General features: G+C 43.4%; 2 protein-coding genes across 5 annotated transcripts; one reads left to right on the forward strand and one right to left on the reverse strand.

Moving 5' to 3' along the window:
* The first annotated feature begins 27,678 nt into the window (after positions 1 to 27,678).
* TADA1 (transcriptional adaptor 1) lies at positions 27,679 to 43,131 on the forward strand. The gene is made up of 8 exons (XM_024763640.1): positions 27,679 to 28,029; positions 32,423 to 32,514; positions 32,776 to 32,841; positions 37,122 to 37,219; positions 38,693 to 38,902; positions 40,173 to 40,324; positions 42,185 to 42,347; positions 42,792 to 43,131. The coding sequence occupies exons 1-8, from the start codon at positions 27,956 to 27,958 to the stop codon at positions 42,942 to 42,944; spliced, it is 1,008 nt and encodes a 335-aa protein (XP_024619408.1). The 5' UTR covers positions 27,679 to 27,955; the 3' UTR covers positions 42,945 to 43,131.
* A 2,703-nt stretch (positions 43,132 to 45,834) lies between these two features.
* POGK (pogo transposable element derived with KRAB domain) lies at positions 45,835 to 60,556 on the reverse strand. 4 transcript variants are annotated; one of them, XM_024763641.1, is made up of 6 exons: positions 60,464 to 60,556; positions 59,802 to 59,935; positions 54,208 to 54,334; positions 53,323 to 53,421; positions 49,944 to 51,427; positions 45,835 to 47,715 (listed from the first exon to the last, which is right to left on the reverse strand). In XM_024763641.1, the coding sequence occupies exons 2-5, from the start codon at positions 59,931 to 59,933 to the stop codon at positions 49,956 to 49,958; spliced, it is 1,830 nt and encodes a 609-aa protein (XP_024619409.1). In that variant the 5' UTR covers positions 59,934 to 59,935; positions 60,464 to 60,556; the 3' UTR covers positions 45,835 to 47,715; positions 49,944 to 49,955. The 4 variants fall into 4 exon arrangements, with proteins under 4 accessions (XP_024619409.1, XP_024619410.1, XP_024619411.1 ...); XM_024763642.1 differs by lacking the exon at positions 54,208 to 54,334 and having other exon boundaries at positions 60,464 to 60,550; XM_024763643.1 differs by lacking the exons at positions 53,323 to 53,421; positions 54,208 to 54,334 and having other exon boundaries at positions 60,464 to 60,550.
* Positions 60,557 to 61,029: the final 473 nt, after the last annotated feature.

The raw sequence follows: 61,029 nt of genomic DNA on the forward strand, positions 1-61,029 counted from the left end.
TTTTGTTGTTGCTTTTGAGAAGCCAGTTACCAATCTAATTATCCTTCCTTTGCAAGCAATCTGTCTTGTATCTCTGGCTATTTTTAAGATTTTCTTCTTTTTTCTAGTGTGTGTGTGTGTGTGTGTGTGTGTGTGTGTGTGTGTGTGTTTCGCTTAATCAACATGTGACCAGTTGTGGATTTCTTTTTACTTATTCACATTGGGATTTGTTGTGCAACCTGAATCCATGGATTTTTCATTAATTATGGAAAACGCTCAGCTATTAACATGTCAAATATTTCTTCTCCTCTTTAAACTCCCTTTTGAGAATTCCAATTGAATGTATGTTAGACCTTTTCATTCTATTCTACATGTTGCTTAAATCTATCTTTTGTATTTTTCATCTCTATCTTTCTGTGGTCTCTTCTGGGTAATTCCTTCAAGTTTATCTTCCACTTCACGACTTTTCTCTTTAGTTTCCCCTAATCTCCTTCCTTTGAGTTTTAATTTCAATTAATAAATTTTTATAAATTTTTCATTTATAAAAATTCAATTTAATTCTTTTTCAAATCTTCACAGTCATTGATGATAGTGTTTTGTTCCTTACTGTTGTATACAATTCCCTCTTATTTCTTTGAATGTATTAAATGTACTAATTTTATACTTTATACCCAATAATTCTAATATCTGCAGTCTTTGTGGGTCTAATTTTGATGTTTGTTACTTCTGCTAACTCTCACTCATGGTTTCTTGTTTCCTTATATGTTTTGTAGTTTTTGATTGTGAATTCACGTTTGGTAAAATGTCATATTGTATTGATGCCAGTCAAGAAAGACCTTTCTTGCTCCTTACCTGTCCTCATTCTCTCCATAAAAACTCCACATCTACATACATATACACAGCAACCCTGGGGGGTCCAAGAAGAAGTGATTGAGGGAAGAAGCAGTGGAAGTGCTTAGTGGGGAAAATCTAGAAGGTACATGCATTTCTCTCTAATGCAAGCTTCTAGAGTAAAATGAGCCTACAATAGGGGAGAGCAAGAAGCTTTAACTTTACAAATTGTCCAGTTTGATCATTATAAAAGAATTATTATTTTAATTATGGGAGTAAGACTATTTGGGCGAGTTAAAAGTGAACAGAATGCCATGTATCATTCAAGAGTAACCAAAGAAATTATGGATCTAGATTTCATTCAAGAAGCAAGGAAGGAGTAGACCCATAGTATGGATTAGAATTAGGTAGTTGTGGGGAAAAATCAACTATTTTACATTTTAACCCTACTGATTTCTGTTTGCTTAATGTAAAAGTCATATTTTTATATACATTCCATTCAAGAAATAAAGAAGTAGGCTGATTTCAGTCAGTCTCTGAAAAAAATCTTGGTAGAGACATCCTATTAATACTCATCACACCATTTAGGTGAAAGTTACATTTCTGCTGAATTAGTATTAAGCATTTCCTGAATGCTCATCAGGTGGCCTGAATTAGTATTAAGCATTTCCTGAATGCTCATCAGGTGGCCTGAAATGACTCACCAAATATGGCAGGAGGTGTAGGGGTAGCTAGCAAGTTGCTCAGAGAAGGGGAGTGAGTTAGCCTGACACGCCATCTAGTGGCACACATATAAAGGAACGCCTCTAGTGCTAACTTTCCAGGACTCAAGGTATTGAAGTGTGCCTCCAGTGTCTAAGAGTTGTATCCTTAAAAAGTTGTGTATGAATTCACTTACGAAAATCAAATTAAGTGCATTAGGAGTTCTTTATTTGGAAGTGATGAGTCCTTCTGTATGTTTTGCAAGTTTAGATCTTTCCATGTTATAGTTTCAGGGTAAACTTCTGTGGGTACCACTTGGGGAAAACCTCATGTTTCTTGCTTGGTACGAAGTGGAAATGAAGCACATTCCTCCCTTGATTTAAAGCTATTTTAATGTGTTCTTTTTTAACACCATTGAGATATAAGTACTGAAGTCAGCTCAGACTCAGATGCTACAGAATTACAGTGAAGTCAGTTTCTCATTAACAAGCAAAAATTATGTCACTGAACTGTGCAACCAAAGGATTTAAACTGTCCATTCCCTGGCCTTTGACTGTAAAAAAATGAATCAGTCTCTCTCTCTCTTTCTCTCTCTCTCTCTCATTCTCGCTCTCACTCTTTTGCCCCGTCTCTAAAAAAACAAGCAGAGAAGATTCCATAGTCTCTTACATTAAAACACTTTATATAAAAAACAATCCTTGCTCTCAAGAGATGTTTTCTTATATTTTGTTTACATATCTTGTGCTGCAGCCCAGCACCAATGTATTCTTGGCTTGTTTTGTTTTTTCCTGAGATATTCAGTCTCCAATAGAGCAAAGCCAGAGATGCCAACTTCTTTTTTTTTTTTTTTTTTTTTGCGGTACGCGGGCCTCTCACTGTTGTGGCCTCTCCCGTTGTGGAGCACAGGCTCCGGACCCGCAGGCTCAGCGGCCATAGCTCATGCCAACTTCTTTTTAGCACTGTTCTTATAAAAGCCCTTTGCTCAGCTGAATGGAATTCATTTATAATGGACATTAGTACCATCCCCTCTCTCCCATAGCCTCTTGGTGTTGCTGCAGTGGTTCAGGCAACTGGCTTTTCTTACTCCTTCATGCCAGAGAGACAGCCACTGAAGTTCCAGCTGAAGTTGCTTTCTTTTTGCAGCAGTATTAGTCAAAAATCTTTTGGTTGCAAATGACAGAAGCCCAGCTCAGGCTAGCTTAAGAAAAAAAAGGAAGAGATGGATGCTGTGTATCAGAAAGATCCTGGGATAGATCATGGGATGGAAGAAGAGCTGTAGGAACTGAGGGAAAATCTAGGTTGTGATGCATTCAGATTCCCTCCCTGTCTATCACTCACATCTGTTTGTCTTTTTACATCTACATTTTTCTCCCATTGAGGACAGACCTTCTCTACAAGGCAGGAATATAGTCACTAGCAGTCGAAGAGTCACAATTTTCCAGCTCACATGGCCCCAGATAGGTGAAGGGTCTTACCCGTGGGAACAATCTTGGGGAAAGGCTGTGACTGACCCATACTGAGTCATGTGCCCATCTTTGAGCTCATCCTTGTGGCCAGAGAGATGGCAAGTCCGTTTATGACTAGAAGGATGAGACTCAGTGATGGACTGGATAGTGGGATAAGAACATTTCTCCAAAGGAGGGAGGGATGTGTTATGAATAGAAGTAGGAAAAGGGATGCTGGGCAGACAGAATACCATAACAACGGGCATCCACTACTGCATGATGAAATATTCTTCTCCTATAGTCATGGAGCCTTGAACACCCCTCAGGTGTGATATCCCTATCCAGGGCATTAGGGGGCTGTTTTCTTTGCAATTCAGTGAAAATTCTCACCAGAGCCTTCCACACACGGGTGTATCTCCTTGGGTACACTCTGCTCATTCTAAGTTGAGAAATCTGTCTCTGCGTCACTGCCTTAGTTAAGACTTTTCATCTCTTTCCTGGGTTAGTCTAATATCCCCCTTTCTTCTCTCCCACCTCCAGTGTTGTCCCCTAATAATTCACCTTCTACTTTGTTGTCAGAAGTTCTAGCTAGTTTCAAGAGAAATACTTGTTCGGCAAAGTGCCTTCTCCTTTCCTCTCCAAGCTCTGCAGAACTGGGGACTTCTAGCCTCCCTATCCATCTCTTTATTTTTTTCTGTACTATCAGGAGAGGAGAACTAACTGGATTCCCAAGAATCCCTGCAGCTCACCGGGCCACATTTCACATGTAAACGTGAGTGTTCATGGACCCCATGCTCTCTTTTCTGGTCCTACATCCTCTTTCGTTTCCTGTCTCAGGGTGACCAGCACATCTGTGCTTACTTCCCTCATGGGAGGGCACAGTTGGGTAGACTCATCACTAGGCATCTTGGCCTCAGACCAAAGCTGCATTCTCTCACAAGGCTACTGGAAACCCTGCAGTTAGAGAGATATTTGTCCCTCGGAGCCCTCATTTGACTTGTACTCTTTGTGTCCTTGTATGTGGCATTGGTCATGGGCAAACAGGGCTGTGCCACCCCAAACCTCTAATGGTACAGAGGACATTTGTTGACTAAAAAATATTTGTACATGCTATAGAAAGTTTACTGATGTATGTATCTGTACATATAATTTTTATGTTAGATTATGTGACTTTAAATATATCTTTTCAAAATATTCATTAATTGCTTCTAGGCAACCAATATCTCATACCTATCTGACCATAGATTTATACTTTCCATTCCAGCATTTGACACAGATATTCAAACAAAATACTGAACAAGTTTTAACAAATTTAGAGCAGCAGTTTCTTGAGGGGAAAAAATCCATTTATTAAGAGATATTCTCTCAAAGAAAAGCAAACACCATGTCCAAGGCCTCCGCATGAGGAGAACTTGGAGAGCGCCCATAGAGATTCTTCAGATTTAAATAACTCAATACAATGAGTGTGGATTTTCACAATGATCCAAACTCTCGTCATTCAGAGCAGGCCTTGGGGCGTTTTCAAAAGGAAACCTCTACTCCAGGCATTTGAGGGCTCTTGTGTCCACTTTCAGTGCTTCAGAAGGAAAAGTCTTCAAGAGCTGGCAAACAGCTCTTCATCACAGCAGATGCATCTCTCATTCCAAGAAACTTATCAACACATTTTTTTTGCTCTCAAGGAAATTTGAAACCAAATAAAATATTTTAAATGCTTGACTTATGGAGACCTGGGTTTTGTTTTGTTTTGTTTTGTCTCTTATAAAGCTGCCAAATGCTCCTCAGAGCATTAGAAAGAAAGTATTAGAAAGAAAAAAGTCTACCTAAAGACTCTCACTGTAAGAATTGTAAGGGATAAAAGGGAACTACTTAACTCCGGCTTGTGGTAGCAGGCACCCTGACAGTAGGCAGTGCTGACCCACACAGAGGACTGGGTGCTGGGGCACTGGGCTGTGTGCCATGAACTGGGTGGGTGCTGGAGCCCCTGGATCCAGGCAAAAATTTTATCAGCACATAGATCATCCAAGAGTGAGAGCTGAACACTCTCACACAGCCATATCACACCATGATAATGACCCTCAGTTACAAAATTCCAGATGTGTAAATATTTCCTAATCAGAAAACCGAAATAAATAAATACATATTTCCTAATTAGAAAACTGAAATTACAATACCCGGCAAGGCCAAAGTCTGACTTTGTCACACCCTGCTTAAAACTTTTCTGGCTCTCCACAGTCTTCTTGACACAAGGTCAAGTGCCTTAGAAAGTACACAAGGCTCTCTGTGGTCCAACCTCTTCCTGCCATTGCAGCTTCACTGCCAATTTCTACTTCAACTTCTCTTTTTTCTTGGCTGTGCTCTCATATGCAGAATCATTAGGAGCACTTGAATACACTGTGTTGTTTTGCATCTCTGTGCCTTTTTTGCAGAATGCCTTCCTCACCCTCTTTGGGCACCTCCTTACACATGTTTTAAGATTCAGTTTGGGTGTCACATCCTCTAGGAATCCCTGCTCCCACCAGGCTGAGCTAAAAGCCCCAGTTCCCTGCTTCCCCGGAAGTGTTCATCCTGTCGCTGCACTCAACGTGAATTCAAAAGAATCCCTTTTTGTGTCTGTCCACCCACTGAAATCCAAGTACTTTGAAAGTATGCTTTTTCTATCTCCTTCAGATCACTATGGTGCGTGGTACACAATAAGTTCTCCATCGTTAGCTGAACTAAACCAAAGTGGGATCATGTTATGATATTCTGAAAGCTCTGATCGCAGGAGGGCTGGAGAGCAGTCACTCCCATGCTGGTTGAATATGCCCAAACCCTTCCATATCCAGGTCACTGCTCAGCCAGGACAGACGACCTCAGTCACCCTGAGGGTTTCCTCCTAGCCATACGCTAAAGCAGAGGTTGGAAAACTTTTGAAAGGGACTTGCCAAGATACTGGTCCCTTTCTCAGTGACATGTAAGCCTAGGGGGGTTTGGAGGGCAGGAGATGGGGATTGTGTTCACCTATAAGCCATGGGCGAGAGGCCGAAGATTTTGGAGGTAGAAACAACTGAGGCCCTATACTGGCTGCCAACCTCAGCTGTTCACTCCAACTGAGGATTTATATCCATAGAGGATTTATATCCATATGGATTTATATCCATATCCATAGATGCTGTTGTGACTGAGACATGAAAGAAGTTACCAGTCTCTAGGCCACAAGCTGTTTGTGTGTGTTTTCATCAGCACCTAGACCAGCCATTACTATCCCCAAGCTCACGAGAACCACGAAGTATTATAAGCTATATATCCAAGACAGAGATATCAGGATTGGACGACTCAGGAGGGCCTGGAAGAAATCCTGTCCAGGTAGTGGGGAAGATGGAACACTGAGCTACTAGAGAAACCTACTCAGGCTCTGACCTCCTCTGGGTCTGCTCCCTTCCTCTCCACCATATCGGAGCCTCAGTTTCTTTTAATCTAAAAGGCAACAAATCAATGTGACAGGCAGAAAATATCAGTGTTATGAGCACCTCTTAACCTCTTTCTCTTTCAGTGTACACCATATTGGGAACAGCCAGCTCAGCATCTGCAATTCGTGATATAAAACGAGGTAATGAGTGAAGGCAGAGCCCAGAGGATCCTGGTCTGGCTCAGTGTGGGAGAGAAAAGGGTAAAAGATAATGGTCAAGATGAGCTAGGAGATTTTGGAGAGGGGGAAGGAGATTTGGGGTGTAAGGTCTTGAGGGAGATATGAAAAGAATATTTTAAAGATTTTATTATTTTATTTGTTATGAATGAAATCCCTTCTGGCATTTTTGAGGAACTTTAGTATGTGTTAAACTGGTTATAACAGAATTTTAAAATCTCCCTTCTTAGCAAGATCTCTGTCTTGTCATCTAGCACAAAGGGATTTTTTGGTGGCTTTTTTGAGGAGGTGTTTCCATGCTTAGCATGAAAACCAGGGGAAGAAAGGACAAGATGCCCTATTGTGTAAGTGAAGGATGGAGGACTGATGGTTGTGGAGATGAGCTCCAGAGAACAGCCCCTGGATCCCCAGCAATCTTCCCACATTGCAAAGCCTCTCCCTGACTCCTATCATCGGCCCTGGCTGTCTGGAATATTACTTCCTATTTCGTAAAATTTTAGATTGTTCCATGGCATGTTTATGTACATTGTTATCTGATTCATAACAAATCTGTGAGGAAAGCATAACAGGCATTTTTGTCCTCTGTTTTACAGATGGGAAAGTGAGATCACAAAGAGGGGAATGACTTTCTTGAGGTAATTTTTAAAAAGACAACAGACACTGGAACTAACACCCAGGTATCTTGAAGCCTGGTTCATTAATCCCCATGACACTTAATTCTTTTTGTTTTTTTAATTTATCCTTACTTCTTTTTTTTTTAACATCTTTATTGGAATATAATTGCTTTACAATGGTGTGTTAGTTTCTGCTTTATAACAAAGTGAATCAGCTATACGTATACATATATCCCCATATCGCCTCCCTCTCGGGTCTCCCTCCCACCCTCCCTATCCCACACCTCTAGGTGGTCACAAAGCACCGAGCTGATCTCCCTGTGCTATGTGGCTGCTTCCCACTAGCTATCTATTTTACATTTGGTAGTGTATATATGTCCATGCCACTCTCTCACTTCGTCCCAGCTTACCCTTCCCCCTCCTCATGTCCTCAAGTCCATTCTCTACATCTGCAAGTTTTTTTGTCTTGTTTATGGTTTCATTTGCTGTGAAAAAGCTTTTAAGTTTCATTAGGTCCCATTTGTTTGTTTTTATTTCCATTTCTCTAGGAGGTGGGTCAAAAAGGATCTTGCTGTGATTTATGTCATAGGGTGTTCTGCCTATGTTTTCCTCTGAGAGTTTTATAGTGTCTGGCCTTACATTTAGGTCTTTAATCCATTTTGAGTTTATTTTTGCCCATGACACTTAATTCTTGCTTCATAAACAAGTGTAGAGATTGTGGAAGCACATATTAAAAGGGAAGTGCTGTGAAAAAGCAACATAAATTAAAGGAGCTGGGAACATTGAGTGTCCATTAACCCAGGGCTGGAGGCTGATGGCCAGCTCACATGGGATGCTGGGAGGGACTTACAGACCCACTGGCAGTGAACAATCGAGAATTAAATCCCAAGAGAGGTCTATAGACTGGGGCAATGGGCCATGTCTAATAGAATAAATTTAAGAGGAATAAATGCAAAGTCTTAAATTTTGATCTAAATGATAATTGCACAGGATGAGATGGGGAGAAATTGCTTAGGATCCTTTTATCTTCTTACTCAATTTGCTTTCAAAACGGTTTGTTGGGCACCCATCATGTCTACATGATGTTCTTGACCAAATAACTTCAGTAAACAAGAACCAGACAAATAAAGCCCTATTCTGCTGGAGCTCTGATTCCAGTGAGACAGACAGCCAGTATGGAGATAAAGAAATGATTTCATACAAGTATCAGTGTAATGAATAAAATAAAGCAGAGTTACAGACATTAATTATTAAGAGGTAGGACAATAGTAGAAGGGTGGTCAGAGAAGGCCTCTCTAAGGAGGAGACATTTTCAAGCTGTTACCTGGAGGATAAGAAGGAACCTAGATTGCAAGGATCACTGGGCAGCGTTCTAGGCAAAGGGAAAGCAAGTGCAAGGGCATGTAGGTAGGAAGGATTTCAGGATGTTTGAAGGACAGAAAGGAAGACACTGTGGCTCAGATTAGTGAACTAGGAAGGCAGCAGGAGATGGTGCTGGAGTGCCTGCAAGGGCCAGGTCATGTAGGCTTTGAAAGCCACAATAAGCATGGTACACTGCTAATCATCCTCCCAAAATCTATTCTCCTTTTCCTCCTGGGCACAAGACTTTAATCTGGACACCTCGCCAGACACAGTTTCCCAGCCTTCTTTTTGTGAGGTGCAGCCACGCCACCAATGTTATTGCCAAAGGGATATGAGCAGAGGAGATGTGTGCGACACCCACCCCGCTTGATTGAAAGGAAAATGCTTATCTTTAACTTCCTCTCTTTTTCCTTCCCTTGCGTGACCAGCCATGCAAATAAGGACAATACGCTTTTTGCTTAAGGGAGGATGGAGCAAGAAGATGGAAGGAATCTGGGTCTCCGAAGGACCTCGTGGAGCAGAACTGTCTTTCACTCTTATGTGAAAGAGAAATAAACTTCTGTCTTATTTAAGTCACTGTATATTGAGATTTTTTTAAATAGTGATGTAGTCTTTACTGTAACTAAATCAATGAGATATTTGGATTTTTTTTTCAAAGTGAGAAACCATTAGAAAGTTTCAAACAATGAATAACACGAACTATGTTTCAAAGAGATCATTCTGACTTCTGCATGGATAACAGACTATAGGAAGGCCAAGGTGGGAGAAGGGGAAACAGTTAGAAAGCTATTGTAGATTTTATATGAGAGATAACAGACTAAGATGGTGGCATTGGAGATGGAGGTATAGGATGGATTATGAATATATTCTGGAGGTTAGAGCAAGCAGGATTGCTGCTTTATTAAATTTTGGAGGTGGTGCAGGAAAAGAAAAAACCAAATATGATTCCTAAGTCTCTGACTTGAATAACTGATGAGAGAGTGATAGGATTTCCTGTGGTGGAGAAAATTAAAGTACAGGGTAGGATGGGATGCTTTGGTAGCAAAAAAACCAAAAACCAAGAAAACAAAAACAAGAAATCTTGACACAAACTGGCAAAAATAATAAGCAAATTTATTAGCTTACAAAGTGTAGAACAGCTATAATGTTTGGGTGTTTCAGTGGCTTAAGTATGTTATCAATGGCCTCTTTCTAACTTTCATCTTTGCCATCCAAGTTTAAGCTTCATCCTAAAGCTAATTCACTTTGGGGTCAGCAACTGGGACAATGTGTTTCTTTGCTCATAACCAACAGGAATGGAGAGAGAAACCATTCCTCTAAGCATATAATACAGGTCCTTCCTGCTAGCCTGAATTTGCTGACTTAGGTCTGCCATGTTCTGATTGGTTTAAATGAATAAGGACCAGAGTTGGAGCCACTGGTGTCTGAGTCATGACTGATACGTGGAGAGTAGTGAGTGACACCTGGGAAAAATCAAGTTCTGTTGGGAAAGACAGGAGGAAGGATTGATTAAGAGTTTATGTGTGTGAGCTTTAGCTCTTTGTTTCTTTCTCCCCATCTGTGAAGTGGGAGGAAAATATAACTGCAGCCTTAGCAGACGGAGGAGGAGAGATTTTTATGAAGAAAACTAGAACAAAGGTCTCATTTGCACCAAGAGGGAAGGCTTGTTCTAATACCAAAGGACCCATAGGGTAAAACTGCTGCACGGATGATATAACGTGAATATCAGTGACTTCATTTTTAATATGTTTTTATAGAAGTATAGTTGATTTACAATATTGTGTTAGTTTCAGGTGTACAGCAGAGTGATTCAGTTATACATATATATATATATATATATTCTTTTTCAGATTATTTTCCATTATAGGTTATTACAAGACATTGAATATAGCTCCCTGTGCTATACAGTAGACCCTTGTTGTTTATCCATTGTATTTTATGTATAGTAGTGTATACCTGTTAATCTGAAACTCCTAATTTATCCCTTCACCACCCTTCCCATTTGGTGATCATAAGATTGTTTTCTATGACAGTGACTTTATTTGGGTGATACAAATAAACTGAGACCGATGAGTCCAAGCAACCCTGGGGGAGAGCCAGAGCAGAAGACAGCAAAAGAAGACTCTTGCTGGGGGCTTCCCTGGTGGCACGGTGGTTGAGAGTCCGCTTGCCGATGCAGCGGACACGGGTTCGTGCCCCGGTCCGGGAGGATCCCACGTGCCACGGAGCGGCTGGGCCCGTGAGCCATGGCCGCTGAGCCTGCGCGTCCGGAGCCTGTGCTCCGCAACGGGAGAGGCCGCGACAGTGAGAGGCCCGCGTACCGCAAAGAAAAAACAAAGAAGACTCTTGCTGGTCCTCATTTTCTGTGTCTTAGAAACCCAGTGTTTTGGTCTAGAAAATGATCATAAAGGATTCTAAAACCGTCTCTCTTTTGTGAGTCAAGCCTCTGATATTTTCAGAAACCAGGCCTTGAATACGAAAAACAAACTGTGACTGTGCCGTAAGGGGCAAAAGCAGCCTTAGTCCAGGATGAGGGAGGTCAGGGAAGAGAACCAGCAAGAATAATGTGGTATCAAAAGCCGCACCTGCTGTCCAGGGAGACTGATTCTGGGTGGGCAGCTTTCTTGTTTGTGAGTCTATGAATAAGAAACTTGTTCAAAAGGTGCTCCCCATTAACCATGGAGAGGAACTGTCTGAAGAAGTTCTTGGTTAAATTTTGTGATAATCCCGGAGCACGCAGTGACTATAAGATTGATGCGGGTCGGGAGGAAGGGGGCAGGAGTTATCCCAATCATAGGTGAGGCTGCCAAGAACCTAAGTAACCAGGGGACATGAAGCACCTGGGCTCTACCCAAATAGTTTGCATCAGACACATAGATAGAGTCTGAACCCCCATTAGCCCCAGATTGTACCCCCCAAGCCATCCACTCCAATTGCTGAGGATGGAAGGTGGCCAAATAGATCAGACAAAGCTATGAAGCTATCAGTGCTTCATGTCTGATTTTGAATCTTCTTTGGGTGTGTTCCACCTATCCTTTTATATTTCTTTAGGAAGAGTTTGGTGTATTGCATTCTAAAAATCAGAGTTAAGAGTTGCTACAAAGGCAGAATAAAGAAGGCAGGAAAACAGAAAAGAAGCAATCTTTATATTACCCTTAGAGATAAACTGGGAGTTTTAACATAGGAGTAACGGTAACTTACACTAGCCACGCCACCCCTAAGACAAAAGGCCTGCCCTTTGACCTAGTTTTCCTACCTGTGTTGATGGAGTCACTAATCCTAGTTAGTTAACCTGAGTCCTAGGAGATCATCACAGACTTCTCTCACCCTTCTATCCCAGCACAGGGGTGAAATGTCCAGTTCCCAGAGTCAGACTTCTTGGGTTCAAATCCCATCTTTGCTATTTTCCAGCTCTGTGGATTTAGGCAAGTCATGGAGTCTTTCTGAGGCTTGGTTTCCCCGTTTTTGAATGAGCATAAGAACACCGTCTGCTTCATAGAATAGCACAGGCTGTGACACATAGCAAGAACAAAATAAATGTTAGAGTATGTTATGATTGGCCAATCAGTAACGGAGTCCTGTTGATCATACCTTTTAAATATCTCTTGTATTTATCCTCCACGGCCATCTTAAAGTGCAATGCAATGAGTTGAAAGGTTTATTTGTGGTGGGTGGGCTGGTTGTCGTGAAAGGAGAAATTAGAGAGGGAAATACACTCCCAGTGGGAAGTGCAGGAAGGGGCAGACATGGACAGTCCTGGCTTTTTGGAGGGGGTGATGGGAGAGACAGCACTGGGGGGCAGGGTATGAAAGGAGAGCAATCAAGAGAAGAGAAGCTGAGAGGCTAGCACGAGTGTGGAGTTTGGGTGAAAAAGATGTCTAAAGAGAATTTTTAAAGATTTTTTTTTTTCTGTGATGCCCCACACAAACATCTGTATTGTAAGTTCAAGAAAACTTAGTAAAGATTTACATTATTGTTCAAATCATTTGGAGTCAGATCTGGATTTTTTTTAACTTTACACAGTCCAAAGATGGTCTTGGGAGTTCCCTGGTGGCCTAGTGGTTAGGATTCAGCACTTTCACTGAGGAGGCACGGGTTCAATCCCTGGTCAGGGAACCATCCCACATGCCACACAGTATGGCCAAAATACAGAAAGAAAGAAGGTAGGGTGGGGGGGAGAAAGAAAGAAAGAAGGAAAGAAAGAAAGCAAGGAAGGAAGGAAGGAAGGGTGGGAGGGAGGGAGGGAGGGAGGAAGGAAGATGCTTAAAAACAAACAAACAAAGATGGTCCTTAACTGACCCAGTTTTACTTGGACCATGCACAGTGCCCAGATGGAACACACTGAGGGTGTTCTGAGCAGCACAGGACCAACATCTTCCCTGTGGAGACCAGACTTCCGCCTGCACAGCCCACGACCACCGGGACTGCAGTGGCACTCCCGGCACACTACTGACACCTTGTCAACCAAAATCATTCAAGATTTTTCACATACACTATTAGTTTTGTTCTCCATATTTCACATGGAGGCGTCAAAAAATCTATTCCAGTCATCCAGGCCTCCTTTCAGTTTCCTGAACCACCTTATTCATGGCTTTTCTTCATTTTTAATATCTCAGTTTAAATATCCTTTCTTTGGATAAGCCTTCCCAGTCATCCTGTCTGGTCCCTCTGTCCATCACCTTGTTTCCTTCATGGAATGTAGCATTATCTAATTAGCTTGAGTATTTATTGGTTACTTCTTGATTGTGTCTCTTCTCCAATAGGAGAGAATGTAAGCTTACATGGAATATAAGCTCCATGAGGACAGGAATCTTATATTTTGTTCATTTATCACTGTAGTCCAACACCTTGCTGGGAATTGTGTCCTAGACAAATATTTGTTTAAAGAATTAATGTAAAAACAGTGAACCATAAGGATGATGTTATTTAAAACACACACACACACACACACACACACACACACACAACGGTGTTCCCTTTAATTATCTTATTCTGCCTAGGGATAGAGCACTCAAGTAAAAGACTTAGAGTCAGAAAATATTAACACTACTGGTAACAGAGATCTCATTTCATAGATGAGAAACCTGAGGCTTATCTTATTTTATAGATAGCTGTCCAGAGCCACACAGCTTGTTAGGGTCTGCAGTGGATTGATTTGTGGATCCCTCAAAATAGTCACAGAACCTGTGACTGTAACCTTATTTAGAAAAAGAGGGCTTCCCTGGTGGTGCAGTGGTTGAGAATCTGCCTGCTAATGCAGGGGACACGGGTTCGAGCCCTGGTCCAGGAAGATCCCACATGCTGCGGAGCAACTAGGCCCGTGAGCCACAACTACTGAGCCTGCGCGTCTGGAGCCTGTGCTCCGCAACAAGAGAGGCCGCGATAGTGAGAGGCCTGCGCACCGCGATGAAGAGGGGCCCCAGCTTGCCACAACTAGAGAAAGCCCTCACACAGAAATGAAGACCCAACACAGGAAAAATAAATAAATTAATTAATAAACTCTTACCCCCAACATCTTAAAAAAAAAAAGAATCTCTGCAGATGTAATGAAGTTAAGTATCTCAAGATAAGACTATCCTGAATTATACTGGTGGGCCCTAAATCCAATGACAAATGTCCTTATAAGAGACAGAAGGGAAGACACAGAAAGATCGAGGTGACAGCCATCTGAAGAAGGCAGAGATTGGAGGTGTGCAGCCAAAACCAAAGGACCGCCTAGAGCAACCGGAAACTGAAGAGTCAAGGAAACGTTCTTCCCTAGAGCCCTCAGAGAGAACACGACCCTGCAGACAGATTGATTTCCAATTTCTGATCCCCAGAACCACGAGAGAACAAATTTCTGTTGTTTTAAGCCTTCAAATTTGCGGTAGTGTATAAATGAAGCCACAGGAAACTAATACAATGGCACAGCAAGGAACTACTAGCCATACTTCTTAACTGGTGCACTTTCCATGAGCTCCTGCTTCCCCAGGGTGACTAGGAATAATTACAATGTGATCAAGTTCCAAGTGAAAACCCAAACCTTTAGCCCCCAAGTCTAAAGGCACTTAACTCAGGAGAAGGTACAGATCTCAAACCCAGGCAAAACCCCCAAAGCTGAAACCCAATGAGGGAATGTCTGAATTCTGAATCCAGGGAAAGTTGCTTTCTTAAACCACCAAGAGAGGGAAACTTTGGGCTCTAAAAGTGTCCCGCCATTCAGTTAGCCATGGGCGGGCCTTGTTGCTCATGGGACCACATTTCTTCCCAACGTCCATTCCAAGAAATTGGAGCATCAAGAAACCGGGCTCTGTTTGCTCAGGTCCACCCCCAAGACACAGCCCATCTCTGCACAACTGTGCTGAACAAAGGTCCCTCTTTCAAGATTCTTCTCCATATGCTAAGGTAGGAGAATGTGCTCGAGCCAAAAGTGGACAATTTCCTCTGCCAGCTCATTAAAAATGCTGGCCGGCACACCAAGGGTCTTTAACAAGCAGTCAGTGTTTACGAGGGGATTGACATCTAATTTCTCTTGTATAATAATAGCATTTCATAAAACTCCATGTGAAACTCACTGAGCAGTGCTTTTCACACTGTTTTGTGCATTTGAATGACCTGGGTATCTTGTTTAAAACGCAGATTCTAATTCAGTAGGTCTTGCTGGGACCTGGAATTCTGCGTTTCTAATAGGCTCCCAGGTCATGTTGTTGCTACCAGGTTTTGAATGGTACAGAGTATCAAGGAATAGAGCCAATCCTTGCATAGTCCTTTGACAAGTGGCCATCTTTGGAACCTCTATGGATTTGTTTTCATTCTGCTTTCGTAGAGCTTGTCTCAAAATAAAATAATTCTTCCTCTTTCCCTAGACCACAAGCCCATATTCACAGAAGTGTCAGAGCAAGGGAAAAGGAGGTGGTATATGATATGTAAAATACATAAATATAAATATATATACATATAAAATAATATAGATGTATATGACACATATATATGAATGAAAGGATATGAAAAGTGCTTTAAAAATCTAGATGTTTGGCATTAATTTAAAAGCCAAAAAAGAAGAAATATTTTATTTTTTGAAATCCAGTTTCTTTAATGGACAAATTCTTGAGGACACAGTAAAAAGACTTACAACTCATCTTGAATGTATTAACCTCTGTCAGCTCTAAGATGGATTTATATTAGGTTACCTCCTCAATTACAATTTACACATAGTCACATGATCAAAAGAATTTGGTTAATATGTAAGTGTTCAAATTCCTTCAGACTGTAAACAAATATGTCTTTTCATCTTTATATCTTTAACACTAAGCACATACTAGGTGCTCAGATATTTGTTGGGAAGAAAAATGGACGTCTTTGGCATTTAAAAACATGAACTCTCACCATGTTATATTATGCTCTCTGCTTCCAGAAGAAAAGATAGAAAGGGCAAGAGTCATGTAGGCAGATTATCAGATAAAAATCAGTGAGAGAAGAGGATAAACTGTGCACAGGGCAGGGGAAGGTGTGCTTAGAGCTACCTGTTTATCCAGCTTCTCCAGATCATTGGCTCAACATTAGGGCAGGTAGACAGTTCTGGGGGCCAGTACAGGCCAGAGTGGGAAGAGCATGAAGAAGAAGGAATAACTTGGGTGGGGTAGAAAAGACAAAGACACAGGAAGATCTGCAGAGTGGGAGGGAAGTGGATGGAGGAACAAGGAGCCTTAGAGGACAACAAAGCAGAAAAATTCCTATTTCAACCTCCTGTCAATGGAGCACCCCCAAATCTTTACCTCCAGCCCAGACTCGCTCCTGGATTTCAACTGCATTGCTTTATAGACATCTCAACCCTGAAGACAACAGACACCTCAAAGGTGACAGGTGTAACACCAAATCCACTTTCCCCTGCTCTGACTCAGACCTGCATCTCCTGTTGGGTTCTTTATATTTTTAATCTGTGGAGTCATCCTTGACTTGTTTTCTTTCACCCTGCCGTACAATCCTGACCCTAGCTAGACAGGTTACATTTCACAGGCTAAGGGCACATTCTTCCACAAGACTGCCCTCACGTCAGGTGCCAGCCACAAGCTCAGGGGTAACCACTTCACCTGCACTCCTAACCAACTAGCTATAAATTGGAGGGTCTCCCATGACCGCTTCAGGTTTGATCATTTACTAGAACTCACAGAACTCAGGGAAGTGTTGTACTTCTGATTATAGTTCATGATAAAAATCAGGACCAGCTCAAAGAAGAAACCACAGGACAAGGTCCCAAATGTGAAGTTTCTGTGTCCTCAGGATGCATCGCCCTCCCAGCACATCAATGTGCACCACCAACCATGAAGCTCACTCAAGCCTCAGTGTCCAGAGTTTTTATTAGGGTTTCATTATGGAGGCAAGAGTGCTGGAATCATTGGCCATGTGACTGAAATCACTCTAATCTCTTTTCCCCTCCCCAAAGTTCAGAGGTCTAGCTGATAGCACTTGGCTCCAAGCCCCAACCTCCTAATCACACGGTTGGTCTTTCATGTGACCATGGTTGGCATGGCCAGTCCCTATCCCGAAACTCAGTGGCCCCACCATGAGTCACCGTATTAGCATAAACTCAGTTGTGGTCCAAGGGGCCCATCATGAATAACAAAGACACTTGGGAAAGTCCAAAGACTTCAAGGTTACCTCTTGGAAACCAAGGGCAAAAGTCAAATTCTTCATTGTACAACACACCCCCACAGCCAATCCATTACTAAGCCATGCCAATTTCCTCTCCTACATATCTTTTCAATTCAGCTCCCCCATTCCATCTCTACTGCCTCTTTGAGGTCTTTATCGGCTTTCATGCAGACTATAGCAAGAGCCTTCTAACTGGTCACCTTACTTCAAGGTGCACTCTCCCACCAAGCCATCCTTTGCTCTACTATCAGAACTGTAATTATAAAACCTCAACCCAATCACATTCTTTTCCTGCATAAAAACTCTCAATGGCTCCCAGCTGCTTACAGCAGCAAAGCCTAACAGAAATACAGTGGGAGCTTAACACATTAAAGGTTCTGGTAGTCTCATTTTTAAAAAGTGAAAAGAAACAGGTGAAGTTAATTTTAGTAATATATTTTATTTAGCCAACACATCTAAAATATTATCATTTCAACATGTAATCTATCCATCTATCTACCTATCTATTTTAGACTACTTCCATTTTTAAATTTACATAAATAAAATGACTAAAACAAAAAATTCTGCCCTTCAGTTGCACTGGCCATATTTCACATACTCAAGAGCCATATATGGTTCGTGGCTATCCTACTGGTCAGCTTCCTGCCCATGATGTAAAAGCCCTTCATGCGCTGCCTCCTGCCTGCCTTTCATCCTGTCTCCTCCCACCCGCCCCTCCTGCCCCCAGCTCAGGTACCTTTTCCTCTGGCCACACCGAATCACCACCCCAAAACAGACCAAGCTCTTTCCCACTTCACACCTTTGCACACGCTGACCTGTGTCTGACTTGTCTGCCTTAAAACCTCTGTCTCTCTCCTGTGCCAGGAAATGTCACATACATTGTTGAGTATTAAAACCCAATTTTGCCTCCTCTATGAAGACTTCTCAGACCCTCCAGGCTGAGTCAGTCATGCTCACCACTGAGCTTCTGTGGTGCTTTAATGCCTCTATTCAAGCAAACCATATTTTCTGCATCAAAGATTGTAACACATGATTTGATACATCAACTGACAACTAAGCAGACTTTAAAAATCAAGGATAAATGTTTTTTGGGATTATAGTACTTATCATGTTATACTGAAATTTTGTTCGTACATGCCTGGGTGGTTAGCTCTTCAAGGACACAGACTGCTCCTCCTTTTTTTTTTCTCGTTTTTTTTTTTTTTTTGGTACCCGGGCCTCTCACTGTTGTGGCCTCTCCCGTTGTGTAGCACAGGCTCCGGACGCACAGGCTCAGCGGCCATGGCTCACGGGCCCAGCCGCTCTGCAGCATGTGGGATCTTCCCGGACCGGGGCATGAACCCGTTAGATTAAACAGGACAGACCTCTCTCCCTGGATACAGCAAATACTCCTGGGGGCTGTAGTATGTAGACCAGTTAGTTATATATCCTGTTGTTCTTCCCCTTAACCTTCACTGCATTGTGCTTAATCAAAGCACTCTTAGAACGTTTGTTCCTATTCAAGTTATACATCATTGATGACAATGAAAATTGTTACCAATTGTACAAAGGTTTGCAATTTTGACAGAGTTCAAAGACTCAGACTAAAAATATGAAACAAGCTTGGAAGGAGAGGCATCTTCCAAGTAGACGCTGATCAGGGAAGTTTTCTGGAGTTTCTGAGAGTGCACCTCATATAGGTACTGCTTGATTCAAGATTAAGTCTTATATATACTACCAGATGTAAAATAGACAGCTAGTGGAAAGCAGCCGCATAGCACAGGGAGATCAGCTCGGTGATGTGTGACCACCTAGAGGGGTGGGATAGGGAGGGAGGGAGGGAGATGCAAGAGGGAAGAGATATGGGAACATATGTATATGTATAGCTGATTCACTTTTTATAAAGCAGAAACTAACACACCATTGTAAAGCAATTATACTCCAATAAAGATGTTTAAAAAAATTGAGAAATAAAAAAAAAGATTAAGTCATTTAAAAAATATGCCATAGGATGGCTGATTTTCAAGTTTGGTAGTTTCTTACAAAACTAAACAGTCTGACCATACGTTTCAGTAATCACACTCTTTGGTATTTATCCGAAGGAGTTTAAAACTTATGCACACACAAAAATCTGCACATGGATCCTTGTTGCAATTTTATTAATTGCCAAAACCGTGAGACAACCAGGATGCTGTTCAGTAGGTGAATGGATAAACTGTGGCATATCCATACAATGGAATATTATTCAGCACTAACAAGAAATAAGCTATCAAGCTGTGAAAAGACATGTAGGGATATTAAATGCATATTGCTAAGTTAAAGAAGCCAACCTGAAAAGGCTACGTACTGCATGATCCCAAACACATAACATTCTGGAAAAGGCAAAACTGTAGAGACAATAAAGAGATCAGTGGTTGCCAGGGGCTGGGGCATAGGGAGGAGTGAGGGAGGAGTGAATGGGCAGAGCATGGAGGATGTTTAGGGCAGTGAAATTATTCTGTATGATACTATAATGATGGAAGCATGTCCTTATGCATTGGTCAAACCCCACAGAATGTACACCAAGAGTGAACCCTAATGTAAACATGATAGGAACGAGTCAACGTAGGTTCTTGGATTGTAACTAATGTACCAATCTAAGGCTGGATGTTGATAGTGGGGTAGGTTGTGTATGTATGGGGGCAAGGGATATGTAGGAACTCTTTGTACTTTCTGCCCAGTTTTGCTGTGAACCTAAAACTGCTCTAAAAATAAAGTCTGTTATACAAACAGACAAACACTGTAGAATGTGGAAAATTCTGTCCATGAGCTTCTATGGTACTTGAGGAAAAAGCAGCCTTCTATACTCTTCAAGGCTCAGAAGCCTTCCTGAATCTCATGCTGGGTGAGGTAGGTACTCACTCCATGGACCACCCCCACCCCATGCCTTTACTTCCTCATCTCCTCTCTAGACTTCAAGACCCTTGAGGGCAGGAACTGTGTTCGATTCAGTGTTGCATCCCCATTGCCTGGTATCTATTAGATGCTTAATGCACGTGTGCAATGAATCAGAGAGTGTGGGCAGCTACGGAGCTGCCCTAAAACACGCTTGACTGAAGCCGTAGCTCTGGATGCCTCTGGGAAACCACCCTCTGAATCAGCTACACTCTCTCTTGAGAAAACGGGGCAACTGCTTCTGGCGGTACTGTGTTGGGTTCTGCTTGAGGGGCCATCTGAACAAAAAGCTGCTATTTCTGAAAATATCTCAAAAACAGAGAACGTTAAAGCACCAGGTTGGCCTTCTTAACTGAAAGAAAACTCTAGATGAGGAAAATATTACACCAGAAAATGGGAAACTGACTAGGATCTGGCCGACCTAGTTTCAGGCCCAACTCTTTCACTTACTGACTGTGTGAAGGTGGACATCTGTGAGCCTGGTTCTTTGAGAATAGAACAGGCAAACCCTTGGGTTGGATGAGCCCAAATCTCCCTTTGACCTTTGTGATTTAGTACAGCCCAACAGCAAAGGAAGTACTTTTAGCCTTCATGGTCTATGTCCTCTCTGAAGCAATTTACCAGCTATCCTTGCTATATTTCCATTTGGCAACTTGTTTATAATAATCTTCATTTCATGTATGGTGCTCATATTCTCAGTTTGCCCTCACCCACACCCCACCCTAGATTAAAGGACTCTTTATGCCCTTTTCTGCAGACTGTGTCTTCTGTGGCTCTCTTGCCATTTGAGATCAGAGAGCAGGAAAAGGAGGAGACCAAGGTATTTCTTCCCCATTCCTTCTCTGATATATTAGTTTCCTAAGGTTCTCAAAACAAATTACCACAAACTGTGTGGCTTAAAACATTAGAAATTTCTTCCGTCTCACAGCTCTGGAGGACAGATGTCTGAAATTAAGGTGTCAGCGGGGTTAGTTCTTTCTGAGGCTCTTGGGGAGAATGTGTTTCATGCTTGTCTCCTGGCTTCTGGTGGCTGCTGGTGACCCTTGGCATTCCTTGGCCTGTAGAAGCATCACTCCAATCTCTGCTTCCATTTTCTTTTCTTTTTTTAAATTTTATATTGGAACATAGCTCATTAACAATGTTGTGTTAGTTTCAGGTGTACAGCTAAGTGATTCAGTTATACATATTACATGTATCTATTCTTTTTCAGATTCTTTTCCCATTTAGGTTATTACAGAATAGTGAGCAGAGTTCCCTGTGCTATACAGTAGGTCCTTGTTGGTTATCTATTTTAAATACAGTAGGGTGTACACGTCAATCTTAAACTCCCAAACTATGTCTCCCTGGGCTCGAGTGGGCAGGGCAAACGCTCTCCTCTGCTGCTCCTCTGGTCTGGGGGTCTGGGAGGGCCGCTCCCGCCTCCTCTCCTGATCTTCCAGGCCTCCCTCTTATGTCCCCAGGACAAATGTGGGCAGTGAGGGGGAGATGGGGGCCTTGGAGGGCAGGGGACTGGCCTGCAAGCTCAGCAGGCTCCCGGTGCCCGAGTGGGTGGGGCAGTCGCCCTCCACTCCTCCTGGAAGGCCCCTCCCACCTGCCTCTCCTGATCTCCCCAGCCTCAGGGGCACCGATCTTGTCTGGCCTCCACTTCTTCACCCCCTCGGTCCCCCTACATCCTACCGGCTCACTCTGGGGTTCCTCCCGCCTCCTTGGGGGTCAGAGTTCCCCACCAGTGGCAGGCAGGTGCCCTAGTTGTGGGGAGATGCTAACTTCGCGTCTTCCCATACCACCATCTTGACTCTAAAATTAATTCTTACAGTGACCCTTAGGTAAGTACTATTCCTATTCCCACCTTGCAGGTGTGGAAACTGAAAGAGAGTGATTAAGTAACTTGCTCAGAGTCATACACCTAAAATAGGAAAAGTCAGAAATCAAACCTCAGGCAGACTAGCTCTAGAGCTTGTACTTTAACACTATGCTATCTTGCCTCCATGGCATTCCAATGCATGAACAAAAGAAATTAGATAACATAATAAAGGAAATAAGTAACAGACATAAAAGGTATCTTTACAAGAGCATCAAAAACTTTCAAAGAAATTATGTATAAAGCTAACAAAAGATATGCAAGACAGAGCTCCTTACTGTGGAGGAAGCCCTGGCTTCCAGCAGGCTTGCGGCTTCTGACAGGGGTAAAGAGTGTGCTCAGGACTCCTGCAAGTACATAGGATGCTCTGTGTGGTACAACTGTCACTGTAACTTCCGTTAGCAAATCACCTCCTGGATTTCAAACAATGAGCCCTGGCCTAATCTTCTACAATTCACTTATCAAGTTCCATCCCTGGCACCTGACTTTTCAGGGCAACAGCAGAGAGCATTTCCTCTTTCTCGATCAGCACTGTGGCTTTCCCTCCTTCCAGAGGGTGACGTGTGGAGCCTAGTCTCCATCCAGCATAGACTCCCTATGTTATTAGCAACTCCAGAGACAGTGCGTCAGTTTGGAATCTCCACCTGCCCCCAGTGCCAAAGCTGTCTCCAAAGCTTGACCTCCATCACTATACAAAAAATATCTTTTAGCACCTTGGAGAAGCTCTTATCTATAAGAAGCCTGGCCAAAGACTTCAGCCAAATTTTCCAAATTCCAGTTTGGCAGGCTGCTTACAGAGATTTCTTTTTCAACATACACAGTTTAATAATTCATATTCTGAAAAATTTACAGAATGATCCCATAAATACCTCTGATATTATGCCCAGGACTAACTTCATCCTTAATAGGACCCTGTTTCATAACAGACTGTCTGCAGCATTCGTACTACTAATATAGGACCAACGGGGTCTTTGCTGTCAGGCTCCCAGAGTAAGAAGAGGCAACAGAATGAAGAGAGTTTCTGAGATTCCCTTCAAGGCATAGAAATATCCTGGGGATACCTATGGAACTGTGCTCAAGGTTGGTTCTTTGCGTCCTCGGAAGCTAATTAGTCATCCAGCTTGGCCGCGTAGTCTGCCCTCTTAGCTGAAAGGTAAACTCTACTGTATCTCTATTCTCAGTTGATTGTCGTAATTCTAAATCTTCTTTTTTTTTTTTTAAGTTTATTTATTTATTTTTGGCTGTGTCTGGTCTTTGTTGCTGTGTGCGGGCTTTCTCTAGTTGTGGTGAGCGGGGGCTACTCTTTGTTGCGGTGCGCTGGCTTCTCATTGCACTGGCTTCTCTTGTTGCAGAGCATGGGCTCTAGGGCACACAGGCTTCAGTAGTTGCAGCACACAGGCTCAGTAGTTGTGGCTCACAGGCTTAGCTGCTCCTCGGCATGTGGGATCTTCCCGGGCCAGGGCTCGAACTGGTGTCTCCTGCATTGACAGGCAGATTCTTAACCACTGCGCCACCAGGGAAGCCCTCTTCTTTTAATTGCAACAATACTTATACTTTTCCTTATACTCCTCTAACTGGGGGAAGAAAAATTGCTAGGATAATTTTAAAAATAGATTTAAAAAACTAGACTAAGCTAATATTTGTAGAGTTTAAATTTTTTAATGTACTGTACTGTTGACTGGCTTCTAAATATCTTCTATCTACATTACAGATCATGCCTCTTCTTTCTATTCCTTAAACGTCTGTTCCTCTATTGTAAGACTCACTAACTCCAGGGAAAATGCTTTCATCAAGTTAATTACAACCATGATAGTGCCAAGACACATTGTAAAAACAGTGCTCACTTTTCAGTATTGTTAGGGGTTGCTTAGGTGTCTTTTATCACTAGAATCCCTAGATGCCTTCCATTTCTCAGAGTCCTAAAAGTTTAATCTCCAAGAGCTTCTAAAAAAAGGAAAGAGAAACTATAATTAACTCTCTGTAGTACTATTATGGACTGAATATTTGCCTCACCCCACCCCATCCTGGCTATATTTGGAGATGGGGCCTCTAAGGAAGGAAGGAAGGTTAAATGAGGTCATAAGGGTGAAGCCCGGATCCAACAGATTAGTGTCCCTACAAGCAGAGACACCAGAGCACACAAACACACACTCTCTCTCTCTCTGCCCCTCCCCTCTTTCCTTTTCAATCACCCTCTCTCTCCAAACACATACTGAGGACAGGCCATGTAAGGATGTTAGAGAGATGGTGGCTGTCTACAAGCCAGGTGAAATTCCTCACCAGAAACCAAACTTGATGGTGGCATCTTAATCATGGACTTCCAGCCTCCAGAACTGTGAGAAAATAAATGTATGTTGTTTAAACCACTTGGTCTGTGATGTTTTGTTATCGCAGCCTGAGCAAACTAAGTACCTATAAAGCTTCAGAGGATTTTAAGCTGGGGCCCATGGATAGTACTGTGTTCTATAAAACTGTTTTAAATGTAATCATATGTAGTTTATGGATTTAGAAATATTATTCTGAGAAGGGCTCACCAGACTGCCAATGAGGCCCATGGCACAAAATAAACCTCTTTATATATTATTTGGGCAGACATAAAATAAGTATATGTGGTGTCAGTGTGATATGCCTCTCCAAGTGTTTTCAACCATAAATTTTACTAGGACCTAGTACATGCTAGTCTATAACCTTTAACTATATTAATATCTGTAGATCAATATAGATATAGAAGAGGAAGATTATTATGTAGAATTTTCTAAAATATTTAATTCTACCAGATACGTTGAGTGCGAGCCACTATGTTCTATAGTATAACTGTATATATAGGTACCATATGTGTGTACCATACATACCATAGTATACTACATAATAAGTATTACAAATTGTTGTGAACATTATGAGGGTAATTTCAACGGGCAACTAAAATATTATCAATAATATTTTAAAGCTGAACTGTAAGAGTCCTTCCAATAAAGCAGAGCTGCTGACATCTGAAATGGAAACAACTCACACCTTTGCAGTCAGTGCTTCGAGAAGAAAGCTAATGAATCAATGCCAATGAGCGGACTAGGAAAGTCAATCAAATATTTCTGCTGCACTAGGTGCTAGCCAGAATAAAGAATGAGTCAGTGGTTTATATACAGGTCTAAGGAACCTAAATACCATATCTGGGAGAAATCATTATCATCATCATCATCGTCACCTCCAGATCTGAGCTATCTCACAACTCCATCAACATCAAATCCTACCACCAAAAAAACCAAACAAACCAGTGCTTTATAAAATAAAGAATTGGGAAGAATTAAGCAAGCAGAGGCCAAGCTTTCATGGATATGCAAGTAAAATAGCTATGAAAATAGCCTTTCTGAGGGGTTTTCCTTTGCATTGCATTTGTACACAATTATATTTATAATTTATATAATTATATTTTGAAAGACGCTGCATAAGAATAGGCAATATATGAATAATACTACCAACCTTCAACAGTTCATCCTAACGACATGGAAAAAATATGGATAATATAAATAAAGGGAACTCTTATTTTATATAGTCTGTGCCCAATATCCCATTGAGTTGACTTTACTAGTTACTCTCAGACTAGCCTGCATTTGGGGAAGAGCAAGTTGCTATAGAATAATGATTTTAAAAAGATGTAAAAAACTAGATTAAACTAACATTTGTAGAATTCTTTACATTTTAAAAACGACTTTCACACACATTCTCTGAAGCTATTTAATAGTTGTCTATATGTGGTATACATTTTTACAAGCACGTCTATAACTAAAAGATTTAAAATTAGTTTCTTTAAAGTAAACTACCAAATTACAAATGGTTTTAGTATTGATTTCTATTAAGTATATTGTTCGGTCAGATGTCTGTTTGTGTTTGTTATATTGTCTAACACTACAGTTTAAGTGGACATTTACCTGAATCACTATACTGAAATTAATGCTAATTGGTATACAAAGTGATGAAGGAGAATGGACTATTTAATTGAGCTAGATGTGTAGAGGTATGCATGTTTTCAAGCATCGATTCCAAGAGATAAGAGTCATATTTTTCTTAGTGGACAGGTAGCCATAGAGATGGGGTAGCCATACAGTGGGGACAGTTCCTGGAAGATATACCCAAACATCTGTGCCCCTTCCTAGTCCTATTGAATGGGTCCTTTAATACTTGAACCTGGGCTTCCCTGGTGGCGCAGTGGTTGAAAGTCCGCCTGCCGATGCAGGGGACACGGGTTTGTGCCCCGGTCCGGGAAGATCCCCCATGCCGCGGAGCGGCTGGGCCCATGAGCCATGGCCACTAGGCCTGCGCATCCGGAGCCTGTGCTCCGCAACGGGAAAGGCCACAACAGTGAGAGGCCTGCGTACCGCAAAAAAAAAAAAACAAAAAACAAACTTGAACCTGATTGCAAAAAATGTAGGTAGCCACCCATAGGTCTCAAAACTAGCAGAGGGGAGATATATATAAAAGGACTGAGTCATGTGGTTTGTTATAGAAAGTGAAGTAACTAGAATGCGGAGTGCATACTAAGGGGTGATGGACAGGCCTGGGTGTGTGTGAGGTGGACAGGTCGGCTGAGTCCAGGTCATAAGAAAATTTGAATGCCAGGTTAGGGAGTCTGGAATTTGTTCACTAGTCAGTGGGGAGCCATGGAAAGCATAAGTTGATAACTACTTTTTAAAAAGTCAAAATTTCTTTAGAGTTTTATGACACAGATAGGAAGACTTTACCTGCCTTGTTCATCTTTGTATCCCCAGGACCCAAAAGATTGCCAGGCGCATAATAGGAATTCACTATATATTTGCTGAAGGAATGGAGGAGCCTGAAGGAGTCTCTGTAGAGAAATTACACAAGATTTAAAAGCCATTTAGGATTATTTCAAATTTGGGGAGGCAATTTGACCATATGCACCAAGACTCTTATAAATACTCCTGTCTTTAAATCAGTAACTCTATTTGTGGGACTCTGTTCTAAAGTAATAATCCTAAATGAGGAAAAGCTTTATGCATAAAGTGTATTACAATATTGCTTTTAATAGAAAAACATGGACATAATCAGCCTAACAATTGGGAAACAAGTTACTGTGTGCCTTCCTCCTGTGCGGTATTTAATATGCTGTCACCAAAATTATGATTATAAAGACAATACCAGAGGAAAACATTTATATTATTAAGTATAAATATAACAAAACTCTACCAAGATGCACAATTGAAGATAGAGTATGATTATAAATTATGGGAAGGGGGAATCTCTCTCAGTTAAAAGGGTTTTTCCCGGGGTGGTAACATTTTGTTTTCTTTCTTTTCCTCTTATCCTTCTGTGCGTTTTCCTGTTTTTCAAAATTACTTCATTCACTCAGCAAATATTTACTGAGAGCCCATTATGTGCCAGGCACTGCTCTAGGAACTTGGGGAAACATCAGTGAACAAAACACAAATCCTGTCCTCACGGAACTTACACATTTTAGTTGGAGAAGGCAGAAAATTAACAAGATAAGTCAATTAAGTGGCATGTTAGATGATTAGTGATCGGCAAAAAAAATAAGGCAAAGAAAGAGAATAAAGTCAATACTACATTTACTTTCTGACCTGGAGGGGGAAGATATTCATCCAGGTAAAAGGACCGAATTCGGAACTTGCGCAGCGGTAAGACTGAGAGCCCGGGATACGCCAGCCCTGCAGGTGACGCTGCAGCCCGGGCCGGGCGGGGCGGGTTTAGGTGGGGCGCGGGAGCGCTAGGTGAAGCGGGTCACGTGACGTGAGGGGGCGGGAGCAGGAGGACCACGAAAACACCGAGTTTGGCTCAGCACTTTCTCTCCAGAAAGGCGGGCGGAGCCGGAAACCAAACAAACGTCTTCTCAGAGCTTGGGGGCGGGGCAGGCGGGAGAAGACGGAGCCTCCAGAGCCGAAGCCTTCGCGGAGTTGGTTTTTCGGTTGCTGGTCGTTGTGGCCGAGGGGTCTGAGGTCGGGCTGAGACGTGGGGAGCAATGGCGACCTTTGTGAGCGAGCTGGAGGCGGCCAAGAAGAACTTGAGCGAGGCCCTGGGGGACAACGTGAAACAGTAAGAACTCCCCGGACGCAGCCTCCGGGTTTCCGCGCGGGTGCTCCCTCAGCTTCGGGCTGCCGACCCACTATGGAGTTGTCCCCCGCGGCCGCGAGGCCTGTGCAGCCCTCGCGTAGCGGGTGGCGGGGCCTCTGGGTTTCTCGGGCCCGGGAAGGGGCCGGCGGGCAACCCCGACTCACCCGGCTGGAGGGGCCGGGCCTCCCTGGTTCCCTCCGGAACCTCGCGGGCGCCTTCGCCCGAGGCTGTGCCCTGGGTGGGGCGGGAAAAGCTAACTCCACGCTTTCACGCCCAAGGGCCTGTTGGGCGACTGCGGCCCGTGCGAGGGTGCGGGACGCATGTGGCTGACTACCGGCCTGGTCTGAGCCGGCGCCGCGCAGGCGGCCCGCTCCCGAAGGGCTTCCTGGAGGCAGAGGCTTATTGAGCGCGGGTGTTGTGGGCACTGTCGGTAAGAGCGTGGACAGCAATTTCGGAAGGCAGACAGACCCTCCGGTGAAATAGTCACCGAACAATACTGCAGTTATAGTGATGAAAGCAGTAGCAGACATTTACTGAACACCTTTTAAGCGCTCTAAATGTATTATCTCATCTAATCCTCACAACAGAGATGTGAGGTAGGTGCAATTATCGTTCCCGTTTGATAGATGAGGACTGAGATTTTGAGAGGTTAAGTAACTCTTCAAAGTCATGGCAGGATTGGGGCCTTTGCGTCTGATTTCTGGCTCTGATACCTTACAGAGGGTTGCAAAGGACCCCAGAGACTCTCAGACAGACTTTCACCCAGTTTATAGCAGGGGACCGAGTACACAGTGGGGTCAGATGCTGAAATGGCCGAGTGTAAAATCAATAACTCAATACAAGGCTGAAGTCATAGAAGGAACCCTCTGAGGCACAAGGTCAAGTTTGGAAATTTTCAAAACATTGTTATTACAATTTTATTTTTCTAAAATATAAGAAGCAAATTTTAAACGTTTAAAAGTATAAGTCTTGTGTTGTTGCTAGATGGTTTCTGTGATATTCTACACGTTTGCATTACTTAACAGACACTCACCTTGAAATGATGTTTCTGGAGGAGCAAGGTGTTTGGGGGATCTTTCTTTTTCTCCAGCACTTTCTCCTTCTCATCTTTCTACTTTTCATTATGACTGGAGATTGAAGTTACTTAACTTGGATGTCATACGTGATCTTTGGAGTTTTGCCTTCTTGTGAAATTTTGGGGTGGCAGAGTCTACTTTTCGCCCTCGCAAGATAGATATGCAGAATTCCCATGTAAGACTTCTTAGAACACTCATGGCCTAAATGGAATAACTAAGAACAAAATACAATTTTTAAAGATTATTTTAATAGTAGGAACGTTAATAAATCAAACTACAAACACTAGAATTAAAATTTAATCATCTAATCTGTTATTTTGGCATAATTATTTAATTTTTTGTAAACATTGATTCCCAAAGATAAAATGTTCTACCTAAAGTTATATTTTAATATTCATGTTGACTTTGTCTCTTTCCTTGCTTACTTAATTAAAAATTCTTAATTATTTTAATGAGTAAAATTGACAGCTTTTACCTTCATTAATTACTATAGCTTATTTTTGTAATACAGCTGAAATTTACACTTTTTAAGCACAAAAGACTTTTCACTGGGTTACATCTAAGATGCTTACAAATATTTGAAAGTGAATGTTTCCATGTTACAATAAACCTGGCTTGTGTGTATAATTGATTGATTAGATGCGATGGTGAACTCTGTGATACCACACTCCTCACACAAGCTTGGAGTTACCAGAAATGTTGAAGTTAGCATTTCCTGTTTGGTCTTTAAAGGTCAACACTGGCTATCAAACGTTGGTCACATAGAGCTGCCAAAGCTAATTTGGTGCATCTTTAGCTGAATCTCCACTAACAACGCAATCAAAATATGCTTTTGTGCCAGGAACAGTTAATGATAACAGTGTTGTTCTCTAGTAGTTTCTTCCATTCTCTCATTGTCTTTTCCCCCTTCTGCTCCTTGAAAAGCGCTTCTTGGTTGAACAGTCTGTGATATTGCTATACAGTAATTTCTCACATTTCCTCCATGAGTAGTTAGCTTTGGTTTGTACAACGTGACCATTTAAATGTGGTCCTTGTTCGTAGGTAAAATATATAATAAGGTGTATAAGGAACTCAGATATGAGTTGCTTTCTATTTATGCAGTGGCCCTAATGTTCTTTATGTCAGGTTGTGTGCCCATGTCAGCTTGTAGAAAGAAATGAGCTTTGCTGGCTAACTCACTTTGTATAGTACCCAGTAGAGTTCTGGGTTCAAATGGGTGCCTAGTTTTTCGGATGATTTAGCCATATGTTATTTAATTTTCTTCAGGTATCTCAAGTGCTTCCTAGTCTGACCCATTTATACTCATCACCCATCATCCTCACCTACATAGAGGTTGACTAACTTTGTTTTTGGTATTTTTGAGGAAAACAGTCATTTGTCCATGGCTCTACAGCAAGTTAATACAGGGACCAGGATTGGGGAGCGAGTCTTCAACTTGATAGCCAGTGTTGGCTATTTGGGCTAGAAAGTTTGCCACTGGAAAAGATAGACAGCATCATGTTGGCAGAGCCTTGCCTTAGTTCTGGAACAAGTTCATACACCAAATATAAATATATTTGCCTCTTTCTTATAAAATAGGAACACAGGGCTTTTAAAATAATGAAGTTTTTCTCATGTTACTATCTTCTTTTGTTGTATAAAATGGGATAGGAAAAGACTTCTGTTTTTCTGTGGAGCTTTATTTCATTTTTTAGTTGTTCTTTGAAAAAAAAAAGCAGGGGTTGGGGCATTTAAGTGTTTGATGTTGGGAAGTTATTACTGACTGCTGGGTGTGACTAGTCACGTGGAACATGGTGCCAGGCTCTAGAACTAACATGTTTTGCTGTTGAATGAAATGGGTCTTGGGAAGCTTTAAGACGCCACTAAAGCTACGGGTTTTCTCCGGTGTGGGGGGGAAGGGGAGGATGAGGGCAAAGCACAGGAACCCAGGCAATTACATATATACTTAGTCAGACTTAAGCTAGTCTACATATGGGAGAACAGGAGAAACCCTGCCATGGGTATAATAGGTCAGTGAGAGCATTAAACCATCTCGTTTAGGAATCGCTGCTTTTTTTTTGTTCTTTTCTGTTAGAAACTCAAATGAGCATTAGAAAGTAGTTAATCGTGAATTGAAAGTGATTGTAAAACATACTAAGTAATTTTTAGCTCTGTTTCTTGAAGGAGGAGTAGCTTTCTTCAGCACGGAAACAAGGGGTGTGGATGTGAAAAGTAAAGTATTTTACTCCGATTTCTACTAATGTTGTTAAGGTATAAAAGATTGGATCCTTTTTTCCTACTAGTTAACTAGTAATTTTTATGATTAGTGGTTGGTTTTCACTTTAAAAACCACTAAGTTTCTCCTATGCTCAGGTATTTTTCTTTGTGGCGAGCTGTTTTAGAATCCCATTCAGCCAGGATAGATTAAAACTTGAGTTCATTTGAAAGGAAAGAGGTTGCCCAGAATTGGTATTAATGTCCATAAAATACATACACATTTTAAAATATAAATCTTTTTAAAATTGAGGTATAATTGACATATAACTGTATATTAGTCTCAGGGGTACAACATAATGATTCAGTATTTGTATATATTGCAAAATGGTCACCACAGTAACTCTAGTTCACGTCTCTCACCATACATAGTTTAAAAAAATTTTTTTGTGATGAGAACTTTTAAGATCTCCTCAGCAATTTTCAAATATGCAATATTTGATAATTTTAATAATACTTTAAAATATAAATCTTAAGTGTAGGTTTCTGGTGAGCAGGTCTTTTAGAAGGGCAGCAGTGAGAAAGGAAAGGTACAGCAGTGGTTTTTGGCTGGTTAACTCATGAGTCTGATTCTATGACTACTGCTCAGTCCCTTTTAGGGAGGACTTTCCGTCTTCTGACGGTATTCTGATTCCTAAGTAGCTTAAACAACAGAGATTTATTTTCTCACAGTTCTGGAGTCTAGAAGTCTGACATCAAGGTGTGAGCGTGGTTGTCTTCAGAGGCCTCTCTTGGCTTTTGCCTGCTGTCTCTCTCTCTGTGTCCTAATCTCTTCTTACAAGGACACCAGTCACACTGGGTTAGGGCCCACCTTGACGACTCCATTTTTACTTAATTACCTGTTTAAAGGCCCTACTTCCTAGTACAGTCACATTCTGAGGTACTGGGGGTTAGGGCTTCAACAAATGAATTTGAGGGGAATACAGCTCAGTCCATAACACTAGGGAATGCAAAATTTCCTTCCTTCCCTGGGAGTTGAGGCAGATAAGGTGAACTTGGGGAAGAAGCAAATCCTGAGGCTCTTAATATTGTTTCTGCCTCTGCAGATACTGGGCTAACTTAAAGTTGTGGTTCAAGCAGAAGATCAGCAAAGAAGAGTTTGACCTTGAAGCTCATAGACTTCTCACACAGGATAATGGTAAAATAATTACCTGGGGAGTTATTTTACTGTTCTGAAGTTTTCCCAGATTTGCAATAAATTAAAAGTTTATTTAAAATTTAAAAAATTTTTGGTTTTAGTGGTATGTAAGGTCATTTAAATAATGTGGATATTTAAAATTAAATGGAAAGAATGACAGAGTAGGGGATATCCAAAGTCCTTAAAAGCTAGACTGAAACAGTGGGTTCCTTATGTTGTAAATATTCTGTATTTGACTTGTGACAATCTTCCCTTTTTCAGTCCATTCTCACAACGATTTCCTCCTGGCTATTCTCACGCGTTGTCAGATTTTGGTGTCTACACCAGGTAAGGGAGTGGAAACACCTCCAGGGATGTCAGTCAGCAAAACCACAGAACGCTGGGCTTACTAGACTTTCACTTCCTTTAACAGACTTGTTTGCAAATGAAATGTTCTTTGAACTGCTCAGAAGAAACATTTTATTGTGTAATACAGATTCTTCTGTAGAACCTTTTTAAAGCAGGTGATTTCTCTGTCCTTTCATTGACTTTTGGTCTCTACCCCCCATTCAGCTGGGTTTAGATTACTTAAATAAATGAGAGGTGAGGAGGAGGGTAGGTGGTCAGGAGGAAGAAGCTGAGGAGTGAAGGGAGGGAATTTGGTGGTTAGGAGAGCGTTTCCATAGATATAGGGAAGGTAAAGTACTAGCATCTGGAAGGTTGGAGCTTCAGCATGTGTTTGGCAAACTATTGGTGAAGAACAAAGGTAGTAATAGCAGCATGTTGGGGAGGTATGTGGATGCTAAGTCTGTCACTTCAACCTAAATAAATAGGTATAGACAGAATGATTCCTTTGTCCCTAATTTTTTGGAGCTTAAGTGGTACAAGTCCCCTCTTTCAATTTTATTTTAATCAGTCAAAAAAAAAAAAACTAAATGCATTAAAACTTTGCCTCATGATAAAGCTTATCCTGGGCTCTTGTTAAAAACTTGAATTTACAGGTACCTCCTACTGTAGATTAAATTGAAGTTTTTGTTGTTTAAAGGGCCTGTGGTGATTCTGATGATCATTTATTAAAAGCCCGTGTTATCTAGAAGTGACTAGTATTTTGTATCATCCCCTTCTGCTAAGCTCTGTTGTAAGATAGAGATTCAGATGAGATCTCCTAAAGGCTTGTTCTCCACACTCAAAGAAGTCGCCATTGGTGTGAAGAATAATAAACAGTGAGCGTTGTTTACGGAGGTTGGTGTTAGAGAGGGAAGGCTGTTTTCCACCCCTCACCACACCCCTCACTGCACATTCTACACTGTGTCACATTTCTAATGTTTAATTTAAATAGAAATGGACTTTCGCCAGTTAGATCATAAAGATAATCCACTTCATTGTATAAAGTTTAATTTGATCAGAAAAGCCAACATTGTAAGGATTAGATCTTACTTTTTAGGTAGGTATATTCTAAAGTGGCACCCACCCAAAAGGTTCAGTGGGATGATCGGAAATAAAAACCTTGGTTGGGGCTTCCCTGGTGGTGCAGTGGTTGAGAGTCCGCCTGCCGATGCAGAGGATGCGGGTTCGTGCCCCGGTCCGGGAAGATCCCACATGCCACGGAGCGGCTGGGCCCGTGAGCCATGGCCGCTGAGCCTGCGCATCCGGAGCCTGTGCTCCGCAACGGGAGAGGCCACAGCAGTGAGAGGCCCGCGTACCGCAAAAAAAAAAAAAGTAAAAAAAAAAAAAAAAAACCTTGGTTGATAGGAGTCAAGGGGCTTGGGTTCAAGTTTAGGTTTTGCCACTAGCTTAGATAATGTAGTTAATTACTGAGTGTTCTTAGCATCCACATTTGTAAAATAGAGAGTAATATCTACCCTGCAGGATGATTAAAAAAAAAAAAAACAGATGAAAGAACATGCAAAAAGTGCTCTTAAAAAAAAAAAAGCCAAACAAATACGTAGTGGTGTTAGTATAAGTTTTGATTTTAACTAAATAAAGCCTTTGATATTCTTGAATGTTTGTTGTTGGTTAAAAATAAATGAAGAAACATTGGAATTTAGAAATTATTTCTCAAACACCCAAAATGTCTTCCCTTAAAATGAACTTAATATTTGCTGGCAACAAAGAGGTGATTTCTATTAAAAGTAAAGTATAGAAATACAGGTTTTTATACTTTACTAATTGTGATCAGGTTGGTTACTGTTTTTCTAAGTCAGGCAGGAAAGATGCTTTTAATAATGTTATTTATTGAATACTGTAACTGCAGTGCCTTAGACGCTTTACGTGCATTATCATTAATCCTCACAACAACTCTTCAGAGGTATTAGCCTCTTTTTTATATGCTAGGAAACAAACTTCAGAGGAGAGAAAACAAAACAAAATAAAAACGTACCTGAGGCCCTCTTCAGCTAGTAAGTAGAAGTGTTGGATCCAAACCAAAATCTGACTGCTGCTGTGAAGGCCTCCTTCCTTGGGGTCAGAGTCAGTCCTTGCCATGCTTTGCTTCCTCACCCAAGGTATATTTGGCCACTCAGCAGCAGCATCGCCTAACATCGAGTTCCATTCATCAGGGAAATCATCTAAGATTGACCGGCCTTACCAGGTGTGATCTAGGTGTGCCAAAGACACTTAAAGCGATGGAGAAGAGGAACTTGACTTCCCAAACAGTTCTTTTTTAGCTGAGGAACCAGGAAGATTTTTTCAAAGCTTTACGAACTCATTCTTCCAAAAACATCAAGATGAAATAATGTTTTGCTAGAATGATGGGTGATTTTTTTTTTTCTTTTCCTAAAAAAATTCTTTGGGATATTTTTTTCAAGTGTACTGTAATGAGCTTGTATAACTTTTGATTTTTTTTTAACACTAAACTATTATCTGTTCATGGTTTAAAAAAATATAGTACAGAGGGTCTTAGAATGAAAAGCTTCCCCCTCCTAGACCAGCTTGTTCTCAAAGACAACTGCTTTTGCTTTTTGTTCTTCTTATGGGACGTCAGTGGCTCCGTATAGTGTGCTGAAACGTCTTTCTGGATTGACTGGTTTTAAACATCCGTCTTGCCTTATTGCTCTGTGTTTTGTGAGATTTCCTCAATTCTTTCGTTCAGCCCTTCTGTCCAGTGCATTCTTTAATTCGGCAATTTTTGTAGCGTCTTCTTTTTGTTTTATGGATACCCATCTTCTCAAACTTCTCTGAGGATATGAATTAGAAATTATTCAAGTTCTTTGTGTTGCCTGAATCCTTTATCTCTAGGATCTCAATTTTTTTTTTTTCAGTTTAGTCTTTCTTACCATGTTACAGCTTATCATCAAATGTCTGAGAATCCACATTTACGAATGAAGCATAAAACCTGGAGATTGTGCTTTAGAGTGAGCTGACGGGAGGCCAGCCATTACAGTGAGGTTCCTCAAATGCCAGCTGCAGAGAACTGTGCTCTAGGGTACCAACATTCATACCAGCTACCCAGTAAATCCCAGAAATTTTGTTCTATTTAACTAGAGAAGAGTTCGCCATTCTCCTTTCCCTGCCACCTGTTTATACTGCACTGTATACAGGAGTGAGTGGGGCTGGTTTCATGGGGCCAGGAACTGTCCATGAACTTGGAAGGGCCTGCACTTGGTTTAGTGCTGTACTGTGGTTGTCTTGAAATTCTTAACTTTTGAGCAAGGAACCCTGCATTTTTGTTTTGTACTGAGTTCAGTCCTGGGGGTGAGGGAAGGGGTTTCTATGGATGACATCCTAGAACAAAGAATGATCTTCCATTAATCTTGTTTTAAGCTGTACTATCCCTTCTGGTTCGCACTGCACTCACCTTCTCCAAATCCAGATTCTTTGTGGATATCTACTAGTCAGGTTTATTTACTTCCACCTATTTACCAACCTTGCCAACTTAGGTCACAGCTTCCAAGGGTCCGCTTTGTAAGTTGGCTCCTTTTTAGCCCATCTTTGAAATTTGTTGAGATCTCATCTTGGTCTGCCACTCGTTTTGCTTTTTATCTGTGTTATGGATGTGTGCCATTTACTTTTTTGTGTGTGTGTGGTACGCGGGCCTCTCACTGTTGTGGCCTCTCCCGTTGCGGAGCACAGGCTCCGGACGCGCAGGCTCAGAGGCCATGGCTCACGGGCCCAGCTGCTCCGCGGCATGTGGGATCTTCCCGGACCGGAGCACGAACCCGTGTTCCCTGCATCGGCAGGCGGACTCTCAACCACTGTGCCACCAGGGAAGCCCCCATTTACTTTTTTCTACTATCATATTTAGTAGGGTCTTGGAAGAGAGAGGAGACAAATACATGTGCTTATTTCACCATCTTGAACTAGAAAACTCTGTCCTGCTTTTATAATACTACTGCTACTAGTAAGCAAACAAACGCCCAGTAAACAATGAAAAATGTGAAAAACAAATTTGTCTTCCTAAAAGAACAATTTTGGTTACAGCTAGAGAAAAACATGTGATTTGAGAGAAGTTGTGTTTAGGGAAGGAGAATGTTTTGTTTAGAGAAGGAGAATGAGAGATCTGAATTTAAGCATTTGTTCATTTTCATCATTTGAGCATTTCATACTTTTTTAGCCTAAAGTGAAAACAAACTTAGCAGTTATCAATTGTCATTCTTTTCTCTTATGATTGTTATTTTTCTGTCTTATAGAGGGTGCTGGATCTTTACCCTGGACAGGGGGTTCTGCAGCCAAACCTGGAAAACCAAAGGGAAAGAAAAAGCTTTCTTCTGTTCGTCAGAAATTTGATGTAGGTTGTTTAGTAGATCTTGGTAACGACTGATTTAAGCACTGGTGTGATGGAACTGGCTTTAGTTTTTTAATGAATATTACAATTCTGGTAGTAAAGTTGGAAAAAAAGGGCATGATTTGGGGAGAAAACGGTGTTATTATATTTGAATTTGGTGAAGAGGGTTTCAAAGATTGTGTCTGAATTTTTATTCCAGTTTGTTATTGTGTAATTATTAATATGTTATCATTAGTACCTAATGATTTTTCAGTAATTCAACAACTATGCCTGTGTCCTTTTTCCTCTTAAATATCTTTGTGGAATGAATAATGTTTCTCAGATTGAAGACTTCTGTTCCAAGGGTCCAGGAGGCCCAGAGGCCTCTGGCAGGATGCTGCTGAAGCCCCACTAGGCCTTGAGCCTTCTGGGGATCCTCAGAGAAATCTTGAAGGCATTGGGCTATAAAATTTGTAAACATTTTAGAATAACTTGCTTTTTTTTTTCTGGTTTATATCCAGGGAACACAGTTTCCCAAAAGTATCCCTTTTATAGATTTGACTGGGTATTGATAGCTTTATTCATTAACATCAACAAATATTTATTCATTTCTACCTTGGCTCTATGTTTTAAGTCAAGAATATTTGATCTGGAGGGCATCAGTATCTCCAGAGAGGTATACTTGGTTTAAAAAAGCATGTTTGATATAAAATACAGTTTTATACTTACTTGGAAAATGGAAAAACAACAAGTATTGCTTTTATAGTACAGACTTCAAACAGGACAAGCCATATTCGCTTCAAAATCTTGTGAGTTGGGCTTAAGCAAAAGCTACTGAGGCATATCTCCCACTGATTATGGAGAATATAATTGGGCTATCAGCATCTCCCAGAGGGAGGCTGAGATTTTATGAGCGGAAAAGATTGGGAAAAACTATTTTTAAAAAAACTAATGACTGTGTCTTAGAAAGATTCTGTGTTGAGAGTTGTCAGTAGAAGATAATGGTAAGAGTTACACTACCCTACATTATCTTGGAATATTTGTTATTAGATCTGTTATATTGGTTAGCTAGGTTTTTTTAGGGCTTTTCTTAAGCATTAATTATATATTTTTATTTTCAGAATCTGCTTACTTACAAGTATACTTAAAATACTCTGACTTGTTTGAAAATAGTTTTATATCTTCTCCTTCTCCCCAGTTGTTGTTTTTAGCACAGAGCCATATATTCTGTGATTACCGAGGTATTAACTGAATAGAATAAACTGCTATGCATAGTACTGTTATCCCCCATAACTCATGTCTTCATTATTACTATGTAATGGGTGTGAATCTGTGATTAGTTGTGCATGAGTTACTTTTTTTTTTTTTCTAACTCTTGTGGTATAGTTTTGGTGGCATTAATTTGTGGGATCTCAGGTCCAATTCATAGGTCACTTTTGTTTGTGTCTTATTACTTGCCACATAATGAATAATTTTGAAAAGTTTTCTTGCCCATAGCATAGATTCCAGCCTCAGAATCCTCTCTCAGGAGCCCAGCAGTTTGTGGCCAAGGATCCCCAAGATGATGATGACTTGAAACTTTGTTCCCACACAATGATGCTTCCCACTCGGGGTCAGCTTGAAGGGAGAATGATAGTGACTGCTTATGAGCATGGGCTGGACAACGTCACCGAGGAGGCTGTCTCAGCTGTGGTCTATGCAGTGGAGGTTGGTTTGCTGGTGGCAGAAACACTCTTACAGGTTGAATGTGACGAGCTTGTGTGAGTCATTCAAAGCTGGTACTGCAAGAAAAGAACTAAAATGTGACTCTGATCTCAGAATTGTCATCATTGAAAGTTGTTTTCTTTTGAGGGGAGAAACATCACAATCCAAACAATTGCCTTCAGTTAACAGACTAAACTTTTCAGAAAGGTTACCTGCATAACACTTTGGATGTTTAATTTCTCAACAAGGGGACAGTTTTTAAGCAAAAAAAAAAGAGATTGAGAATCCTAAAGATTAAAATCACTTGATGTCGCTGTGGTACGGCGTTTGAAGAGCATTATTAGACTTGGCATCTGAACTGTGGGATTCTTGTCTCAGCACACTCTTTCATTCATTCATTTTACTCATTTAGTTACTCGACAGAACATACACTGGGGTCTAGAGTGCACAGGTACTGACCGGTGATGCTGGGTCATTCCTTTCAATTCTCCGGGCCTCCGTTTCCTTGCCGGTACCTCAGAGATTATAATAGCTTTCTCAAGAAGTTATAAACATTTGAATCATAAGTTGTACCATGAAGTCCTGACATGAGCTGATCTTATTGGTAGAACTGAAACATCATCCCTGACCCCAGCACCCCTGTTAATAAGGGTAGGCTGGGACTGGTTCTGTCTCTATTTTCGCAGACATTCTCTGACCCTCTCTTAGGTACTTGGCTCCCACAAGGGCGAAGAGATATTAAATACCTAACTTTCTGTTTATTTCCTATATATCTTTTGTTTATGTGGCTTTTGAGAGAGCCAAGGTTCTTTTTATGCAAGGATTTTAGTAGATTGGGCACTGTAACCAATATGTTCCTGATGGTGAAACATTTTGTACCATTTTAAACCAAGCTTCAAGGTAGTTTGCTGCTTAAAAAAATTACTTATTTTTGTACTTTTATTTAAAGCTATCTGAACATCATTTTTGAGGGAGAGGAGCCAATTCAGAGATATAAAAACTTTAATAAATTTTAAAGTAGAACAAGCCCATCCTAAATAGAACTAAATAAAAATAGCATGTCTCCCTTTGCTCTTTTCTGTACCCTCGTACCCTGGTATGTATGGCTCTGTGGCTGTTTCGTGAATATTCGTCTGGTTTCAGGACTTGTTTGCCTGTCTCACATCTCCATCCACTAAATGCCAATAAACATTTTTTGGTCAAAGGAAGTTTTATGGTTTGCTTTTAAAGGGGAGTTCATGCTATTTTTCTCTTTTTTTTCTTGTTTTTACAGAATCACCTTAAAGATATATTGACATCAGTTGTGTCAAGAAGGAAAGCTTATCGATTACGTGATGGTCATTTTAAATATGCCTTTGGTAGTAATGTGACCCCACAGCCATACCTGAAGAACAGTGTAGTAGCTTACAACAACTTAATAGAAAGGTATGTGAAGTTTCTTGTGATCTTTGCATCCATCCTTCCTAATTGGTTACACTACTCTTCGGTAATAGACCACTGTTAAAGTTGGTTACTGGGGCTCTGTGCGTCTAAGGTACCTCTGAGAGCAGTATGGTTTTATTTTCTTGCATCCTTGCATGATAACCAGTGAATTCGTATGGTACTCTTTATGTTAGGAGTGAAGTTGTAGAGTTTGGCCGCTGCGTGTGGTTTAAAGTGAGTGCCCCCCACTTTCCGAAGTACAGTGGAGTAGTTCCCTGGGGCAGTGCGTCTGGATGGTTCCTGAGCGGTTATCACCTGACTGGTGGGGGGAGTGGGCCGGCTCTCACTCAGGAACGTGGCCTGTGCTTGTTGGGTCAAGGTTGGGTTTCTTGATGGTGGGAGGAGGAGCAGTAGGTGTCTCTCCAGGTCCTTTTCTGGCTTTTTTTAGCTGTAGCTCAAGATAGCGGCCTGTGCTGGGTGTCGTCAGGTTGCTCTTGGCATCCTCTTGTGCAGTTCTGGTCTCTCAGCTCTGATCTCTGGAACCTCTCTGTCTGCACTCCACTGTGGGCTCCCAGGACCTCTCTGATATTCTGAGTCATCCCTCTGAGATGACCTGGATTACCTTCATCCCTGTGTTGTCCCTTTTCAGGGAGAAGAGAGGTAAAGAGATGACAAGGGAGATAAAACTTCAGAGAAAAACGTGTGATTGGGAAGGCTGGCAGGAGTGACGCTGGGGAAGAAGTAATGGGCAGGGAAGGCAGGAGGAGTGACAGTGAGGGGTGTGGGGTGGGAAAGCCGAGCAGGGAGTTGAAGAGAGCAGATAGTGCTGACACCATGGGGAGGGCATGGTGCTGGTGCCTGTTTCATGGCCCCGAAGACCTTGAGACGGCTCACAGGGCTCATCTTGAAGATCACTGGCTTAAACTGGGTTCACTATTTAGATTGCCATAGGTGAGGATTTACTTTCTCAATCTCATTCAGGCATATCTGTTTGGGATTATTTGTTCTCATTTGTGAGTCATTCTTCTCTAGAGAAAAACAAACCAAAAAGAGTAAAAGAGTGGCCCCTCGTAGCGGGCGAGCGCTGGAGCGGTGTGTGACCCTGCTGGGCCTCCAGCTGCCCTCTCCCCCTGCCAGCCTGTCCCTGTGAGGCTCCTATCTCACCGTCGGCCGCTTGTTTCTCTATCAGCGCTGCCTTTGTCTGCTGCCGGAGCCCACGCTCGCGCTCCACTTGTGTTTTCGTTCTAGTTCCCTCCTCACTGTTGTTTCACCTGCGTGTTCTCCAGAATTGCATAGGTTATCTCCTACTGTATTACGATACAAAAATTATGTCTGACTTCCCAGCTGATGTTATATCTGGGTTCTATTTTGGGAAATTGGCAAGATCTGGATGAATTTTCTCCACCCTCCATTTTTGCCTGTTGCTTTTTTTGTGCTTTATTTTCTTTTCTTGCTTGTTATTTTTGATCCTGTTGTCTCCAGTATCATCTACCTTCCTCTCCAGGTTGGTTGTTTCCAATTTCATTTTCCTTTAATGAAGGTCTGTTACTTTTTTCCAACTAGAAGCTCTTCAAGGGCAGGGAACAATTTTGACTCAGTATCCTGACTTAGTATTTTAGCACTGTGGAGGGAGAAGGGTAAATGCAGTTGCACTGCATTTTATTTCCAGCCCAACAGATAGGCTGCCTTTAAAAATTAAAATTATAGACTACTTGTGTATACACTGGCTGAAAGATAACTGGATTTCTGATTCACGTTGAGATATATTTTATAGGAAGTATTCTAGCAGCCCATCCCTATTCCGTTTGTTCAGTTGTTTCCATCTTACTTACTGGGAATATTTCTGAAACATTTTGCTTCCAGCCCTCCAGCCTTTTCTGCTCCTTGTGCTGGTCAGAATCCAGCGTCGCACCTGCCTCCTGACGATGCTGAGCAGCAGGCTGCACTCCTGCTGGCGTGCTCGGGGGACACGCTACCCACGACTTTGCCTCCAGTGAACATGTACGACCTTTTTGAAGCTTTGCAGGTAACTCTTGGCTCCTTAAGGTTTACCTGGATTTATGGATAGGCTCAAAGTTTCTTCAAGTCTACAAAGATATTCACTAGCTTTTCCATTTCCTGGCTTTTGTTTTTCAGTTTCTGTTGTTTGTTATTAAAGCCATTAATAGTAACCTAATCTTTCAAACCCCCGGCTCAAGAGTCCTTCCTAACTTACCTCCCGCATCTCTCACCTCCCCAGTGAAAGAAAAAAAATCTCCTTGTCCCCTTATTTCTATCTCAGAGCCTTGTTATTTCCTTGTTTTCTTGTTATCTGATTTGGGATTAATTAGGTTCTGGCTTAAAACGTACAGGTTTGTGTGTCTTTTGTGTGAGTGTTTTGTTGACACAGATCTTACTTTCATTTTCTGTGTTGGAAAAATAAGTATACTGAAGTATAATGGGAGACGTGCTGATATGTTTTCAATCCCAGGTACACAGGGAAGTCATTCCTACACACACTGTATATGCTCTCAACATTGAAAGGATCATTATGAAGCTCTGGCATCCAAATCATGAAGAGCTGCAGCAAGACAAAGTCCACTGCCAGCGCTTGGCAGCCAAGGAGGGGCTCTTGCTCTGCTGAATTGGGATTGGAGGGTGTGGGACCCTCAGCAAATTCACTGATGATTGGGAATTGAATGCTTTTGGGGGCCACATTTCAAGACTGAAGTGTGTAGAGTAAATATAACCTTTCCTATGGAAAGGTGATAGTACATTTTGTGTTGCTACTGTGAAGCCATTAATAAATCTGATTTTAATAATGACCCGCATCTCTGTATGTATGTGTGTGTGTGTTCCCAGTTATGGGAATAGGCACTGAGAGAGTTCTGTGCCCGGAATGGTGCTGTTTAGGCATCTGAGGCCTCGTATGCTGTGGTCTGCATGTGAGGTAGGTGACATCCTAGAACAAAGAAGCTGTTATAACTTAGTCCCCACGATCAGCAGGACATCTCTGTGTTTGGAGACATCACGTATTCTGTATCTGGCAAGTCTAAAATTTCTGCTTTCCTCCTGAAGAAAGAACTGTGCTTTTAACACAGTGTTAAAAATCGGTTATCATTTTTAGTGACCAGTTTTATATATATATATATATATATATATATATTTTTTTTTTTTTTTTGTAACCAGTTTAATTTTTAACAGGTATACGTAGTTGCCTAAAGATTCATTCCAACTCCATAGAAAATAAGACTTAGAAATGCTGTGCTATTAGAGAAAATAAAGTCCTTTCTTTAAATTAAAAACCAAATCAAAACAATCTCTTAGAATGTCATTAACCTTATAAAATATCTTCTCATAACTCGTTTCTTTTATAGAGTTGTTAATGCCCAAAGACTTTGGCAGGTTCATCTTTTAATTATTCCTATAGGAGTCCATGTGAACATATTGGATTTATACTTGGTAATTCTCCTATTCTTATGAAATATCTTTTTCTATACTTTCAAATGGCAGTGTTACTAATAACTGTTTGTTTGTTTAGAGATATGTTGCTTTTTATTCAAGAGATGTTATTGGTGGATACATTAGAATGTACAGATGGGTTTACGTAGGTCTGAATAATATATGTATAGATATGTATATATGGTTCAATATCTGGATCTGTGTATTTGGTTTTGTACTTTAAATGCGACGAATAAACCTTTTGGGAGAAAACTTTTTTTGTTTATTAAAGTAAACGTATAAAGAATACCACCTTTTACAGAAATATGAAGAACCTTGCTTTCTGAGATCTTAGCAGAGACTTTTCAAAATAACGTACTACATGAGAAAGATTAAAAGCAGGTTCCAATTAAGGCATGTCATTTCTTCCTCTTGTGATATGTAGGTTAAGACTAAAAAGAAAAAATAAACAGCCTAGTTTCAGTTCTTGGCACAAGTCTGGAAAGTCCTTTAGAGTTTTCAATAACTCAAGAATTTTTAGGGTTTGTAAGAATTTGAACTGGTATCTAATTGCATATAGTGGTTTTGGCTTGGCCTATCCATGTATCTGAGTCTTAATGCTAAGTATGTGTTAAATTTCATGTGTTCCATAGATGGAGAGGCAGCTAGAAGCCTCAGACATGCCCTGCTGCCCACTGCAGTGGCAGGTTCCATAGAAATCTGTATAGCAGAGGGACCTCCAAACAGAAAAATTCCTCACTACTCCGTAGGACCTGGCCTAAGTCCCTAGTTGCCTACTCTGGTGGGACCACAGGACACCAGGACTCTTTTTGCCTCCAAGTTTCGGGCCTACACTCCAAGATCTACTTCCCATGCCAGTTTCCCTCAAGCATCATTTTGTACAGTGGAGAGATTGGGTTGAGGGCAAGGCAGGCAGGTAGATAGAGTGATACTTAGGATTTTTCAAGAGAGCCAGAGTTCAAATGCCTTGTTCCACCAAAGGTGGCCTCCAGCCGTAGCACCGTGGTCAACTGTGGGATCCTGCGTGCAGTCTTTTCTATAATTAGGTTCTTAAGAAACCATGAGTGCTTATTATCAAGCATCATTTAGAAAAATAACTATTTCAAAGAGGAAAAAAGCTACTAGAAACCAGATAATTTCGGGCTTAGAACAGAGCTTAGTTTTCCTGTAGGGATTTCAGTAATTGTCTTTTAGCTGTAGGTGTATCATTGTGCAAAACCAGGTTTGATAAGGCCCACCTTATTTTCTACCAGGTACCAGAGTGCTGGCTTAGCACACATTCTTATCCCCTTTGTCACCCATTGCTGGGATCAACCAAGCACATAATTTCTCCGACACTTCTCCCATTGTCTGACGTGATCACGACGTTCCTGATCGAATTTCATGAAGCGTCTTCTAAATGATTGCTCACTTTGACCGTAGGTAAATACCTGTGTTTCCTCATGTCGTTTGACTCAGACCAGAATGCCTCCAGTCTGAATAATGGTAAGGAAGCTTGGTTTTCGGGGTCAGACTTAGATGCTGTGGCCAACAGATTGGTTCAGCATTTAATTCTCACGGTTTAAAAAAGGAAAAATGTCTAGATTATTCTTGGAGAGTAGATTAATATTTAATTGAATCTACGGGCATGGTAAATTGTCAAGACTAAAAGCACACCATGAAAGGGCATATAGGTTCATCATACTTTCATTTTGAGAGAAATTTATGAAAACAGGACACAACTTTTCTGTTCATCAAGCTACATGTTTCCATCCTTTTAAAATTAATATCCCTTTATGAATTTCCTTCGTGTGATTTTTCCTGTGAGCATCCAAAACATGACTGATTGAGGGAAAAAGCTATTTTTGCCAGGGCCCTTTCCCCCACCTTTAAAAGCCAGTTTAAAACCACATGTAACATTTGTCTTTAAAGACACCGACATTACTTACACTGCCATCCCATGAACAGACTTTTTTATTTCAAGGGTGTAATATATTGGTACCAAACTGAGTGGAGAATAAAGTGTAAATGAAGAGTTTGAAATGTGACTTTTCACAAGGCTAGCAGATAATAAATAAAACCACCAGAGCCTATTGTCTTTATTATCAAAGTTTATTGTCGGAGTCAGTTCCTATCTACTGGGGAGTACAACTATGTCTCAATATGTGCTATAGTAACTCTAGGGTAATAGCCATTCTGCAAAATAGTTGTACTGGGGCTCTGTTAGGCATAGATCATAATAAAGTCAGTGGAAGAATGAGCCCAGAAAAACCCTGACAGTAGAGCCATTCCTCTAGGGAAGTTCCAGTGCTAAGCAACCTGTAAGGCATCATCTATCAGCTGATGATGAGACTCAAGGAGGTGTTGGTAGAATGAAACAGGAGTTGAACCCATTTTCTACTCTTCCCTGCAAGACAACTATGGCTCCAATGCAGGAACCAAAACTTAGGTCTTATAAAATCCTTTAAGCTCCCAAAGCAAGTAAAATAGGACATAAAGAGGAAAGGGCCAGGAACCAGGATAGTGGAGGATAAATTAAGTGTAATTGGTGGGAATGAAAACTTCTGGAATGAAAAGTAGCTGGATTTAGATGCCGTTTGAGATGACAAAGAATACAGTACAGGTAAGAGCAAATGGGGAAATGATTCAAACATTGAAAGTTACTCAGATATCAGAAGTTAAGTGAAATTTCCCCTCTTAGAGGAAAACTGGTTTTAAAAAATGAGGAAGGTGAATCACTAATAGGAAAATGAGTACCTGAGTAGAAATAGGTGTTTCAAAATGCCAAGAACAGTATAATATACAAATGAGCTGGGTCTACAGGAAGGAAAAGTGGTTATGGTAGCCTGTTAACCAGATCTGACATTGGAATGACATTTCTAACAATGGCTTTGTCTATGAGGTTCTGGCATATTTTTCGTAGCACAGGTAGCTTTGAAGGAATGTTTTCATAACACTCAACGTATGTGGGAATGCACATTACTTTAGTGTAAAAATTCAAAGACCTCCCACCTATTTCTGCAGGATAGAAGTCTTCAAACAGCTGTGGCTAAAGACCCACGCCCTCTCACCACCCTTGCGATAAAAACATTAAAGGAATTGGAATTAACAAAACAAGTATCAGATGAGTCAATGAGCTTTGTACCATGTAGACAGCAGATAATTTATGGTGACTTTTGCAGGCAGCCTGAGAAACAGAAGAGCTTGTGTACTAAATGCTACCCTATCATTAAATATAATAATAATGAAAAACAGGGCCATTAAACGAGACCCTAGAAAAGTCTAGCTGCCAACCAGATTGGGAAGATAAATGAAACGGCATAGTTTATTTTAATCTGTATCTTCCACACTAACCTAGTTTGTCTACAGAAAAGCCATCTGCTGGCACCAGGCCAGTACGTCTGAATTTTGCTGTTGTTATTAGCATCTCATTTTTCCAAAAGAGGAATGTGTAAGTAGCAGGTGTACATAAATGACCATTTCTACAAAGCCTTCTCTGCAGTCTTGACCTGTGTGGGGACAGGTTCTACTGATGGAAGCATTTTTAAAGGCAGAAGAAAAAACATTGACTTGAGGTTTCCTCCACAGAAAGAATACCAGTGGAGTTGGGCCCGTATGATGAGTCTCTTATTGGCGCTGAACAAATGGCCTCTTCTCCAGGAAATACCTTTGTTCATTCCTATCTACAGGTTTCTTTTGATGGACACATGGAGTAATCTCTAAAACAAGAAATGAGGCAGAAGCAGTTTCTTTTCTAATCATGTCTCTGACGAAGTGAAGGGTCCTAGACTCTTCTGACACCTCATGGACGTGGGGCGAGGGTGGGCAGTGTCCCAAGACAGGATGCTCAGGCTGCTGTCCAGACCCGGGCTGTTCTGAGCCCCATGGCCTTCTCCTGCTCCCTGTGTACCTATGCTGCGAGGAAATCTTCTTGAGGATTTTCCTCCTCAGCTGTTCCAAATACAGTTCATTTGCTGGAAAACAGAGAGAACCTAAGTGTGAGTTAATAACCCTTGGATTTTAGACATGGTATAACTTTTCAAGAACAGATTAGTCAGATTTCCAAACAGATGAGAAGAGGCCGTTTTATGCCCACGTCGCCTCCAAAATGTCTTGTTCGATGAGAATCCCTGTCTACTTCTGGCACTTCCTCAGCTCAAAAACAGGGCAGCTGTACAGAGAACTGTGGCTGTCAAGATGAGCCGAAGCTCGTGGTTGGGATCGGACATAAATGCCTACGTTCGTAGCTGTAGCCCGGCATTGTTTTTTTCCCTTTCCTCTTCTGGCGGTTTTTTTTTTTTTTGCGGTACGCGGGCCTCACTGTTGAGGCCTCTCCCGTTGCGGAGCACAAGCTCCGGACGCGCAGGCCCAGCTGCCATGGCTCACGGGCCTAGCCGCTCTGCGGCATGTGTGATCTTCCCAGACCGGGGTACGAACCCATGTCCCCTGCGTTGGCAGGCGGACTCTCAACCACTGCGCCACCAGGGAAGCCCTCTGGCGGTTTTTGATCCAGTCCTTTGGGTAGCAAATAGCTTAGAAAATTAAAAATGCACAAAAATGTTATCTAACAAGGGGGGTCGGGAAGGTAAAAAGGATAAAAAGTCACTATAATTCAAAGTCTGATATCCAGTGGAGGCAGTGTAATGATTGGCAGAAAAGGGAGGCTGAATTCACGGAGTGGAAGAATAAGGGAACATGAGGGGAAAAAGCAATTTTCATGATTTCGACTGTAATAGTAAGAACTTCTTGTCTCTGTAATTCTAGGGGTCTCAGAATAACACTGCGGTTCAATGTTAGGAGTACAGTTTGATTTGGGGGCAGGGAAGGAGACATAAGTCACTCTTCAACTTACACAGCATGAAGGGGGGCAGTGTAACAGAAGATTTCTCTTAGCATTTCATTTGGAGAAAGAAGCAAGTAGGATGGAAATACCTAATTATATTTAAAACGAAAGAAAAACCGTCAAGATACTTTTAGGTCCTCTGTAAAAGGAGTGCTGTCTTCATATTAAACACTGTCTGGAGGAACAAATGAACTGACAATTAGGGAAATGAGAACAAGAAGGTAAATGAAATGTCTGTTCTCTCTGTATGCTGCCCACTGTAGGTGATCGTTCACTCTCTCTCAAGGGGTCTGGGTGGGGAGGCTCACTCCACTAGTGCACTAGTGGTATCTGGTAGCCCCCCACTCCCCACTTCCTTTTTTTTTTTTTTTTTTTTTGCGGTACGCGGGCCTCTCACTGTTGTGGCCTCTCCTGCCGCGGAGCACAGGCTCCGGATGCAGAGGCTCAGCGGCCATGGCTCAAGGGCCCAGCCGCTCCGCGGCATGTGGGATCTTCCCGGACCGGGGCACGAACCCGCGTCCCCTGCATCGGCAGGCGGACTCTCAACCACTGTGCCACCAGGGAAGCCCCCCACTTCCTTTTAAAGCTGTTGCCCTTCTATACTCAACTGAAAATTCTCGGGCCTGTGGTCCTTAGTCTTTAGACTTTACTCACTGTAGTCCGAGATAAGCATTCTGGTTTTTTTTTTTTTTTGGTGCAGTTTCAATTTAAAAATATCACCCTTCAAACGTCTGTGAAATTATTATAATTGTTCACTCCATGTGAATGTCATGAGAATAAGATGATGGTTTAAAACACACTTTTGAACTCCCAGGGAGAAGCAGGCATTAAGCTATTTCTTTCCTTCCCCACTGGGCTACTGCAGACCACCCCAGGACGGAGACCCGAGGCCTAGGGTACACAGTCCGAAGGCACATGCGTCCTTACGTCCCAGCCCTACAGGCGAGCACGGCCGCTCCAAGTGAATCAGGTACACACACTGGCCCTAAATGTTCAGCACGATTTATAAGGGGAAGAAAAATTTTGGTTTTGCAGACAAAACTTTTTCTTATCGGGGCCGTGTCAGACTATGCTCTTTCAGGCCCAAATAATTTCAGCGATAATTACAGCTCTCAGGTTAAGTGTTCTGGGAGCTCACTCCTTGTTCACTTCATGCATTATACAAAGTACCCACGAAATAAGCCAAGCAACCAGTTTCACATAAAGGTGAAAATGCCGATGTCCTGTTACCTACAGCACTGCACTGTGGGCTCGAAGAGTTCTCGGAAACGGAGGAAAATAATGGCAAGAGAAAAGGTGTCTGTGGAACCCAACACGTCCCTCAGGGTAGTCGCTGGGCGGTTCCTCCCGACTGCTTACCTTGGCTTTCCCTCAGTTGCTCTCTGTCAGGCTCTCAGTGTCGCACTCTTTGGGCGGTTCCCCTCCTCCTGGCAGCTCGCTCTCGATTTCCCACAGGACGTCATCCTCGTCCTCCAAGTTGCTGGAGATGTGGCACTTCTTGAACCCCTGGACAATGGATTCGCTTGAGATGCTATTCCATGCCACCATGACCCACTCCAGAAAGAGGCCGAGGGGCGGCTTCTTGGCGTTCCCCGTGGGGCTCAGTGCCAGGTTCCCCGCCAGGAGCCAGTTGGAGTACTGGGCCCGGACACTGTCATTCAGGGGTTTGTAGACCACCACATCCAACACCTGCAGCTGCGAGGTCAGGCCCCCTGGGATGATGACCATGTCAGTGTTCATGCTTTCCATGGAGCTCTTCACCGAATCAGTGGCGTGGCCCCGGAAGCCGTTGAGGATCAGCATCCCTCGCTGCTTCGGCACTGCACCGGTTCTCCGCCTCCACACCACTTCCAACCAGTCCTGCATCAAGTCCTCCGTCATCCATCCGTACCGGTGACAACGGATTTCCATGCCACTGGGGAACTTCCCGGGGGGGATGTATGTGCCCCTCAGAATGATGTACGGAGGTAACTTCCTCCCATCTGCCAAGACACCAAGCATGGCGGTGATTTTCAGTTTCTCCCTGCCTGGCGTCTTGACCAAGACGGGCTTTTCACCCTGGTTGTCCACAGTCACCCTCGAGGGCACCTCTAAGCAAATGGGCGTCTCGTCAGCATTTCCCATCTGAGCCACCTGGTAGTCGTGTGCCCTGCGCAGAGCCAGGACGCTCCGCTGGTAGGTGACGAGCTTCTCGGTCAGGTCTTCCGGCAGCTGCTGGGGCACCGGTACCTTATGCCGCAGAGACAAGTCATACCTTCGCATCATTCTTCGACACCAGCCCAGGCTGGCCTTGAACCCCTTCTCCGGAATGTTCATCTCCTGGGCAATCTCCAGAGCTTTCAGCTGCATGGCCTCCCTGGTGATGGGGTCCCCTTTGGCCTGCATGTATCGAACGTACTCGGCCACGCGCTGGTCCACCAGGGCGAAGCGCCCATTTTTGGGGCCCCGGAAGGCGCGCCGCATGGCGTGGGCGTTCTGCAGCTGCGGCTTCACTTTGCGCCAGTCGCGGACGTTTTTTTCCAGCACCCCGAACTGCTTGGCCGCCTGGCAGTTGTTGGTGCTCTCGGCGTACTCCACCACCATTAACTTGAACCCCGCGTCGTAACTGCGGCGCATGCCCCGGCTGAACTGAAACTTCCCGGCCAGGTCGTCTGCCGAGAGGTCGTACCCGGGGAAGCCCACGGCCATGTAGAAGGGGTACCCCTCGCCCCACTCGGGCAGCTCTGTGATGTCCCGAGGCAGACGGAGGCTATAGCTGTCCAGGTGCTGAGGCTGCGGAAACTGGGAGGCCGTGTTCATCGGGCCCACCCAATCTGGGGGCTTCACGTCAGATTCTTCATTTTCTGGCAGACAGACAGGGAGGGGCAAAGATAGTGCCCGTAAGTAAAATGATTTCTGGCTCATTCCCTGATTTTTTTTTTTTCTTTTTTTGGTCGAAATACCAAGAATACCTTAATCTCAAACTCACTAGAAGCAGTAGCTCTATTAACAGATAACACTTACGAAGTCCTTACCCCCGTGCCAATTCCCATGGATTACCACATCTAATTCTCACAATAACTGTTTATTTCTTCTTTGCACGTGAGTCTAGAGAAATTAAGTAATGCATCAAGGTGGCTGAGCTACGAAGTGGCAGAGCTGGAAACTGAATACAGGCAACAAGCTTGGATCACATACTAACTGTGTGGGCCATGCTTGGGTCAAAATAACCTTTACCTGGACGAGAAGCCAATTATAACCCATATCACCACATAATATTACAGAATTTGTATCATCATGGGCTGAATCATATCCCTTAAACCAAGGAAATCTATAGCAATACCACACTTAGGAAAGTTAAGCTTATAAGGCAGAAGTATGGTTCTTGCATACCAATGTTAGAACTGGGTTTCACTGTATGTTTCTGTTTAGAAGGTGGCCACAGAAGTTGAATACGACTCACGGAAATTACCATATCTCACCAAAACTAAGATGCCATCAATTGCAAGATGCACCATTATATGCCATTAAGAAAAAAAAAAGCTACTAGTGAAACTATAGCATGCCATCAATTTTAAGAGGCATTCTCAACTGCAGAGATGTTAAAGTGATGAGGGAAAAACGTGTCTTGGAATCAATGAAATACAGCATTTTAAACTATTACTTATAGAGAGAAGACAAATCAAACCACTCAGGCTGTTGGGAAGCTGTATTTTTCCAACTCCTGCCCTCTAACTATATTTCTTGATGAAAGACTGAGTGCTTCTTTAGACATATTTGCTCAAGTATGTACTACAGCTGCTATTGCTTTTTCTATCCAAGATTAAGAAGACAGGAAGCCAAGTAAATAACCCTGGATGCATGCTTCGTCACACTATTTTCCTTAGTTTTCAGAGGTGTGTGGTGTGCCACCGAGGCACCCAGGATGTGCGCTGGACCAAAGCCACACAAACTTCATTTTGGTTCACCTGCATACAAAGGTGCATGTTGAGACTTATTACTGACAGTCGACAGGTGAAGAAATGGAGGCTCAGAGAGGTGGATGAAGTCGCCTAAGGTCACATAGCATAGGAAAGGAGATTCTGAAACTCCAAAGCCCATAATCTTTCTGCCTCACAACCTTGCCTTACTCTTAAATACCCCACAGAATGTACCCGGAAACTTAAAATTCATTATTCTCCCATTGGATGGATGTTGAATTGGGTTAATCATAGTACCTGCAAAGGTTCCTCCCTGGAACTGCCATTCGTCAGAATTCTGAGACTCCTCCTCCCTTTCCAACCGAGTGATCATGTCGGGCTTAGGGAATGGGAATTCTGTTTATAGGAAATAGAACAGGTAACAGCTGTGTGTTACTGTCTTGGAACACTGCCAAAATAAGTACTTTATAATACTTAAGAAACCCTCCCCTCCACTCCCACCCCACCACAGTCTTCTCAATATGCAGATTTATGAAAGGTGGGGGGAAAGGGCTCGGGGATACTTAAAGAAAAAATATGATGGGAAACAGGTCTGTCCAAGGGAATTTATGAATCTCTGCTAATGTACTAGCAACAACAAAAAGGAACTGCATTTAGCAGGGAAGTGGGTGGGTGCAGCCACGGATCTAATGAGCACTCTGGTACCCATATGAGCAAATGGGGAGATCCCTCCAAATGGTTACATTCTAATAATACGGTTACATTCCAATAATATGGATATCAATGCTGGGAAGGGAGCAAGGATTCTTTGAGGATATGTCCCCAAGCTTACATAGTACCTGCAAAGGTTCCTCCCTGGAACTGCCATTCGTCAGAATTCTGAGACTCCTCCTCCCTTTCCAACCGAGTGATCATGTCGGGCTTAGGGAATGGGAATTCTGTTTATAGGAAATAGAACAGGTAACAGCTGTGTGTTACTGTCTTGGAACACTGCCAAAATAAGTACTTTATAATACTTAAGAAACCCTCCCCTCCACTCCCACCCCACCACAGTCTTCTCAATATGCAGATTTATGAAAGGTGGGGGGAAAGGGCTCGGGGATACTTAAAGAAAAAATATGATGGGAAACAGGTCTGTCCAAGGGAATTTATGAATCTCTGCTAATGTACTAGCAACAACAAAAAGGAACTGCATTTAGCAGGGAAGTGGGTGGGTGCAGCCACGGATCTAATGAGCACTCTGGTACCCATATGAGCAAATGGGGAGATCCCTCCAAATGGTTACATTCTAATAATACGGTTACATTCCAATAATATGGATATCAATGCTGGGAAGGGAGCAAGGATTCTTTGAGGATATGTCCCCAAGCTTCTAAGGCTGACAGGGTAACAACGAGGCCTGCCTTCCCTCCTAAGGAACATATGAAGCACAGGCCCAGACCCATGGTGACATTTCTTAGATTATGTCTTATTTTTTCTTTTTTTGATGAGAATGCCTGGGTTGAATGAGGATGGTTCTGAGAGCTGGCACAAGCTGCTGAGTAGAAGGACACAATATGTATATCCTGCCTAAATCAAAAACAGGAAATTAAATGGGCACAGGCATTGAGGGGACAGACTCCAAGTTCAGGAGAGAGGGATGTTGGATACACCAGAGAAGAGAGACGTGGAAACAATTCTCTGGGCTCAGAGCTTCTAGGAGACAAAGGAAAACAAAGCTTTACCCAGGGACAGGACAGTTTCATAATTCATCCTCATGACCTCCCGGTACAGGGCCTTTTGCTGCTCCGTCAAAACGTCCCACTCCTCATCGGAAAAATATATGGCCACCTCATCGAATAGGGCTGGCACCTGCAACAGTGAACAGGCCTTTCTCAACGACTAGTAGGCACATGCAGACACAGATCACACACCCGCATCTCACAGGCGAGGGCTTGGGCCCGGGGAAACGTCTCTCCTGAGTCGCACGGCTCCTCCGAGAAGCAACACCAAGACAAAAACAAGGTCTCCCGTGCCCTGCTGAGTGCTTTCCTCCCCCGGCATCCACAGATAAGGAGAGCAACACCGTGAGAAGAAAAGTCCCCCGTGCTGGTTGGGAGACACTGGATCCTCACATACAGCAGGGAGAGCCGATCACGGCTCAGCCCCCATCCAGAGCCAGAACCAACCACGCTCGAGGAAACACCCCGAGACAGCGGCCCCACCAACACAACCCTGCTCTCTCCCTTGGTCACAGATCCTCAGCCCAGGAGGGTGCTGGGGGCCTCCTGGGCACTAGTCTCCATTTGCAGGGCACTAGCCCCGGTTTCTGACTCAGAACCCAACACTGCCAGGGAGGGGCCAGTGAGAGAAGGGGCTTCAGCCGTGGATTTTCCAATCCACGAGGAGGAGGACAGAAGGGCTAATCAGAGCTTCAATTTATGTAACGAGATACTAGAGCAGACTGCTTTGCTTCCGTGCCTAGACCCGCAGCAGGAAGCCCTAAGGAGCGGCTCACCTACCTCCCCATCCCCACGGGCCAGTGGGACGGGGGTGCCTGAGCAGCCAAACGCAGCCAAGCCACCCAGACCGACCCCCTCTTGTTCAACTCTCTGCTTTTCTTTTTACTATGTGTTTTCCTTCAGTCATTAAGAATCCTACTCCAAAGTTCGTCGTATTCAATGGTAAGGGATCTGGGCTGCCGCTTTCACAGCTACTCCCCATAGCTGAATCTAGGGCCTGGGGGATCAGAGTACTGTTTTCCATCCGCTTAGAAAAGTTCAGTGTCTGCACCACCTGCAGCTTCTTCAGGCCCCCGGCCATCAATCATCTAGATCTCCTGGCCCTTCTTCCTTACGCACGGAGTCCACCTCGTCCCTCCCCCCGCTCACAGCCCCTTCCACACAGGGAGAACCTCCTAGGAAAGGCCCTGTAACTGCTTCCCTTATTCCCCCCACAGCCCCATTTAATTAAGGAGGAAACTGGCTCAGAGCAGCCCCGTTCCTGGCCCGAAGTCACACAGCCAATACCGGCAGGGTTGAGGGTGGGACACAGCACTGTCTGACTTCAAGGCTCCCGCCCTCACAGAGGGCAGAGGGGCCTCCCAGGTCACCAGCTGGCAGGCCTCCACTCCCACCCCGCACACGCTCAGCGGTACTCAGCTGCTGCAGTTCCCTGAACAAACCATCCTCGCACCCTCTGTGTCTCCGCACATGGTGCTCTGCTGCCTCGGAGGTCCTCCCCATTCTTGGCCTGGCTGACACCCACCCACCTTCCAAGACTCAGCCCAGACATCCTGTTCCCCGGGAAGCTGGTCCCAACCCAGGCTGTGTGCCCTGTGACGCCCTGGGCTGAAGGCTCTGGTGGCACTTATCACACTGCAGAGTCCTCTTGGCTTACCTGTCTGCTTCTTCCACTGGAATATTGGCTCACTGAGGGCAGAACCTGGGCTTATTCCGTTTTGTTTCCCTAAGCCTAGAACACTTCCTGTAGGTAGTAATCCCTTAAAAATGTGTTCCTGAATCAAAGATTTAAGCAAATAACCCCTGGACTTCCCTTCTCTTATTCCGCTTGGAACAGTTTCAAATAATCGTTAAAATGTATCTGTCACAAGACTGAACTTACTCTTTGGAGTAAGAATGGACAAGAATCCCTACTGTAAAATACCAGGAGGTACAAACGAACTGGTCTCTGGGCTGCGCTCAGACTTCATCAATCTGGAAAGCCAGGCAGCCAGGAATTTTCCATCCCACCCCATCCCACTTCCCAGGCTTTTAAACAACTCTCCCTTTGGCCTTTTCTCTCCCTAGGAAATTCCAGATCTAGGCCATACCTATTTATAGGCCCTTTCCCTTTGCTGATAAAACAGGACACAGGACTGGCTATGGCTGTCATTGCAGAGGGGCTACCCACATCGATCCTTGTAGAAGGTAACACGTCCTGGGCCTGGTAAATATATCAGCAGCCCTGGAGTGGTGAGAAGGCAGCTGGAGGCTGAGGCTGGATTCATCTCCTCCCATTTAGGACTGAGCCCCGGAGGATCCTCAGACAAGCCCACATTATGCTCCAGAGGCACGCGGTACAGTGGCTTAGGAATTCTCCTCACAGCAACCTTCTGTGAGAATTGAGCAAGCCTTCAGCCAGGCCCTGCTGTGCAGGCCTCCCCTCTCTCCACAGAGGCCTTTTATCTAGCCAAGCACAGCAGAAGGTAAACAGGGCCAGCCCTGGGCCAAACTCAGAGATCAGGCAGCCGCCATCCAACCCCTGGACACCCTTGCTTGGCCTCACAGGTAGAGGCCCTCGATCCCCGCCTTCCTCCCTTCCCTCAGAAGGTCAAGGACTCATCAGACAGGTGTTCTTCCTTCAGCTTGTGTGTGCTGCCTCACTCGGTCCCACGAGCTGGCACTCCAACGCTTATCTCCAAGGGTAACCGTCCTAGAGTACTTACACGCTGCCCAGGCTCGCTGCACCCAGTGAAGACAGCACTTAGGGGGCTGGGACTGGTGCACTGATAGAGCGCCTGCTGTATGCCAGGCACTGTGTAGGGCACTCCCTCTTACGTGGTTAAATGTGTTACCTTATTGAATCCTTTAAATAGTACAGGGATACGGCGATCACCACCCCAGTTTTATGGGTGAGGAAACAGGGCTGATAAGTATCTTGCCCAAGGTCACAGAGTTAGCAAGTCGGACTCCCAAGCCCGGCTTTCTCGGCAGGCCACTTAGGCCAAGTGGCCTCTGCTTGGTGGCGGCAGCAAACCCTAGCGTCCCTTAGAAAGACGAGCCGAGGACTTCTCCCTCAGAGCTACTAGGGAGAGAGCTCAGACTCCTGGGCGCAGCACACTCCCCCGAAGGGCTGGCTCGGTCCCCTGGCCCCCTCTGCTTCTCTCACCCATCCCCTCCACTCCTGGACTCCACTGTGGGCTCCAGCTGCAGGAGCTGCTCCGGACTCTGCACACACGAGCTTTCCTCTCCAGTGCTTTTGCTTCTGGCTGCCTGGAGGGCAAGACCCTCCCTTCCCTTGGCTGGTTCCACCTAGGCCGAAGGCTTGGTTCAAAGTACACTTTCCCTTTTTTCTACTTGAAATTGGATTTCTACTCCAGTTCTCCCACGAAATATTACCCTAATATACAGCCTGATTCTTTGGTTGGAAAAGCTTTTATTGATCACTCTAACACAATCCCCAACAACCAAAATACATATTGGATTCTTTTCTTCCCCTAGTTTTAATGCTCTAGAGCAAGGGTTTTTCCCACCTCTGCACGGCTGACATTCTTGGCCAGATAATTCCTCGTTGTGGGAGCTGTCCTGTGCATCACCGATGGGTAGCAGCATCCCTGGCCTCTACCCAGGAGATGCCTGTAGGATCTCCCACTCCCCAAGCCCCACCCCGAGTCATGACAACCAAAGACGTCTCCACCCAGGCGTCCCTGGGAGAGATGGGGCTGGGGGCAAAACTGCCTACTGCTCCAGACCAGGTCCCTGCCTGCCTTCTCCAGCTCTCCAACCTGCAGGAGAGCACGTCCTGAGCTGACTTCCCCCACAGAACTCCAAATACTGTGCAGTTAATTAGATTTACTTCCCTATCTTCCTCACAAGACTAGTACCCCCGCGAGACTAGGGATCTTGCCTTAATAACACCCAGCACTGTGCTCAGTAGCTGCAGATGGATGGCAGGCTGCCTGGGTGCCACACATGCCAGTCCCCCTCCTCCAGCTCCTCTGGTTACCTCCTTCTTTCCCAGCCAAGCATGGGCTTCACCTTGCTCCTCTCTGTGTTGTCCCAAGACACTCTTATGTGCGCTTCTACTGCACCTGCTTTGCGCACTTCTCCATTCTGTCTAGATGTTCTCGGTTGGCCAATGCAGCCTCAAAGCCATGAGTTCTTGCTCAGAGCTAGATAGGACTGATGCCTGCTCTCCAAAATCTCCCTAGCTGCATGGATCTGAACTGGGGAGGAGGCCAGGGTGGGCTGAAGAGACAAATGCAATCCAGGCTCCATAGCTAGATGAGAAAACCCAGAGCCTGGTGTCATACTGCTTTAAATATTTTTAATTGAAGTATAACATACATACAACAAAATGCAGTACTTTTAAGGTTCCAGCTCAAGAGGTGTTTTTAAGAACAAATGTCAGCGTACATGTGTATCCTAGGGGCAAAATAGATAACCTTGCTGCACCCCATGCAGTGGGAGCGGAGCGGGACTGGATAGTTTGGAAGGACCATGATTCTATGAATACAGATCTCTCACTGGAAACAAAGGATATGTATACCGATGACATTCATACACAGTGGAAAACTAAGCAGAGAAAAGGAATGTCATTTTGTTGCTTCTTTAAAATGTTTACCATTCATGCCCAATTATCATGAAGTCCAGTAAGTACTGTGAATAATGTACATAACGATGACTATAAATATCTGTTGCATTTACACTTTTATAAGTTTACTCTAATTCTATCACGCTATGCTGTTTGGATATGCTCCCTATTCACTGCTGCCTACTATCCCAACCCCTCCTCCATCCAGGACCAGCTGGAAATGCAGCTCTCTCCTGTGTCAACTGGCCTCGTCCCATAAAGCTCTCCTCACGTCAGTTCAGTGCCCCAAGACTTACTTAAATGGTTTAAATGGTTCCCTTCAACCAGCGGTAGGTGATAAAGACTCTCTCCTCACCCAAACTTTGGCCAGGCTCCTCTGAGCCCTCTTCTCCACTAGGCCTCTATCTTGGGCACATACACACCCCCCTCCGGTTCTCAGTCTGCCCAGACCAGTTTTAGCAAGAATCCTGCAAAGTCAGTTTAGAAAGAACCCTCCACCGTGGATGTCTCCTCTTGGTAATTTTCCAACCACTGAGCCCTCCGCTCTGCTCCTTGGCTATAAATCCCCCCTTGCTGAGCCCGATCTCTCTCCCCTATTGTGACAGTCTTGAAACCTATCTCAATAGTCCTGAATAGTCTTCCTTATCATCTTAACAAATGCCAGAACAATTTTTCTTTCACCTAGGCCAGCAGAGATTTAGTTGGTGTCTACAAGGCGCCTGGCATTGAGCAGGATATAGGGAATCCACGGGTACAGGAGAGAGACACAGTCGTGGCCTCTTGGACTCCCGATCCTGATGGTGTGCTTGAAGCTGCGTGCCTGAAGGGACTGTTCCCAGAACCAGTTCCATTCTTCACTGTGCCTTTTAAAGCCACAGAACTGTTTTCTCAGGAATGCAAACACACCGGGCTGGGCTAGGCTATTTTTACTTCCTATGTCTGCTTGAGGAAGAGACTTAATACAAGCCTGGCTCCCAGGCCTGCCCCTCACAGCTGTGTGTGGACTCCACACCTTCTTACTTACCCATCCGCCCTCTGAGCAGATTCGGACTTTCTGCATATCTGTGGGGCCATCCTCCAGGTCCCGGCTCTGAATCTCTTCTTCTTCTTCCTCTTCTTTCAGGGTCAAATTGAGAGGGTAGGCTGTGGACTCCATCTCTGCAAGCAAGATTCAGTTCAGAAAAATCAGGTGCTAGTGTGAACTCTTTAAAGTCTGTGATGGGGGCAGCTCAGGCTACACAAACCGTTTTAGCCCCAAGCACAGTTCAGCTGCAACAATGGAAGGGGACAGGGCCAGGGCTGGGGAGGAAGGGTTTCAGGGAAAGCACCAGGAAGCTGGAAGGTGACATATTTAATTATGATATGAAGAGGGTTGCAGGCAGATAGCATACCCGGCTGCCTTAAAATATTTAAAAAGCTATCTGTGTAAGAGAGACCAGACTGGTTCTGTAGAGACCCAAAGGCAGAGCAGGCCACTGAGTAAACATTCCAGGAAGAGGTTTTAAAGAGTGCATCAAATGGCAGAACTTTCTCACAGCCAGTGCCACCCAAACATGGAATTGGCAGCAAGACAGCGGTATTGGCTTCCTTTCAATGGAGGCATTTGAACACTGATAGAGCACTCGCTCAACTGGGTTGTTCCTACAGGGCCAGTTCAGCATCAGGAGGTTGGGTGGCCCAGAGTACCTGGATTTCCCAGACTCAAAGGTTCTGTCCATAAGCCAGGTCAGAAAATAAGACTGTTCTGCCTTAAGCGACTTTCCAAGCCCAGGAGTCGGTGATCCTTAGTGAGGGGTAATGCCTGGACACGCAAGAAGGTGCAGCAATCAGCTGGGGCCAGGCTCTGGGGCCCACCGCCACCGGGAAGACTCGCTGCCTCTGGGCCGCAAATTCTCTCTCTTCTGCAAATTCTCTCGCCCAGCTCCTAGGCCAGTACAAAGGGCCGCGCTCCTGTCCTCTAGGGGCGCGGGCAATTCCTAGGTGTGGAGTGAGCGCGCATCTTGTGGGCCGCATCCTCCCGGGCTTCCAAAGAAAAGATCCTTCCGGAGTTCAAAGTCCGCTCCTTCGATATTTTCAAAAAGGACGGGCGAATGCGGCAGGATAGGTATGGGGCGGGTGGAACAGGCTTCAGATCCCTGGAGCTGGGGCCCGAACTTGGCCGCGGCCTCCCCCGCCGGCTCCCGGGAGGGAGATGGGGGGATGGGGGCGCCGCCCCGCGGCGAAGGTGCAGGCGAAGAGGTATCCTCTGCCCC

The sequence above is a fragment of the Neophocaena asiaeorientalis genome, unplaced genomic scaffold (genome assembly GCF_003031525.2).
Source record: "Neophocaena asiaeorientalis asiaeorientalis breed wild unplaced genomic scaffold, Neophocaena_asiaeorientalis_V1.1 scaffold912, whole genome shotgun sequence".
In the NCBI taxonomy this organism is placed as follows: domain Eukaryota; kingdom Metazoa; phylum Chordata; class Mammalia; order Artiodactyla; family Phocoenidae; genus Neophocaena; species Neophocaena asiaeorientalis.

Bases quoted from the DNA above. Each gene is read 5' to 3' on its own strand.
- TADA1 (XM_024763640.1), top strand. From the start codon at position 27,956: ATGGCGACCTTTGTGAGCGAGCTGGAGGCGGCCAAGAAGAACTTGAGC. The intron at 28,030-32,422 runs GTAAGAACTCCC...CTGCCTCTGCAG, and splicing joins CTGGGGGACAACGTGAAACA to ATACTGGGCTAACTTAAAGT. The intron at 42,348-42,791 runs GTAACTCTTGGC...TTTCAATCCCAG, and splicing joins ACCTTTTTGAAGCTTTGCAG to GTACACAGGGAAGTCATTCC.
- POGK (XM_024763641.1), bottom strand. From the start codon at position 59,933: ATGGAGTCCACAGCCTACCCTCTCAATTTGACCCTGAAAGAAGAGGAA. The intron at 53,422-54,207 runs GTAAAGCTTTGT...TCCTATAAACAG, and splicing joins TGAAACTGTCCTGTCCCTGG to AATTCCCATTCCCTAAGCCC. The intron at 51,428-53,322 runs GTACTATGTAAG...TCTGTCTGCCAG, and splicing joins CCAGGGAGGAACCTTTGCAG to AAAATGAAGAATCTGACGTG.